General features: G+C 42.6%; 5 protein-coding genes across 7 annotated transcripts; all 5 read left to right on the forward strand.

Annotated features, from left to right (window-relative positions):
- The first annotated feature begins 7,669 nt into the window (after positions 1-7,669).
- slco1d1 (solute carrier organic anion transporter family, member 1D1) lies at positions 7,670-19,329 on the forward strand. 3 transcript variants are annotated; one of them, XM_086102698.1, is made up of 15 exons: positions 7,670-7,855; positions 7,992-8,104; positions 8,321-8,398; positions 11,708-11,849; positions 11,930-12,062; positions 13,457-13,581; positions 13,662-13,808; positions 14,593-14,691; positions 14,861-15,109; positions 15,421-15,585; positions 16,317-16,512; positions 17,140-17,305; positions 17,385-17,634; positions 18,288-18,405; positions 18,477-19,329. In XM_086102698.1, exons 3-15 carry the CDS (start codon positions 8,345-8,347, stop codon positions 18,685-18,687), a joined length of 2,055 nt encoding a protein of 684 aa, XP_085958824.1. In that variant the 5' UTR covers positions 7,670-7,855; positions 7,992-8,104; positions 8,321-8,344; the 3' UTR covers positions 18,688-19,329. The 3 variants fall into 3 exon arrangements, with proteins under 3 accessions (XP_085958824.1, XP_085958823.1, XP_085958825.1); XM_086102697.1 differs by lacking the exon at positions 7,670-7,855 and having other exon boundaries at positions 7,864-8,104; XM_086102699.1 differs by lacking the exons at positions 7,670-7,855; positions 7,992-8,104; positions 11,708-11,849; positions 11,930-12,062.
- Positions 19,330-19,777: 448 nt separating this feature from the next.
- Positions 19,778-30,775, forward strand: slco1e1 (solute carrier organic anion transporter family, member 1E1). Its single transcript, XM_086102696.1, has 15 exons — positions 19,778-20,298; positions 22,460-22,630; positions 22,814-22,955; positions 23,291-23,423; positions 23,498-23,607; positions 24,635-24,781; positions 24,866-24,964; positions 26,459-26,683; positions 26,762-26,926; positions 27,220-27,415; positions 27,528-27,693; positions 27,815-27,999; positions 28,823-28,887; positions 28,969-29,086; positions 29,154-30,775. The coding sequence occupies exons 2-15, from the start codon at positions 22,523-22,525 to the stop codon at positions 29,512-29,514; spliced, it is 2,220 nt and encodes a 739-aa protein (XP_085958822.1). The 5' UTR covers positions 19,778-20,298; positions 22,460-22,522; the 3' UTR covers positions 29,515-30,775.
- A 1,232-nt stretch (positions 30,776-32,007) lies between these two features.
- Positions 32,008-33,837, forward strand: iapp (islet amyloid polypeptide). Its single transcript, XM_086103536.1, has 4 exons — positions 32,008-32,115; positions 32,959-33,048; positions 33,307-33,444; positions 33,524-33,837. The coding sequence occupies exons 2-4, from the start codon at positions 32,969-32,971 to the stop codon at positions 33,699-33,701; spliced, it is 396 nt and encodes a 131-aa protein (XP_085959662.1). The 5' UTR covers positions 32,008-32,115; positions 32,959-32,968; the 3' UTR covers positions 33,702-33,837.
- A 1,416-nt stretch (positions 33,838-35,253) lies between these two features.
- pyroxd1 (pyridine nucleotide-disulphide oxidoreductase domain 1) lies at positions 35,254-40,371 on the forward strand. Its single transcript, XM_086103906.1, has 13 exons — positions 35,254-35,545; positions 35,632-35,712; positions 35,812-35,931; positions 36,331-36,459; positions 36,745-36,818; positions 37,680-37,876; positions 37,936-38,033; positions 38,154-38,256; positions 38,572-38,684; positions 39,273-39,395; positions 39,470-39,607; positions 39,710-39,799; positions 39,895-40,371. The coding sequence occupies exons 1-13, from the start codon at positions 35,468-35,470 to the stop codon at positions 40,051-40,053; spliced, it is 1,503 nt and encodes a 500-aa protein (XP_085960032.1). The 5' UTR covers positions 35,254-35,467; the 3' UTR covers positions 40,054-40,371.
- A 1,434-nt stretch (positions 40,372-41,805) lies between these two features.
- Positions 41,806-51,482, forward strand: etnk1 (ethanolamine kinase 1). Its single transcript, XM_086103380.1, has 8 exons — positions 41,806-42,087; positions 43,468-43,727; positions 43,838-43,978; positions 45,883-46,025; positions 47,827-47,910; positions 48,964-49,124; positions 49,643-49,716; positions 49,789-51,482. The coding sequence occupies exons 1-8, from the start codon at positions 41,845-41,847 to the stop codon at positions 49,859-49,861; spliced, it is 1,179 nt and encodes a 392-aa protein (XP_085959506.1). The 5' UTR covers positions 41,806-41,844; the 3' UTR covers positions 49,862-51,482.
- The last annotated feature ends 16,638 nt before the right edge of the window (positions 51,483-68,120 follow it).

Below are 68,120 nucleotides of genomic sequence, written 5' to 3' on the forward strand. Positions count from 1 at the left end.
TACACTTTGTTGTGTGAAGCAGTTATAGATGAAAGAGGAGAGGATCAAAGTGTCCTTTCACCAGTGGATCAGAGACGTCATGTTGAAAATGTACACATTTTATTGTAATGTCATTATTTTACTTTCAATCTCACAGTGAAACATTGGAACAAGACTTTTATTGTGAATTCACCATTCTTTCCTGTTATGATTAGTTTAAGACTTGGCAACGGATGGATCTTCAGACGGGCCTTCAGGAGGTTGACGAGGTGAAGACTGGCAGGTGTGTGGGTGAGACAGGTGCAATGATTGGGGAGACACCCAGCCCACACTTAATTAATTAAGGGAAAGGCAACCAAAAACTGAATAGAGGCAGTCGCTCCTCTATTCTGAGGACAGACACAATGGATTCTAACAACTCCGGCTTTCCTGTGTCGGGTTTGTATGTCTTCTCTGTGCCTGCGTGGGTTTTCTGCGGGTACTCCGCCCACGTTCAAAAAACATGGATGACACACTGATTAAACACTCTAAATCAGGGGTGGGCAATTATTTTCCCGGGGGGGGGGGGGCAAATGAGAAGCAGAAAATATTGTGGAGGGCCGGGCCAAAAGTTAGAAATAGAAAATAAAGAAGATAGCACAACGTCTTTGTATGCCAGTAATAATGTCACCTTCTCCTCCACCATCACACTCAGCACCGGTTCTCCTCAAGGATGTGTACTGAGCCCCCTGTTGTTCATGCTCTACACATTTGACTGCCCTCCGACTCTTATTAGCGGTCCAGTATGCGGAAAGTTTTTAACATGATAACAATCAAACCATTCTAGGAAATGTTCATTTACTCGAGCCACAAGCAATTCACTCTGAGCATGGAAATTGCCAGAATCGGACTGAGTAAGAATCGCTTCCTTGTTTTTCAAAGTCTCGTAGATTTGAGTCTTTCCGACTCCAGGCGTCTCCTGAATGTTTCGTACTTTGTTACCCGCTTCGTTTAATCAGATACATATCACTTTCCCTTCCATGGTCATTACTCTCTCCCTCTTTCTTCGTCTTCCCCTCCCTCCCTGTGCTCTGCAACTTGAAGTAACTGCGTCACCTGGTGTTGAAATACCTGTCATTACAAGTCCAAACGAAATGAATGCAATCAAAACTTAATTGTGCACCAATCTTCGGCGGGCCGTAGTTTGCCCACCACTGCTCTAAATTATCCCTAGGTGTGATTGTGAGCGCGAACGGTTGTCAGTTTATGTGTGCCCTGCGATTGGCTGGCAACCAGTTCAAGGTGTACCCTGCCGAGTACCTGAAGACAGCTGGAATAGGCTCCAGCGCGCCCTTGTGTGGATAAGCGGATTTGAAGATGGATGGATGGACATGAGGGATGAGCGAATACTGAAACCAGGTATTAGTATTGGGCTAATGGCAGCCTTATTTTAAGGTATTGGGTAGCTGGTAGATGGTAAGTCCTCCTCGCCACTAGTTGACCCTACCCTGGTAAATCTGTGAAAGAGAGGTCATTGGTCACAATTGTTTTTTTGTTTTTTTTAAACGTGAAAGGAAATTTTTATAGAGAGCTGACGTGACTCGAAGGCTTTTTACATGCCTGTACTGTACTGTACACGGCCACTCAAACAAGGTGCGCGATTGGTGTCCGACAAGACATCGACCAATGAGAGCACGAGTGGATTTATTCCGTGAGCTGATTGGCTGCGCACATCGCAGCCTCACTCAGCATTTTCCCTTGTCACACATACTGTGTCTTCGTGTTGTGTTCGCGCTAACTTTTTTGTGATCAGTTAAGCTTGCACTTCAACCCAAAGCAACGCATCCCAGCTCGTGTGGGAAAGAGAAAGACCTCTCGGTGGGGATTGCACCATCAACAGGGCCGCATTGCTTCAACGGCCGCAGCAGCGAGTTGGTTCGCAGCTTTGACAGTTCAGCTGGGGGTTTTTTTTTTTGACACATCACAAGAAAGCAGTGACACCCCAGGTGAAGGCTGAAGTGATAGCTGAAGGAAGAAGAAAAAGCTTTATTTATCTCACAATGGAGAAATTCGCAATTTACAACGGCAAAAATAATGACATAGAGAAAGAAAAACAAAACTAAAAAGTATTTGCATGAACAAAAAACACTTTAAAGAGTATGTATATATATCTATATATATATATATATAGATATAGATATATTTATTTCATGATGAAAAACGAGGAATTACTGTGTATATAGAATCACGACAAAAATGGCCCTCCCTTTCAATATTTTAATAATAATAATAATAATAGATTTTATTTATAAGCGCCTTTCAAGACACCCAAGGACACTTTACAATAACAAAAAACACAAAACAATACGGGTTGAGCAGCGGCAGCCAAAACACGCCAGCGTTCACTCAACCCAAAAGTCAGAAACAAGGGAGGGACGGGGAGAAAAAAAAAACCATGCTCGAACTACCCTCATTTGAGGATAATTTGAGTTTGTATAAATTATGCATATTATGAATTGTTTTTGAGTCTTTACTCTGTTTACATTCATATTTTGCACTTTATACTTGAAAGTAGCTTTTAGCTGTATGTTTCGTTATGGTTTCTGTCATGTTCCTGTTCTTGGCTTTAACCAGCAGGTGGCAGACTGAGCGAATTTATCATGTGCACACCTGCAGCCAATTCTGTAGTTGGGGAACTCTATATTCAAGGACCAACAAACTTTCTGCTGGTTGTCGGAGAATTGTTTGACCTTGCTGCTGCTTTTGCTCAAGTGACCATTTTTATAGACTTCTCGCTCTTGTCGTGTTTACTCGGGGTTCTATGTTTTGTAAGTATAGTTTTTGTTTTCGTTATTTTGTTCATTACTTACATGAATTGGGTTCTTTACATTTCGTTTTTGTAGACTCAGGTTAATTTCTTCCTTGCCTTTTTTGCAAGTGTTTTTGGTTATCGTATTGTTTGTCTTTTTTTGGTCCTTATTTGACCAGCGCTTTATGTTTCTACTTTGTCGGTGTGTTTTTGTATTAACTCATTCAGTACCAGCCAATTCTGGACCAAGTCTGAAAAGACGTTTAAAAACGTCTTTGGGAATGAATGAGTTAATAAATATTTTTGTTACGGGGTTTTGTCTGGCGTCTACTATTTTGGGATCCCAAAACATAATTCAGTTCGTTCGAACCGTGACAGTTTCTTGTTCAACAATGTATTTGTTTCCGTCCCTTATGCACTCAACATTTTTAAGCACTAAAGTTTTAGTTTATGGTGTATATACCTTATTTATTTTCTGTATTGTTGTGATATGGCTATCGGACAGGCTTCTCTGCAGCACTGGACCGCCGCAGGGGACTGTTCTGGCTCCATTCCTGTTCATCCTCTACACCTCGGACTTCAGACACGCCACTCCAAACTGCCACCTTCAGAAGTTCTCCGATGACTCTACGATTGTTGGCCTCATTACAGAGGGGGACGATCGGGAGTACAGGGGACTGACGAAGGACTTTGTGGACTGGTGCCAGCAGAATCTCCTCCAGATCAACCCTAGGAAAACTAAGGAGTTGGTTGTGGATTTCTGCAGGAAACAGTCCTCACCAGCACCGATGAACATCCAGGGTATGGACATAGAGAGGGTGACCTCCTACAAGTACCTAGGTGTTCTTCTGAACAACAAACTGGACTGGTCTACAAACACGGACAACCTGATTAGGAAAGGACAGAGCCGACTCTTCCTACTCAGGAAACTGAGGTCTTTTGGGGTTCAGGGGTCGCTCCTTAAGACTTTCTATAACTCGGTGGTGGCCTCGGCCATCCATTATGGCATTGTCTGCTGGTCAGGCAGCATCTCAGCCCGGGACAGAAAGAGACTGGAGCGACTGGTCAGGAAGGCCAGTTCTGTCCTGGGCTGCTCCCTTGACACTCTGGAGGAGGTGGGCAACAGAAGGATGCTAACTAAGCCAAAGGCTATGATGGGCAGTCCCTTCCACCCTCTCCAGCCCGCCCTGACAGCACTAGGTAGCTCCTTCAGCCAGAGACTGTTACACTCACGCTGCAAGAAGGAGAGATACAGACGCTCATTCCTACCGACTGCGGTCAGGCTGCTGAATGAAAATAACAACAATAATAATAATAATAATTACATGATGTGAAAAACAATTGTAAATAGCACTGCGATTTATCCCTTTTGTATTTATATTGCACTTAATTGAACGGTGTTTGTTTTTTCTTCTTTCTTCTTTCTACCCACATTCTTGCTGCTGGAGGCTGTAAATTTCCCCAGTGTGGGACAAATAAAGGTTATCTTATATTTAAATTCTTTCACTTTAGCCATCTTTTTTTTTAAGTTACTGGTGATTTTGACTATGCAGTACTTTGTGAGACTGTGAAATAATTCTGTTTATAATGAATTTTATTGCCTTTTGTTTTATTTGGCTTTCAAACAACTTATTCTATGTGCGTTTGGATACATGAAAAAAGACCGCAGAAGTCTAACTCAGCTTCTTTCTTTTCATATTTCAGAATGAGATTTGGCACCATCTACTGTATTGACAGTCAGTTGGGATGAGTTTGAATTATTTTATGCAGTGCGGCAAAAGGTAAATATGTGAAATCCGGGTGCATGGGTTGCACAGTTGTCATTATTTTACTTGGGGCCCCACCAAATGACCTGGGCCAGCCCTCTCTACACACCCAATGATAAACCTCCTCACAAAGTAATTATTCTCTGCCATCCAAATTGAGCATCATTGACCACCAATTTTCCTGAAAACAAGATCATGAAGCCACCATATTTGTCTGACAAGCAGGAAACCAAAAGTAGACATATACAGCCAGTCAGACCTCAACATTTCTGATTCAATGATTACAAATGCTTTTCCAGCAAAAGCATTTCTGCCCCCCGCGCTCACAAGCCCGACATACTTAACCGTCATTGTCTGTCCGCTCTCATATTGATTGGTCCTGACACGGGCGTACAAGTAATCTCTGTGGACATGTGGCGTTGGCTATACGACTGACGATGAATGACACAAATGCACTCTGGAGCCGAGACAATCAGCGTGCGGACCGCTGAGTGCGAAAATGGAGAACAGCCTGATAATGGGCCATGATTGGACCCGCTAAGGAGTGGGAAGGGTATAATGGGAAGGGGAACTGCAGTAACCTTTTTGAGGGCCTCGTGCTTGGGATGAAACAAGATTAAATCAGGTGAAATTCGACATGGATTTTCTCCTAATGCTTCTAATATGTTACTCTAATACTGGAATTTATTGAGCAAACAAAGAGCTGTAGATATAAATCCAACATAATACACCCCGAACCGATCGCTGGGCACAAATTTGAGTGTTGAATCAGCCTGACATGGATGATTTCAGAATTTTGGAGGAAACCGGATTACCCATAGAAAACCCACGCATGCCCGGGTAGAGCATGCAAACTCCACACGGGAAGGCCGGCGGGATCGATCCCAAGACCTCTGCACTGTGAGGTCGACGCGCTAACCACTGGACCACCGGGCCGCCTCAATCAAAATGTATCTCTTCAAAAAGATAAAACCAATCAAAATAGTCTTTCAGTGCAACTGTCGTTTGCACAAACTACCATTTTGGAATGTCCCTCCACAGGACCCGAAAAGAAAAACTCTTCCAGAGCTGACAGTTTCGGTTGTCACTTCAACCTTCGTTGAACCTGTCAATGCTTCCCTGACGTGTTTGTTGTTTGTTTGACTATTGTTCAAGTGTAAACTGGGAAACAAAATGAATGCAAAATTTCAACTTTCGCAATTTGAAATTTTGGTTCAAACTTTAGAAAGGATCGTGGAAGTTGACACATGAATTGCTTTTGCGGGCCACATAAAAGGATGTGGTGGACCGGATCTGGCCCTCGGGCCTTAACTTTGACACCAGTGTCTTAACCCCTATGTCCAATTCCCTTTTTCATGCACCCTCTAACCTGATAACATGATAAGCTGTCCACTGTAGTGGCCGCTGTCCTGAAAGAGTTAATAGGGCGCCTGACGCCTTTGGCCCCTCCCTCAGGTAGTGACCCCACGCGAACAGTGACCCACGTTGCCTTTTTGAGCTGTGCCCAGCGGATGCCCCATGGGTGCATCCCCGGCGATCAGTTCTCTCAAATTACCAACCAGATGTCATCGAATGGCCATACGTGACATCTGACGGAAAGGAGTATGTTGTCCCTGGCAATGACACATTCCGTTCCCCATCGGGCCCCGACCCCTGATGACAGATGATTGACAGCCTGGTGGACGGCTGCGGTTGTCCTTGTGGCACTCACCTTAACGAAGGATGCAGCTGCATGTCCAAGGCGGAGTCACCACTCAGGCCCTGCAATGCCACCCGGGACTGTGATCAAGAAAGGGAGACAATGGTGAATTGATTTTATTACTGTCTATAGGGATCTTAAACTAATTTTCTGATGACTGGACCCTTGCTAGCCATTTTTGTGTGTCAGGGCTGATTCTTTCATATTATTATTCTTGCCACTTTTTTTTTTTTCACCTACTTAGAGACTTCATCCGATTCCCAACAGAAAATGTTCAGAAAATTAATGTGTGTCGCAGGGTATTATTTCTCAAATTTCAAAAATTAAAAAATTTTCAACCAAAAATTCACCATTCCTTCCCAATTGGGCCAAATTTACCTAAAAGATTGTTAATCATCCATGCACGTTTAACATTACACATTTACAATGCTCCCATTTGAGATTTAAACCATTCAACTCCCACCATTCACAATTTTTAACATGCCAAAGTTTCACCATTACAAAACCCACCAAAAAAAATCCCTATTCATTTTCAATGATTTCTTGAAAAACAGAGTCACATTGTTCCCAATTAAAATTCTAAATGTTCAGCTCGTTCAATTCAAATGCCACAAATTCAGATGTATTAAAAATTCTGCATTCTTCCCAAAAAGGTTCCCACCAAAATTTCCCAATTCATTCACAATGACACATTCAACAAAACAGACTCAGGTTGTTCCCATTCCAAGTTCGAAATACTCAGCTCTTTCGATTGATCCGAGGAACAACTTTCAACATGCCCCAAATGTCCATTTTACCCCCCCCCCCACCCCCATAAAAACAAAAGGATTTTGGGGAGAACTGTAGTGGGGAACACCCCACTACAGTTCTCCCCAAAATCCTCTGTTCATTCCCAGTGACATATTCAAATAAATAGATTCACTTCATTTCCATTCTAAATTTTCAGCTCATTCAATTAATCCTGGGAATGACTTTCAACATGCCCAAAATCTCTATTTGCCACGTCCCCCCTCACCCCCCCCCTCAAAATTCTCAAGTTCTCAATTCATTCCCAGTGACTCATTCAACAAAACAGATTCATATCATTTCCATTCCAAACTCTAAATTGTTTCCTGATTTAATTCACGTTGGAAATGCTTTGCAACATACCAACATACCCTCACCCCACAAAAAAAATAAAAATAAAAATAAATCCCTTACACGTAAACGTTTAAATACCTTTTGGACTTCGTTACTTTTCATCAATTCATTAAAACAATCTCTCCAATGATTGAAGATATGATACTAACCTGTTTGTAAGCATGATTGGATTAAGTAAAAGAAAGACAATGGCTATCAGTAGGGCAGGAAGACTTTGATCCGGCGCAGGCAGGGGGGTGGGGGGGAACACCCTGCCGTACAAAAGCTGCGCTTCTCCAGGACAGGAAGGCATTTGAGTTTGGAAAAACAGTCAAGTAAAAGACACACGTGGGCTTTTTGAATAAACTCGGGCCCGCTTCACGCTGCTGCTGTTTGTTGTGCTGCGTACTCGTGAGTGATGTTCACGGGTGGGGGGAGGATGTGCAACTGTGGTTGGCCGGCGTGTTGTTTGCCCCGAGTCTTCCTGGTCTGGACCTTAACCAGGTAGAGCCGGCGCGTTTTTTTTCCCCTCTGTGTGTGTATGTGTGTGTGTGAGACAGCGCATCGGAGGGGCCTTTTATCAACATGATTGACATGCATACATGAGTGGTTAGGTTACTGATTACAGGTGATGTTATAGTTTGTTTGTGATAAGACTCGACCTCCAGCACAAAGTCCTGCCAGGTACAACAAGCCTGCAGGCGATTTGTTCACATCACTTCCATCCCTTTTAGGACCACTGCTGCTTCTCAGGTAAGATTTTTTTTCCCCCACCTTTGACTTTTTTTTCACCAGCCGAGCAAAAAAATAAAAAGATGACTCATCTAAAATCATAGTTCATCTTGTTGCGAGAAAACAGGACTTGGTCGTGTTTTCTCTTGACAGATGGCGAGTTGTGGTTGACTGTAGGTGCATGATTATTTTTGTTGTTGTTTTGTTTATCGTGAAAGGAAAAATGTTTTCACACAGATTGCTTGAAAACACAGCAGCATCATGAGTGTAGAGTCCAACAAGCCGCCGCGTGATTCTTGCTGCTCCAAGCTCAAGGTCAGTGCAAACAAGCTTGCCGAAATAACACAAACAAATGCACTAATAATTTGCAGGATTGCTTCACGACGAAAAGTCTCGTGTTGCAAACTTGTTGGGGGAAAAAAATAATAATAAAATAACGTGATGAGGGTTGACCAAAAAAATCAAACTGCTTCTTGAACCTGATCCTCTCCCATAACTGGGCAACACATGAAAGACCATAATCATATCCAATAATCAGGAAATTCATTTCTGATATCCTCGAGGGTTATCGGCCCGCGGGTATTTGGATTGAATTGTGTTATGTAAACATGAGTTGGAACAAACAAACAAATGGTTACATAAAAAATGTTGTAACATCATTTTTAAATGCTATATTTGATGTTAAATCCTGGATTTAATAATAACTTCAAAAAACATGAAAACACTGTTTGCATAATTGCAAAATTTTTCATGAAATCGTGTTGTTTTTTTAAAATTTGAATTTCACTGAATTTTTGTACCTGAAAATACTGTAATTAGTACTGGATTACCTTCAACCCACAAAAATTCAATATGGAGGTATACCACTGTTTTTCAGGTTTCGACCTAAATGTTGCTTTTTGTCTTTTATTTATTTATTGAAATGAATGAAATTCGTTTTCAATTTTAAATGCTCGGTCACCGAGAACATATGCCAGTGGGCATCCTTTTCTGATATGGTATATTCTGTATACACTATTCAGAATAAATTAGATTTTCAGTTAAGATTTCAGGCTGAACCTAAAATGCTCTAGACCTTTTAGGGCTGTTACATGTTTCGGTACTTTTGACTTTTTGCTGTTCTGTAGCAAGCATCATTGTGGCAAAATTCGCAGCACGATTCCACGAAATAGCCAATGAATGTTTTGCTTCAAGTTTTATTTAAACCAGGGGTGTCAAACTCATTTCACATTGTGGGCCACATACGGCCTCGGTAGATGTCAAGCGGGCCGGACCATTAAAATTATACTCTGCTACAAATCATTAAAATATCATGTCTTTTCTTTGTTTTGGTCGAAAGAAGCACAAGAACATTAGGAAAATGTTGAGATTTAATGAACACATCTTTTACAAAACCTTTCATGAAGCACCTTAGATTTCCTTAGACAAATGTGCAATTGACTTTTGTCATTCACATATTGGCATTGCAACTGATCCCACTGACTGTACAAAGGCACAAAACTTTAATAAGTAATTGGTATTGAAAATTAAAGTAATGCATTTTAAGATTAAATGAGATTTCGAAAGATGAGATTTCGGGATCACACTCCTCAGCCTCCCTGGTAAGGTCTATTCAGGGGTGCTGGAGAGGAGGGTCCGTCAGGAAGTCGAGCCTCAGATTGAGGAGGAGCAGTGTGGTTTTCGTCCCGGCCGTGGAACAGTGGACCAGCTCTACACCCTTAGCAGGGTCCTCGAGGGTATGTGGGAATTCGCCCAACCAGTCTACATGTGTTTTGTGGACTTGGAGAAGGCGTTTGACCGTGTCCCTCGGGGAGTTCTGTGGGGGGTGCTTCGTGGGTATGGGGTACCGAACCCCCTGATACGGGCTGTTCGGTCACTATACCACCGATGTCAGAGTTTGGTTCGCATTGCCGGCAGTAAGTCGGAATCATTTCCAGTGGGGGTAGGACTCCGCCAAGGCTGCCCTTTGTCGCAGATTCTGTTCATAACCTTTATGGACAGAATTTCTAGGCGCAGCCGAAGCGTTGAGGGGGTCCGTTTTGGGGGCCTCAGTATTGCATCCCTGCTTTTTGCAGATGATGTGGTGCTGTTGGCTCCTTCAAACAGGGCTCTCCAACTCTCACTGGAGCTTTTCGCAGCCGAGTGTGAAGCGGTTGGGATGAAGATCAGCACCTCCAAATCTGAAACCATGGTCCTCAGTCGGAAAAGGGTGGAGTGTCCCCTCCGGGTCGGGGAGGAGATCTTGCCCCAAGTGGAGGAGTTCAAGTATCTTGGGGTCTTGTTCACGAGTGGGGGCAGGAGGGAGCGGGAGATCGACAGGCGGATCGGTGCAGCGTCTGCTGTGATGCGGACGTTGTATCGGTCTGTCGTGGTGAAGAAGGAGCTGAGCCAAAGGGCGAAGCTCTCAATTTACCGGTCGATCTACGTTCCAACCCTCATCTATGGTCACGAGCTATGGGTCGTGACCGAAAGAACGAGATCCCGGTTACAAGCGGCCGAAATGAGTTTTCTCCGCAGGGTGTCCGGGCTCTCCCTTAGAGATAAGGTGAGAAGCTCGGTCATCCGGGAGGGGCTCAGAGTCGAGCCGCTTCTCCTCCACATCGAGAGGAGCCAGATGAGGTGGCTTGGGCATCTGATTCGGATGCCCCCTGAGCGCCTCCCTGGTGAGGTGTTCCGGGCATGTCCCACCGGGAGGAGACCCCGAGGAAGACCCAGGACACGCTGGAGAGACTATGTCACCAAGCTGGCCTGGGAACGTCTCGGGATCCCCCGGGGAGAGCTGGAAGAAGTAGCTAGGGAGAGGGAAGTCTGGGCTTCCCTGCTAAAGCTGTTGCCCCCGCGACCCGGCCCCGGATAAGCGGTAGATGATGGATGGATGGATGGAGATTTCGAAAGAAAGGAATTTTTAAACCATTCACACGTACATATAAAATCTAAATTTAATCCCTGCCTACACCTTACAAACTAAGGAAAGTGCTATTAAATGTGTAAAGAATTCTTGTGTCCTTGATAGCGTCTGCTGTGTTGGGCCTGTCTCAGTGACAGACTGAGACTGCTGTTGTCTTCTTCTCTAATCAAAACAGTGTGTCCCCTAGCGGATACTCCATGAACTGCACTTTATTAAAAATATTAATTCCGTGTCTTTTGTGCATTTTTTCACTTTTAAATTATCCTGGGGGCCTGATTGAACCTCCTTGGGGTCTGTTCCGGCCCGCGGGCCGTATGTCTGACACACCTGATTTAAACCGTCATCTTCATCACGAGACTAAGCGGACACCTAACCATTGGTGAGGCCAACAGTATCTCACTGGTGAGGCTTTAAAACAGGATGTTCTCCGAGTCATGAAGAATCAGCATGTTGAAGCAGGAATGGGAGGGGTTACAGAAAGGCATTGGATTGGATGTCCAAAACACCCTTTACTGAATTTTGCCATTGAACTCCTTGAAAAGTTGGACATGTGCATTCAAAAGTACAGAAAAAGTAAAATTAACTTCACCTGTAAATGCTCTCGAGCATTTTAGGTTCATCCTGATATCTCATCCAAAAGCTGAATTTCTTAAAACTTTTTCTGAGTACCCGGTCGTTTTTGTATGATATCTGCCCCCCCCCCCTCTTCATTGCAGCTCTTTCTGGCCGCCATGGCGTTTGCGTACTTTGCCAAAGCTTTTGGTGGCGCATACATGAAGAGCTCCATCACCCAGATTGAGAGGCGCTTTGACATTCCCAGCTCTCTCATTGGGGTCATAGATGGCAGCTTTGAAATGGGTTAGTCCAGGGATTTCTTTTTTTTTTTTTTAATGAAAAATAAAGACATTTCCCTCATAAGATTGCTTCTTCTTTTGAAGGGAACTTGTTGGTGATAGCCTTCGTGAGCTACTTTGGGGCTAAACTCCATCGTCCCAGACTGATTGCGATCGGCTGCTTAGTCATGGCGGTTGGCTCCTTCCTCATTAGCCTACCTCACTTTCTGCAGGGCCTGTCAGTACTCACCTTCTTACACGATGGTCACTCCTGAAAAAAAAAACCCATTACTACTGAAGAATGACACTATTCACAAAAGGTTAAGGTATAGTGGGCTTCCGGGTGAAATGAATAGACAAACCAATGAAATGAAGAGACGGTCAAAACAAGTACAGTGATTCCCCACTATATTGCGCTTTATTCATCACGGCTTCAGTACATCGCAGTTTTTTTTCCCCAGAGTACTTTATTCAGAAAAAAAATGGCGAATGACTCACAGGTTTTGTACATGCCTGTAGGCATGATTGGTTTCCAGCACGATGTCGACCAATGACACAGCACGAGTGGATTTATCCCGTGAGCTGATTGGTTGCGCATATTCATAGCCCCGCCCAGCACCTTCCCTTGTGTCTCGTCACACTATTGACTGATCGTTTGCCTGCCTCTCTCTGGCCAAAATAAATAAATAAATAAAAGCCTCTCTCTGGCAGACTCTCTTCTGTTGAGCGAGAGAGAGAGAGAGAGAGAGAGAGAGAGAGATGATTAGCTAGCTAAATATCACACTTCAGAGAGGTGAGACAGACAGAGAGAGAGCGAAAGGGATAGCAGGCTAAATATCATACGAGACAGAGAGAGAGCTAGCTGGCTAAATATCAAACTTCAGAGAGAGAGTGAGAGTGCGAGAGGGAGAGCTAGCTGGCTAAATATCACGCTTCAGAGGGAGAGAGAGATAGTTCGCTGGCTAAATATCACACTTCAGAGAGAGAGAAAGAGAGCGAGAGAGCTATCTGGCTAAATATCATGCTTCAGAGAGAGAGCGAGAGAGCTAGCTGGCTAAATATCATGCTTCAGGGAGAGAGAGAGAGAGAGATTGGGCTTGGGCTTCACCGAAAGCAGCAGCCCGTTTCTCTTCGCCTCCTCCTCATCAATACTGCTTAATTGTGTAATCATAAACACATTGGCTGCACATAGCTGGCCAGGAGCTAGCTTGAGGCTAACGGTGGCTACACCTGGAGAGTCGCCTTCTATGCCACCATCACAAGTCTCTTCGCCTCTCTCAAAGGCAATGCTGATGAATGTTAATTACTATATTTGGTTTTATAATTAAACATTTCAGTAAATACGTGTACTGCTGTAGTTGTTGTTTGATATATGTAAAGTATAATCACCGTTTAAATATTTTAAACTGGTACCTACATACACTTGTACAAAATTCCTCCTTCACGGTTTTTCACTTATCGCAGCCCAGTCACAGTCCCCATTTACCGCGATAACTGAGGGATCACTGTAAACTTGCATCGGTTAGAGTGCGTTACAAGTAAAATCTGAAATTTCACTTGCAAACCCATCATCCCTAACTTTTTTGTGAGTCTCGTACGTCAAAGACACAACTGAGTTGTCTGTTCCTCTAGGTACAAATATGAGACGAGTATGACTCACAGTTCTGCTATCAATAGCACAGAGAGCATTCTGCCATGTTCGTCCAATCACAGTTTGACCGATGTGGACGACGTACCCGATTTAACAGCCCGAGCAGGTACGTCAGAGAGCAAACTATTATCACATTATAATCATCGACAATTACTTCCCATTCTGAATCATGCTCAACACCCTTAGATTGTGAGAAAGCTGCTGGTTCGTCCATGTGGATTTATGTGTTCCTGGGAAACATGCTGCGAGGGATCGGTGAGACGCCCATCATGCCTCTGGGAGTTTCTTATCTGGATGACTTTTCTAAAGAAGAGAACACTCCTTTCTACTTGGGTTTGTGATGAGTTGCTCTTCTTCCTGGACTTTACTTTCAGCGTTTATCATGTTCTTTTTTGCTTGACGCTGGAGTTACAACAAAGATAGGATCTGCGCGCTGTGTGGTGGCAGTCAACTCAACAGTACTGTAATTTCCGGACTATAAGCCACGGCTTTTGTCACACACTTTCAACTCTGCGGCTTATTTAATGAAGCGGCTTCTATAAAGATTTTTCTCACAGGCGATATAAAGATTTTTCTCACGGCCGCCTGTGTACCGTCTTTCTATGTAAATATGTCATGCTACACAATATGGGAACATGCTACACTTATAGACAGGTGCGGCTTATGCCTTGTACAAAATGTTTTTCCCTTTAAAAATGTAGTGGGTGCAGCTTATAATCAGGTGCGCTCTATAATCCGAAAATTACGGTACTGTTAAACATCAAAACAAGAGAATCACCTGTTGTACGTTTAAAACGAGCAAATGACTTTGCCTCAAAGTCGGCTAGCTTAATGCTATAGACGAGGTCTCACAGTGTTATAGACCTTTTTTTAAAAAAAACACTAAAAAACGTCTTTGTGAAGATGGCAAGGATTAGATTTTAAACCGTGAGTGTTCAGAGTCAAAGCATGTCGACAGAACAAATCGGATCTCGAGGCACCACTGTGCATCAAAGTAACGGACCCACAGTTGGAATCATGATTTCAATTTATTGAACCATCTTATTTTTGTCTGTGCTTTCCTTGATATTGGGAATTCCTCCATTGCGAGACTAATAAAGGTTTTCTTATATGCCAGCCTGCATCCATACAGTGGGAATCCTGGGCCCCATGTTTGGCTACATGATGGGATCCTTCCTCGCCAAGATCTACGTGGACGTTGGATTCGTAAATTTAGGTGCGCAGTAACAGTCACCCCGTTGCCCTTTTAAACCATTTTGGTGGGTTCGCTTATCTGTGAAATAACTCCCTATCAGTGTGAGATATTGTACCATGGTCAACATGGAGGCTCAAAAACCAGTGAGCCTTTCTTAACTTTGCCTTCTCAAAACGCTTCCCATTCCTAGATAGCGTGACCATCAACTACAAGGACTCCCGCTGGGTTGGGGCCTGGTGGCTGGGTTTCATCGCTACCGGCACTATTATCTTGCTCTCCAGTATCCCCTTCTGGTTCCTACCCAAGTCTCTACCCAAGCAGGGGAAGGAGAAGGATCAGAGTAAAAGTCTGGAGCTCGCCACAGAGGCAGAGCAGGATAATTTCCTCCCGGACCAGGAACACGAAGAGAAAGAAGCGACATTCCAGGAGATGGCGAAAGGTACCACGCGGTCTTACAAAAGACACGGCCCGTGTGCCAAGTTTTAAGAGCAAATCTGATATGTTTTGGGGATTCGTATGTTCAATTATTAACTGATAGAATTCATGGACTTGAAGTAACTAGCCAATATGCCATCTGGGCAAAAGTTGAATGACCTTCAAAATTAAACCAGATTCCAGACAAACTGAGGCTAACAGCTGTAGGGACTCCAAAACGTTGCAGCAACCACAATCGCCTTGGGATGTACGGTGCAATAAAATCAACTGGAATATTGCAAACAAACAAAAAATGTGCATATGTGATGTTTTCAGATTTTATTCCATCTCTGAAGAGGCTCTTCAGGAACAGCATTTACTCCCTGATGATCCTCACCTACTTGGTGGCCGTCAACGGCTTCATGGGCATGATCACCTTCAAGCCCAAATTCTTGGAGCAAATCTACGGCCAGTCGGCTTCCAAGGCCATTTTCCTCATAGGTACTCAGGATGCAAACCTCATGGGAACAATGATGTTATTGAAGGGAAGTGTGATTGTGTTTCTCAGTAGCAGTGCTTCTTTGGAGTCATTGTTACATTGGAGAGAAATTTTATGTACAGTATTTTCACGACCATTCGGCGCACCGTATTGTTGGGCGCAGTCTCAGTAAGGGGTGCTATTTCTGTATTTGACACATACACAAAACGCACTGTATTATTGGGCGCAGCCAGGCATGGTAAAACATACGCCAGCTTAAACATACGGCATGCATGCACGCACGCTAAAAACACGTTTTTAAAAAGGCAACAGAAGCAAAACTGAGTTCGGTTGTACTTTATGTCGCCATTTTACAATGTACTCACGCGACTGGTACCTGCAGGGGCGTGCCTTTAGCGTCCTCTTACACGCCCACCCTTCACTCATTGGCGGACTTCCGCATGCCTGTCGTCACTCACGCCCGCCTTTTCTCTGTATAAACAGCGTGTCGGCCAGAGGTGCTCTCAGTCAGGCTTTGGAACTCGGCGCATACACTAGACGCTCCGCATTATAAGGCGTCCTGTCCATTTTGGAGAAAATGTAAGACTTTTAATGGCGCCTTATAGTCGTGAAAATACGGTACATATTTAACCCTTCGAGGGACAGCGGTTACTTCAGTTGACGGGTTTTCATGTTATCAGGCGACAGGGTGCATGAAAAGGGTTAAAGCACTAAAATCCGTTCATTTCCGCAGGTATACTCAATTTGCCAGCGGTGGCCTTGGGGATCATAACTGGAGGTTTTGTTCTGAAGCGTTTCAAACTGGGCGTGATCGGTGCAGCCAGGGTGTCCATAACGGCGTCACTTTGCGCCTTTTGCCTGCTGGTCGTGCAGGTCTTCCTTCATTGCGAGAGCGCAGAAGTGGCTGGCCTCACCGTCACATATCAAGGGTGAGTGACCAGTACTGCACAGACTGTACCATCAGTAATTTCGGAGACGTGGCATTTAAGTCAGTCGGTCCCAACCTTGATTGAGTCAAGACACATAGTTGACACAAGGAAAACCTCATGACAAAGCACCAAATAGAAATGTCAGAAAAAGTATATTCCCCCTCATCCCCCAAAAAACATCCTGGTTTTATCCAAATGAACAAACATAATATAAATCCATAATTATGCCCAAAGATGTACATAATAAAATTGATGTAAAGCTGTTGCTTTCTGTAGGCGTACAGGATGACAACAATTGACAGAGCGTGGTTTTGGTTTTTGAACAATTTCGGTTTTCGAACAGCCTTCGGGAACGGATTATGGATGAAAACCGAGGTTTGACTGTACTTCCTTTTTCATTCTTATTGTTTCAAACTAAGTGTGCTGCCTAGTGGTTGATGGTGGAATTACAACCGATGCACAGTCATTAAAAGCTAAACCAAAATATAATTAACAACTATAATCTTGAACTCCTGATAGAAGGGGGATTACTTTATTCTGTATTTATGAATGGCTAACATACACTTTAAACTGCTGTCAGCTGCATCCAAAAAACAAAAAACAAATCTGACATCTGTGTTGGACCAGAATCCCAGACATTTCCTACGAGCCACAGACATTGTTGTCACAATGCAACGCCGGCTGTTCCTGCTCAATGAAACAGTGGGATCCAGTGTGCGCTTACAATGGGATGACGTATGCCTCTCCATGTCTGGCTGGGTGTCAGACCTCCACAGGCACTGGGAAGGAGATGGTAGGAGGGAAAAAAAAGGGTTACCATGACAACACCCAACATCAGTTTACACCCCATTTCCCCTCCCCTGCATCTATAGGTGTTCCATAACTGCTCCTGTATTACCGAAATGATCAGTCCAAGCCAAAATACGTCAGCGGTGCTGGGCCAGTGCTCCAGGAAGAGCAACTGCGACCGGGTCTTCAAAATCTACATGGCTCTGTCCGTGGTGGGCTCCTTCATATCAGCGTGCGGAGGCACCCCGGGCTACATCGTACTCCTCAGGTCCATACAACGAGACTTGAAGGCTCTGGCTTTAGGAATGCAGACGCTGATCGTAAGAACTCTGGGTGAGTCGTCGGCAGAGGTGGCAAAACTACTCGCAGTCTGTATTTAAGACACTAGAACCTCGTTTTGAGGACCAGTGGACGGCGGATTCAATTGACAGAAATAGTGTTCAGTACCTTTTCAAAAGTCTTGTCATGGGTTTCTGTTTTGTGCAACTTTTGTCATGAATAAACGGACGAATAGGCAAAAACAACATAGCAACGTGACGGCCATGTTAGCGACTTTCCCATCCTCTATAAGGGAGACGTATGGAAAGTATAGCCATTAGCTTAGCATCACATGGAGTCATATTTAACTTTTCATATGTCTGTTTTTTTACATTTGTTCAGTCATCCTCCATGAAAGTTGGAAAAAGTACCTGTCTTGTTTTGACAAAGTAGAGGGTAGAAAGTACAGATACACATTTTCAAATGTAGCAAGTAAAAATAAATCCAGTTCTCCAGCGATTTTAATTGAGCTCTGCCGGATACCAAAAATCCCAGAATCTCACCCATAAAGGGTTGTAATTGCCTATAAACACCACAAAATAGTGCCAAAGCACTATCATTTCTATTAGACAAGACTATGGCCGAAGAAGAAAAACTGGGAAAAGTTTACTTTTTCAGTGAATAACAGAGAATTCATTCCCTAAAAAAAATCTGTGAATATTTTACAGGTGGGATACCTCCTCCGATATATTTTGGGGCCCTGATTGACCGGACCTGTTTGAAATGGGGTACCAAGCAGTGTGGAGGCCGCGGCGCGTGTCGACTTTATGACGCCGACGCGTTCAGGTACAGTAACATTTCGACGCAAATCAAAATGGATGCGGCGTTTGATAATTAACTGTACAAATACATTCCAGGTGGACATTCATGGGGTTGATCACTGGTCTGTACCTCTTGTCGAACATGATGTGGGGAGGCCTGTATCGCAAACTTGTCCAGAGGCAGAAGAAGTTAGCATTGAGGGAGCAAGCCAAAGAAAAAGGACTCGAGGAGAACAGAGTGAATGGACACGCTAATATCAATATTGCCCAAAACAAAGACAACACAGACAAGGAAAGTACCATTTAACAAATGCCCCAAAAGGTATTTTCGGATCCTCTTATCTGTTATTCGCTGAAAAAAAAAATCAATGATTTGCTGTTTTGTGCGCAAGACCAAAGCATTCACAATGCTGCTTTGGCGCCATCTTTTGGCATCTCGGTCATAGTTTTTAGCTGCCCTCTTGTGGCATTGTTATTACAAGACAGTATCAACCTTTTTTGAGGAGCTGCTGTTACTTCACTGAACTACTTTAAGTCAAAATGGACTAAGTCACTCTAACAAGAGCTTCTTTTTGTATTGATAAGAATTGTACCGGGGAAACGAGCAAAGTGGTAAAATATAACAAAATGGGGAAGTGCGAGCGATCAAAATTGCGTCATACCATTCAGTTACAGCTTCTGACTTGCTGTGTGTCATTGCGCACAGAACTGTTACATCACATCATTGTACAGGCCCGAGTGAGTCAAGACTTCTGGAACAGTGTGATCATCACCGAGCATTCATGTAGCCTCATTGATAATCTCGAATATATATCTTGAGTCAAGTGTATTTGTATAGTGACATCCCTTCATGTTTTGTACGATTGTATGAATTGTTTCACTGTTTTTTCCACATTGTTTTTAATTTCATCATAAACGTACTGGCCCACGAAATGAGACGCACCATCAACCTTAGGCACATTTGGTTTGTTTTGGCTTTGTCTTCTTAATTTGCTTCATGATAATTTGTTAATGGCCAGAGTGACTCACTTTATTGTTTTACAGGAGTGTCGAGACGACAAGTTATTGTGCTTTTGAACATTTGCAGTTCCACATTCCACCAGCAGTGGGGGCGCTAAACCCAAATATCTTCAACTCTTCTTTCAAAACTCAATGCTTTGGTCCTGTCAATAGCACACAAATTTAAAGATATAAACAGTTTATATTTAGATATTTAGATTTAAGTGATTATTAAATACCCAAAAAGGCCTTTTTTAAATGAGTATTTTAGAAGACCGTTAAGTGTGTCAACTCTACTTTCTTGTGTGAAAGCGCTGAGGAATGTGAAAATTCTTAATCCTAATCTTGGGATTTTTGGAGGCCGAAACAGATTTTGTGGTTGCTAGTCAATGAAGGGTCACGGGCGGATCGGGAAACAATGAAAGAGTAAAAATGAAGGATCATACAAACGCACGTAGGAGGTTACATACAAAACATTAGGAAGTGAAGTCACCGAGAGATCACAAGCGCAAGATCTGCACCTATAAAAATGAACTCTCCTGCTAAAATAAATAGTATGGAGGCGTACAAAAAAGTGTAAATGATGTGTCAGTGGATTTACAGTATTCAAGTTACGACTCATTTTAAACTGCTAATCCCAGTGCAGTGTAAAAATAGAGAAGTTATTGCACAAAAGGGCCTGGTCTGAAATTCCTTATAATCAGGATGCTCCACCTCTCCTCACTTGTTGCTCTGCCCTCCTGGAGGCACTTGCATGCATACGGAATAAAAATGTGCACGGCCTTTTGTCCCACGCCACAAGCTGCAGGATAGCAAGTCTGGCTCGGCAGGTCTGTTTTTTTTTTTTTTTCACCCCACCATGGCCGTTGGCCTCGACAGGAGGGAAGACTCCCCCGATACGGGCCTGAGGATGCACTAGGTACTTATTCCACTTGTTCATTTGTTCATTTATTTCTATGCATGCCATTTTTATGACCAATAAGTTAATGTGACATGTTCAGATTTGGATGAATTTGATTAATAGCGGTGGAAAAACAGATTGATTAGTGGATTGATTTTTATGGGCTCTATTTTTATGGGCTCTATTTTAGAAAAAAAATGTCGTCAAATTTCAGTGAGATACTGAGAGAAACACCTGTGGTGTTGACGGAGATGTCTCAATGGTTTTTCAGGTTATTCCGAAAAATGAAATCAACATGAGGGATGGCTCCTGCTACCGACCAGGACTGTATATATACTTTTTTTTTTTTAAGTAGGCACCTTTTGTACAGATGACAGCAAATCTTTGTATTTTCTCTGCCAGTTTGATGATGTAGATGATGATTTATGACCCGGAATGACTTGTAGAAAAAAAAAATGGACGGTTCCTAGATGTATACGAAGTTCCGATAGTGAAGTATGGAGGAAGGCTATTTGAACAAGACAGAAGGTGATGGAGTGCTTGGTCGGGTGATGTGGCCAATCCCCTGATCTAAACCCAATTGAAATGGTCGGGGGAAGAGTTGAACGGCAGAGTGAAATCAAAATAGCCAACGTGTGCTTAGTACATCTGGGAACTTATTGAAGACTGTTGAAGAACCATTTCAAGTGATTTCCTCATGGAAGGGGTTTAGAGCAGTCTTCCTCAACTGGCGGACCGCGATCCACGACCGGACCGCCGACCTCCTATGTCCGGACCCTCGGCAAATTGTATAAAATAATAAATTATAAAGTGATTTTTACGTTATACATTTTGACTAACTGGAGACCCTGGCTGAGCAGGGCATGTCGGCGATAACGATGCGCTGATTGGCTCCTTTGAACTTAAGGTGTGTCCATACATAAGCGTCAGCATATACGATGCGCTGATTGGCTCCTCTGAACTTAAGGTGTGCCCATACATAAGCGTCAGCCAGCACGCGTCTATCCCAATACACACGCATTCAAAATGGATGCTTGTGTCAGGAAACAGACGCATGCGCGACGCCACAGTGTGCTCACAGCTTCAGCACAGGAGAGCCGCACACAGACAATTAGACAAGACGAATCGCGGGAGGTTTCGATTGTGTGCAGTTTTGCTTTCGTCTACCCGGGGATCTTTGCAGCTGTTTAACAGCAGAACACCGCAACATGGTACATGAACATCACAATGGCGTCCTCACATAATATTTGCATGCCTCAGACATTGCATTCACCTTCAGTGGAAGAACAGCACTGCACCTGTGCTCCCTTGTGTCAGTATTTAAAATGGTTCTTTACTCCTCTCCTGATATATTTTTCAGTGATTTCAGGGGGGATGTGAAAGGGGGAATTGTACAAATGAAAAGGATATTTTTGTTTTCATGTTTAGTATTTATTTTGGTAAAATGAGTATTTTGTTTTGCTTTTGTTAAATTAAGGGAAAAAAAGACAACTACTGTTTAACAAAGTTAAAGTAAAAATGTCTTATTTCCCTAAAAGGGCTATTTCTATTAAGCAGGCACAACTTAACAAAATATAAGAGTTCCTGTGCCTCAACACAATACCTCTCATTATTTGCTGTGTACTGGCAAAGTGAATAATTTTATTTTCACGCACCCCATTATTGGTTGGTTGTGAGGAGTGTTAATTTGTATAAGCTTGGCTTGACCATACTAAATGGGCATATCGCCCTGCTCCCCAATGACCGCCGTGCATGGGACCGGACCTTGGTCTTATTAAAAAAAAAAAAAGTGGACCGAGAGCATTTCTAGTTGAGGACCACTGGTTTAGAGGATGCTAATTAGTTTGCAAAGCTGTAGATGCCTACTTTGAAAGTTCTGAAATGTAAAACATGTTGGTTTGAAGAACATTTGTAAGTTTAGTAAATTATTCCTGAGCTAATTAGCTAGCTAGCTAGATAGACAGCTATCCATCGATCTAGCTATCTAGTTAGCTAGCTCGGGAGCTAGACCACTAGCTCCCTAGCTAGATACATCCTTAGCTGCATGTAACCAATACATCTTTCCTCAGACAACTTTGAATTTTGTGACAGAACTACTTTCCAGTGACAATCACCCTGAAGTCAAGGCGTTCAGACTTGAATGATGCTTTTACAAGGATTATTTCCTTTGTTTCTAAAGAGGCGGCCCAGTTGGATTTCCACGCAGAGCAGCAAGTTGAAGTGGTGAAATCCTGACTTAAAGATGGAGGAAACGTTTGAGGACAGAACCAAAATGACCAGCCAGCTGGCTCTCTACGTCTCCAACGGAGAGATTAGCGGAAAACGCCGGCGTGGCATCTCAACTCTCAAGGTATCGTTTGAGGTTTTCAAAAAAAAAAAGAAAAAATGAAAGTAACATTCACTTTACTGACTTTCAGACCATTTGCGTTGGAGATACAATTACATAATTCAAGGGTTACATCTCACATTGTGTATGTGACAGCATTTGGGTGAGAATGTGGGTATGAGCAAAAATCCATTTTTGTTTGTCCAGATGTTTATCGCGGCGCTGTCCTTCGCCTATTTCTGCAAGACCCTGGCAGGAACCTTCGTCAAGAGCTCCCTCACGCAGCTCGAGAGACGTTTCGACCTCTCCAGCTCACGCGTCGGCCTCATCGACGGCAGTTTTGAGCTGGGTAAAACTACATATGGACACTTTAACCTTTTCATGCACCAAAAATGACAACCGGTAACCTGATAACATGATAAGCTGTCCACTGTAGTCACCGCTGTGCCCGAAAGGGTTCGATTTTGTTGTGCTGTGTGATGACACGTGAAGCACAGGGGCATAGACGTGTAGCCAGATGGCTACAGTAAATCAAATCACAGCAGTTACAAAGAGAAATCAATGCCTCTGTTCCATCTCAACTGCATTACTTTTATTTTGTAGTCAGACATTCCCCCCCTTGAAATGTATCTGCGTGCCTCCTAACTGGATGCAATTTTTCTCGCCCTATTTTCCTGGAGGAAGGCAACTTATTGTTTCTAGCCGTGGTCAGCCATTTCGGCGCCAAGATGCACCGGCCCAGGCTCATCGCGGCGGGATCGGTTCTCATGGCAGCGGGAGCCTTTCTCACCGGATTGACGCACTTCTTCATGGGACCGTAAGAAAATTCATTCAGTGGACACTCATTGGAAATGAATAAAACAAATAAGGACCCGAGACATTCTTTTACAGCTACAAGTATGATACAGTCATCGCCGCCTTCCAAAATGAAAGTATGAGCACCGTCACTTGTCTCGGTCCTGAAAATGACACGAGTCACTGGAACGAAACGGGTGCACAAGGTACAACCCCCTTGGGGATTCACTTTTCTTTTTACTCCCACTGAGCACAAGCGGTAACTTTTCACAGAAACCACACTTGTAATGCCGAATGAAGCTTCTTAGAGACGAGGGAAGGTAGCTAGCAAACATTTCCTGTGGAATGTCGAAACCTCTGCTCAATATCCGAATGATGGTAAGAAGCAAAAACAGATATAGACAAACTCAAAATGCTGGCGACGTTTCAACACTTTCAGGAATGTTCTGCCAGACTTGCTATTGTACAAACACACACCGACGCTGTTATTTTTGAAGGCTTCTACTCAGATGGAGTTCACGATGCTATCAGTATGACTATCAACAGACTATCAACTGGTCATTTATCTTTGACATTTTTTATACCGCTTATCCTCATTCGGGCTGTGGGTGCAATGGCATACCTTGATTTGCCTTCTCCAGTATCAAGACATGGTATCATTATTTAATCACTCCCTTAGATACTTGAGTTGCCAGGTGGTTGAAATACTTTGTAGCATCTACGCTAAAGGTGCCTTCTCGGCAGCACGTGTGTACCATCACTGATTTTCATTGAGAGTAATGTCGGCGCTATTTGACTGTCACAGCTGGACAGCCCTGGGGCGCTTGTTTTTTGCGCCTGTAATGGGCAGCATTTTTCACAGCCCCATTTTGTTTAGCGGAGATGTCGGCGCTGTTGGACAGCTTACGCTGGTGCAGTTGGATGGATCTCTTGCGTCTTTGGAGTTGGAATTGTGTGTTGCCGCTTGGAATTGAAATGGATTCACATGGAACAGGAGAAATGAATGAATCTCTTTTACCATCAATGGACGCTGCAGCTTCTTGTTTACTGTCAAACGTAGCTTTTAGCAGACGTGTGCACATTTATGACGTCTCTGATCCACTGGTGACAGGACATTTTTATTCTCTGCTCTTTCACCTACAACTGCTTCAAACAACAAAGCGTATGTGAGAAAAGTGGTACTTATGTGAAGTTTTGACTGTGAAACCCCCACTATTCATTGTGTTTGTGCAGCCTGCGAAAAGGAGTCCAGTTCCAATATGTGGATCTACGTGTTTTTGGGGAATGCCTTGCGGGGAATCGGAGAGACTCCTGTTACACCTCTGGGTATCTCGTACATCGACGACTTTGCTAAAGCTGAAAACTCGCCATTCTACATCGGTAGGAGACATTTCCTTAATCTCTTTATTTGAGCAGCGTGATCAAAAAAAAAAAATTGATGGTTTTCATTTTCTTGTTTGGCAGCTTGTATCCAGACCATTGCTCTCCTTGGTCCTGTATTTGGCTACCTCCTCGGGTCCTACAGCGCCAATCTATATGTTGACGTTGGATATGTTGATATGGGTGAGTCTCAAGTGTTTCCATGCCAATGCTAATTGTGACGTGGCATTAACCAAGTGGATTCAATTGGGCAAACCGTTGTTACCGAAACCATATCAAAAAGTCAAGAATAACGGTTTACTCCACTTTTGTTGAAGTTACTGTCATGATGGGTTTGGTTCCAAGAAAATTCTTACAATATCCTTCCTTTTTATTACAGATGAGAATTTTAAATTTTGGTCGAGATTTTAGCAAGCATTATGGAAGTTGACAGAGTTGAAAGTTGTCAAGTTTGATTTGCTTTTACGGACCACATAAAATGAGGTGGCGGGCCGCGACTGGCCCGCCGGGCCTTGAGTTTGACACCTGTGGGTGACACGTTGTCATGATTGGTGCATCAAAGGGTTTGAATCACTTTCGCTACAGCAACGACGAGATTGATTTATTTCAGGCTGAGCAGGGTCCTTATTAGACACATCAATATACGAAATGTGTCCCAAAACTCAGGACACTGAGACACCTCATTTTTGTAAGGCCTCCTCCTTTGTCCTCATACCATTACCTATAAATAAATCCAGCAAACTGGGACTAAATCGCTAGGCAAGCCCCTCTCCATTGAAGTCCCTGCCTCTCATCAACACAGGTTTGACGAGAGCTAAGTGCAGGGTGAAAATGACGTAAGGCTCAGGCATCATTTGGAATATACAGTGGCACCTCAATTTACGAACGTCTCTTCATATAAATTTTCAAATTACGAAACATCTCAACGGGAAAATATTGCCTCTTGTTACTAAAGAAATTTCAAGATACGAAAGGTATAGATACAGTCTGACTCGCTATTCACAGCTCAGAGTTTCCTGAACGCAACATACTCGTAACTGCTCTGCCATTGGCTATTACCGAGCATCATCCTGGCATCCCATTGGCAAAGAGGGACTTCAATGCAGCATCCTCGTCATTTTTACATTTTTACAAAACGCCGGGCAAAAAAAACTTCTGAAAGAGAACATGGACAAAAGAAGGCAAAAAAAAAAATGATGAGGACGAATTTAAAGTTAAATTACCATCATTTTTATTCTTTCTTCTTTGTTTTTTACATTATGCACAACTCTCATTTTTTTGTGCGATAATCTAATCGTAACATGTATGTTACATATTTTGATGCATTTTTTATGCTTTAGGAAATATTTTTGTCTGAATTTTGGTTGGGCGTGGAACGAATTAGGGCATTTACATGGAAAACGCGTCTCAACTGACAAACCTTTCTAGTTAAGAAATGTCTTCCAGAACCAATTAATTTCGTTAGTAGAGGTACCTCTGGAATCCTAGGTCGGGGTTACCCCAGTCAGTTCCTTGAGAGCCCCAATCAAGCTTGTTTTAGACGTCTCCCTACATTTGAATCAGTTGGTGTTGGACGAGGGAGACATCTGGAACAGCCTGAATAGGGACTCTCGAGGACCAAACTTGGGCACCCCTCCTCTAGTTTGATAATAATTCAAATCTTCTGCTCCTTCCCAGAAAGTGTAACCATCTCTCCAAATGATGCTCGCTGGGTGGGAGCCTGGTGGTTGGGTATGCTGGTGTCCGCCGGCCTCCTCTTCCTCGCCGGCATTCCCTTCTGGTTCTTCCCCCGCTCACCCGATGTCAAAGAGGCCAAACCCGTACCCGAGAAGGAGAATCCGAATCCAAGAGCGGATTGTACCAACAACAAGCCCGTAACAAAGACAGCAGACGTTGCCAAAGGTTTGACGGAGTCTTGACTTTTTGGACCACAATCCTGTATACCATCAACCTGAAAGCACTTTGCTTGATCTCTTGAAGGGTTTCTTTCCTCGCTGAAGCACCTGCTGTGTAATCCCACCTACTTCCTGCTTATTTGCGGCAGCACGCTCAAGTTCAACTCCCTCGTTGGCATGTTCACCTTTAATGCCAAATATATCGAGCAACAGTTTGGACAGTCGGCATCCCGAGCCAATTTCCTCATCGGTAAAATGACATTTCTTTTGATACATTTAAAAAAAAAAAAAAACCTTTCACAAGTGCGTATCGAATTAGGAAAAGGGAAACCGTTGGCCTGTTCTCACATCAAAATGATTTACGGACACGTAGCAACATTGTGCAAAGGAATTCAAGTTCATTTGATGCCTCTCATAGTTGTGTCATGTCGATCAGATAAGGAAGTCAAATAACAGTGAAAGGGGAAGGACAGTAGAGAGGTGGGTTGATGCTAAATTGCCCACTTTAACTCCCCCTTTTTTTTTTCCTATTTTAATTTGCAGGGGTGTTGATGCTCCCGGCCGTTGCCATGGGGATCTTTCTCGGGGGTGTCGTGATGAAGCGATACAAGCTCAGCGTTGTGTCAGGGGCTCAGTTCTCTTTCGCGGTGTCCCTCGGCGCCTACCTCCTTGTGTTTCTCAAATTCTTCACCAAGTGCGACAACATTCCCGTGGCTGGACTCACCGCCTCATACAATGGGTCAGTACTTTTGGCGAGGAGGTGGGGGTATAGTGTGGGGGGGGGGGGGGATGTCAGGTGACGGTTATCCAGTACAGTACAAAAGAATGTTCTTTTTACCGTTCGCTGACAGGATGCCGGGAGTGTTACGCGGGGGCCAAACACTCTTCTCTGAGTGCAATAGCAACTGTGCGTGCTCGGCAGACGTCTGGGACCCGGTGTGCTCGGACAGTGGCATCACGTACACATCGCCATGTCTGGCTGGCTGCCTCAGCTACAGCGGATACGGCAAAAAAACAGTAGGGCCCCCTCCTCATTGCCTTTTAGCCATCGCCAGAAAACACAATGTTGCCCAAAGGTACATTCCGGAGACAAACTCCAAACAACCACAGATAAGGAAAATCTAACCTCCTCCTACAGGTGTTCCACAACTGCACTTGCGTGTCCGCTTCCTTCCCGGCGGGCAGCAGTACATCCGTCAAACTGGGGCAGTGCCCCCAAGCCAAAAGCTGCAGCCGCAGTTTCACCTCCTACATGGCCGTTTCCGTTCTCAGCGCCTTTATCAGCTCCCTGGGAATCACGCCTGCATACATGGTCACTATAAGGTCGGTTTTCCAATCGAGTGGTACATTGATATTGATCCATCCATCCATTTTCTGTTCCGCTTTATCCTCACAAAGGTCGTGGGGGGTGCTGGAGCCTATCCCAGCTGTCTTCGGGCAGTAGGCAGGGGACACCCTGAACTGGTTGCCAGCCAATTGCAGGGCACACAGAGACAAACAACCATCCGTGCTCACACTCAGACCTAGGGACGATTTAGAGTGTTCAGTCAGCCTGCTATGCATGTTTTCGGAATGTGGGAGGAAACCGGAGTACCCGGAGAAACCCCACGCAGGCCCGGGGAGAACATGCAAACTCCACACAGGGAGGCCGGAGCTGGAATTGAACCCGGTATCTCTGCACTGTGAGGTTGACATGCTATCCACTGGACCACCGGGCCACCTTGATATTTATCAATATCGGGGGAAAAAACAACAAAAACAAAAACGTAGCATGCCGGTGGTTGACTGTTTAGCGCGTCAATCTCACAGTGCAGAGGTGCAGGGTTCGATTCCAGCTCCGGCCTTCCTGTGTGGAGTTTGCATGTTCTCTCCCTGCCTGTGTGGGTTTTCTCCGGGTACTCCCACATTCCAAAATCATGCATGACAGGCAAATGGAACACTCTAAATTGTCCCTGGGTGCGAGTGTGAGCATGAATGGTTGTTCGTCCATGTGTGCCCTGCGATTGACTGGAAACTAGTTCAGGGTGCAACCCGCATACCGCCCGAAGTCGGCTGGCTCCAGCATGCTACGCGACCAATGTGAGGATAAAGCGGATCAGTAAATGAATGGACAGATGGAAAAAATGCATTGTTATTGTTATTACAGATGCATCTCCCCGCATCTTAAATCCCTTGCCCTGGGAATGCAGACCATGATCATTCGGGTTCTCGGTAAGAGCTGACAATGCTGACATCTGATTAATTTTTTTTGGACGGTTTGGAATTGACGGTTGTTGATTCCCTTTTCCACAGGTGGAATTCCAGCGCCGATTTATTTCGGGGCTTTTATCGATTTGACGTGCCTGAAGTGGTCGGTGAAAAAGTGCGGCGGCAGAGGGGCGTGTCGTCTTTATGATTCAGATATGTATAGGTATGACATCAGAAATAGCCTTATTTTATTAGGAACATATGTGCCATTAACCTCATCTTATTTGCAGGGTAGTTTTCCTGGGTCTGGTCTCTGGTATCAGTGGCGTCTCCTTTTTTTTCACCTTCGCTGTGATCATCTTCCTCCGAAAGCAGTTCCGGAAGGAGCAGGATGAGCCCAAAACCCCCAAGCAAAAGGAACTTTGCATCCAATCAAGAGATCGACTCAGCGCAAGGGCCTCGAAGGATATCGAGGGGGTTCCCAACAACGGCTTTGACGCTGAATGTAACGCGAACGAGGCCGCCGAGAGACTCAGGTCAAGAAGCGACGAGGACGACCGCAAAGTTGGCAAAAAGACTGAAGCGGAACATCCTGCGAAGAAACTGACTATTGTGAAAATAACTCATTTGAAAACAACCCATTCCAACTGAAGTCTTTTTTTGGGGCTGAACTGTGTTTTATTGGTATTGGAAGTAAGAAGTATAATCGGCTAGAGATGCCACAGGATGCCAGAGAAGCATTACTTTTGTTAAAATGAAGCGCCTCAACTCACTTCAGATCACTTCCTTGGTGGGATGAGGCCACAAAATGGCGACAGCGGAATACTTTGACCTGGGCACAAAAAAACACAAGAAAATAAGATTTGCAGCAAATAAGGAGAATAATTGTTTCTCATATCTGTTCAAATAATCAACTCGTGTTGGTGTGAACCCGATGACCAGAGCCTCAAAATCTCTGGGTGAACAAACGCCTAACCGTATCGCGCCAGCTCATTCGTGCTCCCAAAGATCTTATACAATAATGCAAAAATGGGTGCGATATACTGTACATCGGCGGTGTCAAAAAGTGCAGTGAAAATGGCATATTTTTGCATATTTATAACGTCAAACCTTTAACAAAGCATCAGCCCACATGAACAAGGTTATTTTCATTTCATGGACTCATATTTGTTTTTCAGGCTCGGTGTGTGAGTGGCATTGTTTAAGGTGAGGAAGTGTGTGTGTGTGTGTGTGCGTGTGTGTGAGGAAATCTTTGGCAGTCGGTCGGCTACGGTAATGCATTTATTTCCAATAAAAGATGATCCGCTAGTCAGTTGTAATGTCATCATTTGCTGATAAATCACTGATGTCCGTGATTGGATCCACAAAATAATAATTCAAGGTGTTTCATCATATACAGTATTTTTTTTTTTTTTACATTTTGTTAAATATGGATTTTTTTGCACGGCAGTGGTCGGGTTTTTCCTCCTCATTTTCTGTGTATTGAACGATTGTCGGCATTTTGGTGTCACGATCATGTTCTTATGTGTCTCCGGCAGGTGGCAGAGGAGGGCTTTCCCTCCAGCGCGCACACCCGCTGCCATTTTGTTCATGAAGTTAAACCATGGATTGAAGGACTTCCCAAGTGCCAAGTCTGTGTCGGATTATTGACCTTGTTGCTGCTCTTGCTCAAGTTGTTTTGTAGACACCTCAAGCTTGTCATTGTCGCTCTTGCTGTCTAGCCTGTCACCTTGTACGTATTTGTTATTTTGTATTTGATCTTGCTTATGTTTTTGTTTCGCGAAATTGGACTCCAGTCATTTCGTTGAAAATATCGGAGTTTCTATTTCCTTGCCTTTGCAAGAGCTTTTTGTTAATGGGATCGTTTTTCCTGGTAATTGTGAACCCGCATAAATAAATATATATATATGTATATATTTTTTGGTACGGATTTTGTTTGTCTATGTTTGTGGGATCCGATCGCCATCCAATTCTTTCCTAAACCGTGTCATTTGGGATTTAATTGTTTTTATTTTTCACCTAATGCATTTCAAAGGACGACAATTAGATGTGGATTTTTGCGATTTGTGGGGCGGGCTGCTGGCAATCCCCCGCCAGTAGCAGTGATCAACTATAGAGTAAATAAGTTGTTTAAATAGACTTTTTTAACCCTTTCCTGCACCCTGCAACCTGATAACATGACAACCTTTTCACTGTAGTAACCACTTTCCCCAAAAGGGTTAAACACACTGAGCGGTTATCGGCTTCAAAATTCTGATCGTTTAATGCCTATTACAGGGTGTTGAACTCATTTTTGGCGTGGTACACATTTTAGTTACCATTTCCCTTGGAGGGCCGTTATGACTGAAAACCTATCAAAAAGTCAATAATAATGGTCTATTCAACTGTTGTTTAAATTACTGTGATAAGTGTTTGGTAACAAGAAAATGCTTGTAATGTCTCTCTTATTTATTAAATATGAGAATTTTAAATTTTGGTCGAGATTTTGGCAAGCATCATGGAAGTTGATATGTTTGATTTGCTTTTGCGGTCCACATAAAATGATGTGGCGGGCCAGATCTGGCCCCCGGGCCTTAATTTTGACACATTGGCCGAGTACTTTAAAAAGTGACTTTTTGTTTGAAAAATGTGCACTTTTCCCGTATTATTGATTTCTGACACTAGTCAAAACAATAAGTGCATGGCAAAGAAATACATTTGAGAAAAAAAATTCGGTTCAGTGCTATTGTAATTTATACTTTCTCACTTGTTGTGACTTGTCCTTTCAAAATAATGAGCCACCCTTCATTATTAATGACAGTAATAGCACACCATTCATTATTCATTGTCAACTGAAGTCCAGAGCGAAGCAGGAAGGGGCAGAGTTGAGGCGACCTAAAACTTCAGAAAGCACCCGGAGGTATGCCAGCCTTCCTCCGGGGTAGGGTTTTTCAGAAGGGTCAGTCCCATTTGTCACACCGATGATGAGGATGGTGGCGGATGACGGATTTCGGTGTGGGTGTGAGTACTGTGAAGGTGTTGAAGGGCGTGACTTTAAAGCACTGCTATGCATATATTTGCCATGCAACACACACACACACATCCCTGAATCAATCACATTCATTGTGAATAGGGGGAAAAAACTGCTATATTTGGAGAACTGATGTCACAAGTGGTTGGAGCGCGACACCTATAAGTGTCAGCGCATCGGGAGACAGCGTGGCAAAGCTGTGGACGGCTCCGCGTTAGATCAGGCTCCATCAGCGACGCAATGTAAGTTGACTTTTTTATTATTTTTGTGTGTGTGTGTGTGTGTCTGTGCCAACTAATCTTTGAATCCTCGTGCACAAGCGAGAGGCGCTCTGTTCAAAAGTAGGTGGCCGCAATCAACAACCAAAATGTTATACAATGGATATGCAGTATACATTGTTTTTGACTGTCTAGTTTTTCCAAAAAAGAAATTCAATAATCATACAAAATGATCCACAACCTACACTATAGAATATTTATGATATTTTATTAATAGATGTACTTTGGGATTTTTTATCATTTTAATCCATTTTCAACTTTCTTGGATTTGTATTACCAGAAAAATGTTACCTTCTGATTTTTATTTTTATTTTTACAGCAAAAGGCAGAAATGAAATCAAATGTCGATATTATTTAAAGTCTCAGCATTTGATCGTCAGGTTCACTCATGCTGAATATGTAATCGGCACTGTCCACTATTTATACTTTTATATATATTTGCCTTTACTTTTTTCCAAAGTCAAATTTTATTAATTGATTAAATAACATTTCTAAGAAGCTCCATTTTCCTTTTTTTTCCTTTTTTTTTAAACCACAAAGTCACATCAGTCAAGTGGAGTTTAACCCTTTCATGCACTGATAATGATAACCTAACATGATAAGATGTCCAATGTCGTGACTGCTGTCCCTGAAAGGGTTTTAAAATATCATATTAGTATCATGAATATTATTGCCTGTAATTGTGCCAAATTTTTCGACATCATCAAAGCTGCAGCCGATAATTATTGCCATTCATGTGTTCTCGTATTAGCTGCGACACACCTCAAAATTACAATCTGCATTTTTTTTTTCTTCCCGCCCTTGCAGATCTGTCACCATGCATCACCCGAGGGTGCCAGCGCTCATTTTACTCCTGTTTGTATTGCTGCGTTGCATCACCGCTGCCCCGAGCAACAGGTTAGTGAAATGAACGCAGCCCAAACAGTCCTACAGTTCGATAAAAAAAAAATTCACACGGGTTCGACGCAGAATAGCTCCTAGATGATGTGGGCGTCGAAATTGCGCTCGTCTGAGAAGCTGTGGAGTGAAATGAGAGGGGTTGGGTTAGGGGCGATTTAAGTGGCCACTTTTTCCTTCTTCCCCCTTGGGACTGTAGTTCCAAAGAGGTTGGTCATCAAGCTTTCCGCATGACACCGTTTCTCATTTGTGATTCAGACACTCCAGTTCCAGCTCATTCGGCGAGGAGGAGAGTGCCCTGCTGCCAGATGGCCGAGAAAGTTCCGTGCCAATGTTCCCTTTCTCCAACCCCTTCCTCGGCCTCATGACCACTCGAAAGGTCCCGGATGAGAACAGGTGGATTATCTCTGTGAGTGAAGTCAATCTGGTGGGGTTTTTTTTTTGGAATCTCACATCCTCTTGTCATTTTTTTTAGCCATCTCATCCAGAAGAGAAAGTGCAACACGGCCACCTGCGTCACCCAAAGATTAGCAGACTTTCTGGTGCGTTCCAGTAACACCATCGGTACCGTGTATGCGCCGACCAACGTGGGATCTACCACCTATGGCAAGCGGGAACTACTTCTGCCTCCCAACTACTACTTTCCGCTCTAGAACAGACGACAAAAAACAGTGATGACCGTCTGATGATGACTGTACAATAAATATGAATTTTAAGCCTCGTGTTCATTGTGTTCATGTACTCTTCCACAGTGACGTGATGTGAAAATAAAAATAGCAATAAAAAGCACAGCAGCTGTGAAGTTGATTATTTGTTCATTAATTCTTTACTCTATTACGTGAATTAAAAAGAACACAAACATAAACACATACCTGGGATTGAACGCCTGGATTCTTAAAAAACATTTTTTTTAAATAAAATATTATAATTATCCACTGTTTGCGTGCAGAAGACTTTTTTTTTAGAAGAATTAGCATCTCATTCACCTTCCTGTAATTATTTTCTAATTAGAATAATTACTCATAACCTGTTCTACAAAAATCACACAGAAACAAGCTTTGATGGTTTCAGTCGAAGGAACATCGGCCGAATTGAAGAAAACAATCGGTATGCTGTATTATTCCCTCTTAAATTTCCCGGGGCAATGATTAATAGCATGTATATTTTTTTCTCAGTATTTCCCTTGATTATGTCAGCTCCAAACAACGAGTGGGATTTGCAACAAATCTCAAACCTAATTTTGGATGGTTGTTTTTTTTTTTTGGTTGGCTTGACCGTCAAAACATTTTATGTCATGAGGTGATTCACAAAATCATAATGGGTGCAATGAAAAATAATTCAAGAAATATGAAATGCCACATATCTTTCAGGAAGCATTTTGCCCAGTTGTACTTGATAAGAGACATGCTTTTTTTTCCCAGCTGCGGTTATTTTGGGTATTATAATGAACGTGAAGAGGGAACGTATGACGCATGACATTAACCCGTGTTGGATTACCAGTGACCTGATCGTCCCAGACGATGACATAAACATGGTTAAAAGGGATATAAAAGGTTTCTGGAAAAAAAATATAATAAAATAAGTGCCAGCTTTTGCTGATCAATTTATAAAAACGTGCACAACATATTTCATGTCAAGATCGGCTGATGACTTTATGCAAAAACAAAAATTGTATTGCACTTCAGACAGCATCCGGCGTGGGGATGTTTACATCACTGCACTTATGTAGGCTGATGGAAGCGTCATGTCGAATTCCTGCACAGGTGGCCCCATTAATCTCCGACATTACAGGTGCACTTGTCGTCAAAATTCAAACAATGGGGGATGCCTCATGGCCAGGAATAATGAGAAAAATCATCAAATGTAAGCTTTTTAATGCAGTGGAGTGCTGCTAGTGGAAAAAATGGATGCTATTATACATTAACACACTGTATAATGCCATCTAAAAACCACACGGTAACTTTTCGTTGCATTGTTAGTACTTATTTGTCTTTTAAATATGGAAAAATAACACATTATCCGTAGTACATGCTGCAGAAATCAATTACATTAAAACATTTACATGTACCAACATCGTGTCCTGTACAATTATTGCATTTAAACTGTCGTAAAATTAAAGATCCAAATACAGCACTTTGGTTGTTTTTGCAATCGCGTAAAAAGTCTTCCTCCGTAGAACTAACCCTTATCACTCGCCGTAGTTCATGTCAACACGGAAGTGAATTGCCCGTATCGCTGCAATTTGCGTGTAGCATAACAAAAACTCTTCTAATTTGCCAGAGGACAACTTTAAAATATATTTAGTCACTATTTCGAATTTGGTAGTTATATATTATCGTACTGAAGTATCCGGAGAAACATATTTGAATCGTATTCTAGCGCTAAGAAATGTTTCCCACCAAGTTAGCTTAGCTTTACCATGGCAGATAAAATCGAGAAAACGTTCAAATTTGTCGTCGTCGGTGGTGGCATCGCGGGGGTGACGTGTGTTGAGCAGGTGAAATATATTAGCACCAATATAACCGTATTAACATTATCTGCAGATGCGGAGTTGCTTAACGTGGTATTTGCGTGTGTCGACAGTTGTCATACAGTTTGCAGTCAGCTGACGTAGCTCTGATTACCGCAAGCCCTCACATAAAGGCAGTCACCAACTATAAACAGGTCAGACAAAGATTGTCAGATTTTACTCCCATACTCCCATAGTTAATGACCACATTGCGTTTGAACACATCCTTATGCCATGTCTTTGCTATTTGAAAGGTCGCCAAGGTTCTTGAAGAGTTTGATGTGGAGGAGCAACCAACCAGTGTACTGGAGGAGAAATTCCCCAACTTGACTGTCATTCACTCAGCTGTGAACACACTGCACACACGATCGCATGTAAGACTGTTGCGGTTTTGAAATGATTTATAATTATAATATTTTTTAAATATATCTCATATATTTGCAAATCAATGCTATTGGTGGAATTGTTGCTCAGGAGAACGTGTTAGTTGTGAACTGGCCAAGAATAAATTTAACTGTACTAAAAAAACTAATTTATGGCTGAAATATCTTTTTTGGCTGTGCTCAAAAGCAATTTGGTATTTTTAAAATAATACTGTATTGAGAATGACTTTTACGACAGCTATTTATATTTTGTCAAAATGTCTCCGCCTTGTGGCATTATGGTCACACTACACGAAAACTCCCCCAAAAAAATTAATGCCTTCGTTGTGAAAGAAAATGATGATATTAACCAACCCCCCAAAATGATCAAATATTTATCATTTTTTCCAGTTGGTGGAAACTGCAGATGGAAAAGTTTACGGCTATGAGAAGCTGTGCATCTGCAGCGGGGCCAGACCGAAGCTGCTCATCCAGGACAAACCGTATGTGCTCGGTATTCGCGACACAGACAGTGCCCAGGTAACTACTACGTTTTACATTTTCTTGAATTTTTAATATATTTTTTTGCCTTTAATGTGCAGCTGTGAAATTCCAGACGAGGCTGAACTAATGAGTTTTATCACCTTGTAACTGGAAGTTGGTTATGCAAATAAAAACAGTCTCCTCTTGATGTATTTTTTCCCCTTGTTGGATAAATTTCCAAGCAACAGCATCTGACAGAATATTTGACATTTTAGAATCTTATCAGAAAGGATAACTTTCCAGTTCAACACACTCATAGTATCACATTTGCTTGTATTTCAGGAGTTTCAGAAGCAGTTAACGAAAGCCAGGAAGATTGTTGTTGTTGGAAATGGAGGGATCGCCTTGGAGTTAGTGTGAGTACGTGTGTTTAGCGCGAATATGAAAAATCTGTCCGTAATTGACACCAGACTGCCTCCAGATGGCTAGTTTTGTCTCAATAAAACTCCTCAACTCACTTCAACATAGTTTTCATCACACCAAGATGCCACAGGATGGCAGAAAGTGACTATTTTTGTCTAAATCAGTGCTTCTTAATTATTTGCTGTGATGCCCCCTCCGAGGAAGAAGAAAGCATTTTGTGCCCCCCCCCCAACTCTCTGCTGTGACTCTAAAGAGTATTGTTTGTCTATAAAATTTTCATAAGTACACTGCTGCACAATATTGTATCCTGATTAACATAAAACAAAAAAAAGAAATATTAATCAACTTACAACATGGCAATACGTCCCCCTAGGTGGCCCCGCCCCACTCTTTGAGAATAACTGGTCGAAATGAAAGTCCACAGCCGACGTCAACATAGTTCCTCAATAAGAAGATGGTGGGAAAATACTGTCAGAATGAACTCACCTCAACTCGCCCTCACCATAGTTTCCTAACAGAAAGAAGGCACAAGATGGTGGGTGGTGGAGGGAGAAGTTTTTTTTTTTGCCCAAATGAAACTCCTCAATTCACTTCAATGTTGTTCCTTGACACACAATGCCGGAAGGTAGCGATAAAGCACTTTGTTTTTCACTATGAGACTCGGCTTTGTCCTTGACGTTCCTCACTTCACGTCATCATTGTTCCCCCAAGAAGCCACACGATGGCGCCAAAGCACTATGTTGATATTACATAGTTTTGGTCAAAGCACAAAACCTTGAATAAAGTGAAGTTACCAGCAAATAACAGTAAATAGCTTACCCCGCAAATCAAAACTCAAATGATATTTCGTGTAGGTATGAGGTGGAAGGCTGCGAAGTGATCTGGGCCGTGAAGGACAAGGCCATCGGAAACACTTTCTTCGACGCGGGGGCGGCGCAGTTCCTCATCCCGTCGCTGGGCGCCGACAAACCCGAGCGAGCGGCCACCTGCAAGAGGACTCGCTACACCACAGATGACCCGACGGACGGCGAGGCTCAGACGTTCACCTCAGGTCTGGATTCTAAAAGTTTCTTCTCAGCCCATCTACTCACATGTGCCGTTTGTTTCCAGATCGCCACATGCGAGGGCGCGGCTCCGGTCCCACGGAGCCTGGCAGTGCACTCGGTCCAGACTGGCACCGAGGACTAGTTCTCAAAGGAGCGGAGTGGGTGAGGACCTTTGCAAAGCTTTTGTTTTGGAATCTCATCCTAAAACGTGATGTGTTTATTTATGTAGGAAATAAAACTCTCTTGACCCTTTAAAAAAAATTTTGTCCGTGCTGCGGTCAGGCGTCCCGCAGGGTTTCGGTGGAATATCAGTGTGAGGTGAAAACGATCTTCACCTCTGAGGAGATGCTCAATTCCCAATCGCAAACATGTGGACCCGATACCGGTGAGAACGAGCTATACACTGGATAGAAAAAGTCGACACACCCCTGTTGAACGACCAGGTTTTTGTGTCGCAAAAAAAAAAAAGACAATGATGAATAATTAAGAAAAATAAATCCAAAACTCGATGCAAAAGCAAAACTAAACAACTGTTACAGGGTTGCACAAGTGTTCACACCCACTTATAAACTGGGACTGTGGCTGTGTTCAGAATTAACCGATCTCATTTTAACTCATGCTGAATGTGATTCAACATTCCCGACTAAAGCTCAGTTGATCTAGTTGCCTTTCCATGACATTCTCCTCCTCCCGCCTGAAGGAACCTGGCCCGTATACGTCGTGCTGACCAACGGCAAGACGTTCGGCTGCGACCTTGTCGTCAGCGCCACGGGTGTCATCCCGAGCACGGAGCCATTTCTGCGCGGCAATAAAGTACGTAGACTCATCTTCATTTGACGTAAGTCCGGAAAATTTCCAATCATCCATAATTTCCTTTAAAGGCTCAAATAAAAACACAACTGACGGTAATACATTTGTCGAACGAGATAAACTGACCCCCTAAAAAAAATCGGCAACAAATATGACAGGGCTCTTAACCCTGGAGAATCAACCCATAGGCGTCAAATTTGGCCCCTATAAATTTTGCTACTCAAATTCTACCCTTAAATCCCAAAGGGTCAAATTTGGCCCTAATGGCAAATTAGGATTAAAGCATTAAATATTTGAATAAACATATATTTTGGTGTTCAGTGAACATATAGCAGTCATTTCATGTATAATTCATCATTTTTCAAAGAAGAAAAGGGTTCTTGGGTTCTCCAGGGTTTTTTAATAATTTAAATACTCAGTTGACAAAATTAAACTGTCCAACTGTGCTTAAATTACGTGATTAGCCACTAGATGTCACTAAAGCGCAGAAGCAATTCTAAACAGTATTTTGCATCATTCCATTAACAATTTTTTTTCAAACATAATTCAAATTAAAATACCATCTTTCAACACATTTTTTTTCTGGTAAAGTTTGCTCTGGCCGATGACGGCGGCCTCCGAGTGGACGACCACATGGCGACATCGGAGCCCGACGTCTACGCCGCCGGAGACGTGTGCACGGCATGCTGGGAGCACAGCCCTCTGTGGCAGCAGGTAAGTCGACATCACGCTTCAAGAAAGGACCGTACACTTTTGACATCACGGACCTCTCGCGCCTTCGTTTCCAGATGCGTTTGTGGACGCAGGCTCGTCAGATGGGCTGGCACGCTGGCCGCTGCATGGCCGCGTGTGCGCTGTCGGAAACCATCGAGCTGGACTTCTGCTTCGAGCTCTTCTCTCACATTACGAAATTCTTCAACTACAAGGTATGTGAGATTGAACACCGATCGCGTCCACGGTCGTACCACAAGATTTTCCAGATCACGCGGCTGCGTCATAAAACAAGTCACAAAACTGTTTTGGTGCAGGTGGTTTTGCTCGGAAAGTTTAACGCGCAAGGTCTGGGGTCCGACTATGAGCTGCTGCTGCGTTACACCAAAGGCGAGGAATATGTCAAGGTGATATTCAACCCAACAGGAAACGTGTGCAAACTTAGGTCAGACAACACATAATTCCAAACTCGTTTTTTTTGTGTTTGTTTGTTTGTTTGCAGGTAGTTCTACAAGGCGGCAGGATGGTCGGAGCTGTGCTCATCGGGGAAACCGACTTAGAAGAGACCTTCGAGAACCTCATCTTGAACCAGATGGATCTCACACCATACGGCGAGAATCTTCTCAACCCCAACATCGATATAGAGGACTATTTTGATTGAGCGAAAGGAGCAGCTGACTTCTGCTTTCGGAAAAATGACTTGGGACTTTTTTTTCCAAATATATACAGTTGCTTCTTTGAAGCCTAAAAGCAAAATATGTAATATATATGTAAAATATGAGTAATGAATGAAGGATCTGTTTTTGAGTACGGTTTCAAAGGGCGAGAAAAATTCCGGTGAATTTCCTATGGGAAGCTTTGACTTTAAAAAAAAGCTAATTACATCACATTTCACACAGGATAAGTATTGAAAAAGCAAGTGGAAAGATTGATTTATTGAAGCTACTCAATTAAAAGTCGTCCATCTTTTTCCACATTATGTCATGTTTTGGGTCGCTTGTTTTCCAGGTCAGCGGCTCAACAATTGGAACTTGCACACATTGATTTTGTGGCTCTTGAGTTAGGTGATCGCGTTGAATTGTTTTTTACTCCTAAAAATGTAACATTTGACGCCTGCAGCGAGTATTCACGGCACATGATACTTTGTTAGTTCATCCGCAGGAAGTTGAAGTTCTGAGTCAGAGCAGGACGGTGTTTGGGTACAAACTGTGTGACGATGACAAAGGTTGTATTTGCCTCAGCAACGACTTAATTAGCAGGTTAATCTCGAATCTCGATCTTATTTGTGCATGACCGTGTCACAAAGAGCATTCTGACTCCTCTCCCGAGTCGTCACATGTTTATCCTATTCTTATCCAGCCTGTGGAACCACAAAAAAAAAGTCTTATGCTGCTGGTTTGGGAACAGGGCGTTCAGTTATGGCCAACATGCTGTTTCAGCATGATTACGTGTTAGTTCAGGCAGTGCAAAGAATGCGTTACAATCAAGTTATGTCATTTGCAGATGTATCCTGCTTATCAGCTCCTCAGTGCTTTTTTTTTGTTGCCGTTTAACCCACAGGTCAAATTTGACCCGAAAAAAAACTGTACGGGTGTGACACAAACTTTGTGTGCACTAAGATTGTCCTAGTTCACATGTGACGCGACTGAAATGTACTTTCTTGAAACTGCGCATTCCATGTGTGCTCGAGAGAATTTGAAACTATCCTTCGAACTGTCTTGTGTAGACGTTTGCACAGGTTCGCTAAAAAAAACAAAAAAAAAACAGATGCACCTATTGGCCTTTGAAATGTCATGGTAAAACAGATCAAAGAACACTTTTATTTTTCGCAGAAAATGTCACAAAGGCTCACCGACTGCATTCTCCTTGGCCCATGTCAACGGTGACCCAGAGCATACTACGTGTGCATTGAATACGAACAGTAAAGGGTTAAATGTGTCGTCTATGCCACTAGACAACGCGATCCATTTAGGCAAAGTGGATTTGCCGTCTCCATGTCCTCCCACTTGGATCAACAGCTCAGCAGCTGACATTTCAAGCCTCCAGACGCACAGCTCACCCGATTCGAAGTGGTTTACGGATGTGACGTCATCCCAGAAAACTTTAACTCGTGTACGCTTGTATCATAACCAGGGAGTGCCGTTTGGTCTTACGTAAAAAAACACTCACCCGCAGTGTATATGTTAACAATGCTGTTATTGAATAAAATACAATATTTTTATTTTAATTAGCACATATTTCCCGAAAGGGCATGAATACGATTGTAAACACATCCGTTTTGGTCGGAATGACAAGAGTGGTGCTTACGTATGAAACGTGGTGTACGCTGTTATGTGAATCAAGCGCTCCACGTTACATTCGACTACCATCATGCACCGGGAGAACTTTTCCCCTTCGTGGGCGGGGCATTTAGAGAGGCGTTGCCGCATTCTGCCCTCACAACCCAGATTACATGCAGCGTACTGTCACACGATCTTCCTTCATATCGCTTGCCTCTCGATCGTATTACCACCTTGTTACGAAAAATCACCTAAGAAAAAGAATAAATATGGCTAACTACATTCACGTACCCGAAGAGGCTCCGGCTGTGCCCAAAATAGACGTGACAGTTGAGGAGAGAGACTACAGAACCGGCGCGTTGAAACTGGTCAAGGAGCTGAGACCAAACTGGAAAGCCTCCGAGGTCAAAATAAAGGTGCAGTTTATTTCTGTTTTTGTTATTTAGTCTTTAGTAGAACGTCATTTTCCCCTTACCCTTGATAGTTAGAACGCAGTCACGCTAGCTTAAAGCTCTTGGAAGCGCATTCAAGATATCTTAATGGCTCGAAACGACAACTTCTTTTTTTTTTTTTTTTTTTTAATGGCCACTGGTGAGATGCGGTGCCGATAATGAATAACAAATGAATTTAGAACAAATTATGACTTTTATTCGTGGGATTATTACAACCGAGAAGGTGGTAATTTTCCTCTCGCTGTTAGCATCTGCGTCACTTCCAAGTCGTGATCGAAACCTTCGCGAGCTTTCTCCGGTCGCCTTACGGTTGGTCACTTTATTAGGGACACACTCTGACCCCTAACCACCGGTGTTTTAAATGATTGAAGTGAATACTTATTAGTAATTATTTCATAGAGGAAATAGTAATCATTTACCTTCTGCCATCTAGTGGGATATCCTTTTAATGCCTCTGCATGTCACTCTACGTTGCTGGCATAGATAGTCATAGTTTGGGTATTCTGTGGGCTTGCGGTTCCCCACTCATACCAGTAACCACAAATTGCACAGTGAGTGGTAAAAACTTAACATTATCATTCGTACTTGAAGCAGAATTTAGTTCATTTGTTGAAATTTACTCTCCCTATAACATTGGGTCAAGTGAGTAGATTTTTTTGCAACATTCCCCTCCTTATTTTGCATTTGTCACCCACCTCGGGGGGGAAAAAAGATCCGGTTTTCCCACATTGTTCCTCGCGATACTGCATCTATATTTGACAGCAGCAAACAGTTGTAGAGTAAATAAAATACTCAACCATTTTTTCACACGCATACACAAAAAAATGTAGCAGGTTGGTACATAAGACGAGCTGAGACTCTGGATAAATAAATACAAATTAATGTTCTTTAAACCATGAACAGTTCAGTGTTGTCGGTGTTCCATTCAAGAGTTGGAAGCTGACATGCATTTTAGCAACCGCTACTCAGACACAGAGTTATGTTGTGGAAGGGTGGAGGGAATGTCAACACAACCAGGGCGGTCACATGCTCCTGACCCCCTTTTCCCATCTTCATCAATGAGCTAGTGGAGAGCAAAAATGGGGGACTCAGCAAACTCTGGTCATTGCGTCCGCATGAAAATAAAATTCCTGTCATTCCCAGTCGATGCCTCATAAAGGCAACAATTAGGGCCGGTATGTTGATACCCCGTCTGCAGCACAGCTCAAACAAATGCTCCAGGCTTCAAAACAGAACGGCTTGAATGGAGTCCAAAACACATTCTCAAGTTATGTAACATGCAAAAAAATAAATATATAAATAGACGCGCGTTGATAATCCTTTCCTCAACTTTCCTTTTTCTAGTTCTTCACCGACGGCATCACCAATAAGCTCCTGGGCTGCTACGTTGGTGCGGTCATGCAGGACGTTGTGCTGGTTCGAATCTATGGGAACAAGACGGAGCTGCTGATCGACCGCGAGAACGAGGTGAAGAGCTTCCGAGTGCTGCACGCGCACCGCTGCGCCCCTCGCCTCTACTGTACCTTCAACAACGGCCTGTGCTACGAGTTTCTTCAAGGCGTCGCCCTTGAACCGGAGCACATCCGCAGCCAGCCTGTATTCAGGTATCTCCGCTGTAAACACTGTAAACACCTGAACGGGGAGTACTGTAAACACAAAAAGCCACGCTCCAATTATTTTGGCATTCATGAAATCGCATTGTCGACTTTGGCAGACTCATTGCCAGACAGCTTGCCAAGTATCACGCCATCCATGCTCACAATGGCTGGGTGCCCCAGTCGGATTTGTGGCTGAAGATGGGCAAGTACTTCTCGCTCATCCCCAAGTACTTCGCCGACCCCGAGAAGAATGCGAGGTGAGCCTCCTGTAAAGTGTCAATGAATTTGACGTGTATTGTTCTGTTGTTATATGTAACTAAAACGATGATGCTGTTCGCATTTTACAGATAAAAGCGCTTTGATTATGACCTCACAGTTAAACCAACGCTGTATACATGGAGCAAAAGTCAAACATACAACAACAAACAATAAAACAATACGTTAATAACAAAGATGGTAGAAAGGACAAAAACAGTCAAACTAAAAATCAAGCCTCATGCTGAGTCAAAAGCCAAAGAATAAAAATGAGTTTTGAGACGAGTTTTAAAGATGGGCAGCGAGTCGGCTTGCCGATTGTTCATTGGGAGGTCATTCCGAAGAGAGGGACCAGCAATGGAAAAGCTTAGTTCTTAGTACCTCTAAAAATGTCTGGTCTGCAGACCGGAGGCAAGTGCATAAGGGCGCAGGCACCCAGAGAGGTAAGGTGGGACGAGGCCATTTAACTCTTTCATTCCACAAGACGTACTTGTACGTCTTTTTAAAATTAGGCCCCGCCTACCAAGGACGTACTTGTACGTCTAAGTCTTTTTTTGCGTCCTTGACAGGAGGAGCAATCTGTGAATGAGAATAAGCATTGTAAATCATGTAAAAAAGCGACCAGTAGGTGGCAGCGGTGCCTCACATGATTGAAATGCATGCTTTTACAAAAAGCTCTTTTTCTCATTTTTTTTGCCCAGGAATCGCCATTTCCATGAAACATTTTGTAATGCCAATTGCTGAAGAATGGAAAAAGATAGAAACAGTTTTTTTTCTGCTCAAAGAAGAGATATAGCATTAGAACCAAATATTCTGTGGGCCTTGCAAGATCAGTCAAAATCCAGTAAAACGCTGGGATTGAGGGGGTTGCTCCGGTGAAAACGGCTGGGATTGAATGAGTTAAAGATTTGACAACAAATAATAGGATCTTAAAAAGAGCTCTAAAATGTACAGAGAGGGGATGCCAGCGTAGGATTAATGTGCTCCCTCTTACGAGTACCAGTCAAGAGCCGAGCGGCAGTATTCTGGAGCAACTGGAGACGCTGAATGGAGGATTGTCTTGACTCCAAAATAAAGTGCATGATAATAATCCAGCCGGGATGTGACAAACTCATGAATGACTTGTTTCAAAGTGCTCTTGAGAAAAGGAGAGGTTTTACTTTAGCCACCTGCCTAAAAGGAAAGACGATTTCACAACGGCACCAATTTGCCGGTCTCATTTCAAATTGCAAGAACACTAACTCTTTGAGGGTAATTTAAATGTTGAGCCTATTCGGGGCCCCGACATTAATTAGGCATGTCTAATCAAGTGCAAGCAAGTCCAAAAAATGAATGGGATGCCCTTACAACACAGGTGTCAAAGTCAAGGCCCGGGGGCCAGATCTGGCCCGCCCCCTCGTTTTACATGGCCTGCAAAAGTAAATCAAACATGGCAACTTCCATGATGCTTGCTAAAATATGGAGCAAAATTTCAAATTCTCATATGTAATAAATAAGAGACATATTGTTAGCATTTTTTGTTTCCAAACACTTAAGGAGAGTAACGGCAACAATATTTGGATAAAACGTTATTCTTGACTTTTTGATATGATTTCAGTCATAATGGCCCTCCAATGGAAACGGTAACTAAAATGTTGCCCGCCACGAAAATGGGTTTGACACCCCTGCCTTACAAGGACAATAATGCTCATTTTTGCCCGACTTATATTTAGCTACAGGTATCCAAATCGCTGTTTATTTGCACTTAGGCACGACGAGGCATTTGGAAAAGAAGCTGCTGGCAACAACAAACTTTGTGTGTGTGTTAGCACCAACAAAAGACCAACGCAAAACAAACATTGCTCATGTGCTAACCTTGTCGACGAAACACCCAAGTGCTGACCGATTTCATTCCGTCTCCCACCAGGTTGACCGTGGAGGTGCCCAGCCCGCATTGCCTGCGAGAAGAGCTGCTGTGGCTGCAGCAGAGCTTGTCGGTTCTCGGCTCACCCGTGGTCCTGTGCCACAACGACTTGCTGTGCAAAAACATCATCTACAACCAGCGGGCCGGTGAGTCATCCACAACGGCGTGCCCCCGCGCACCTTGCACGCCTCCGCATGGCACATTTCACTCAATTGCCGCCGCGCGTGGCGTAAAAGGTGGTTTGGATAATGTTATTTTTTTAATTTTTTCCTGAGTTGAAAGTGTGTTCGCGTCACCATTCTCGAATGACGACACATTTCCAAAAGAAAGAAGTAAAAGGGTGTTTTAACGCTGGGCGAGGGGGTGGGGGTGTATGGGAGCTGTCAGCCCCCCTCGCATGATGGCGGTGAGGGGGCGGGGCCACTCTCACAGTTCATTGTGTCTAGCCTTTCTCCCATAGGAGGAACAGCCGAGGCCGCGGCTCGCCGGGGGCCCCTCGGGTGTAGTCTTCCTAAACAGGATGAAGTCATGGCAGCCGTGGCGCTCTCCAGTGCTACATGGCCCCAAGTTGCCCCCCGCCCCCACTCTTTATTCGTAGAGGCTTCTTGGCAATGAGGGCGGAACCACCCTTAGATTCTCATCGATAGCCACATTTGAACCAAACCGAAAGACGCTTCTGCCGAACCTGTAAGACTCAAAACAGGACCCCCCCCCCCCCCCCCCCCCCCCGTCCCAACTCCCCCACCACCACCGCAAGAGATCAACTCCACACCTGCGTCGGGTTCATTGTTTTAGCTAAAACACGATAGCCCGCGACGCTAAGGATCAGGCCAACACCCAAGCGCGGCAATTGCAACGGCTTGCCGTTTCAACACGGCGCAAAAAATAAAATAAAAAATAGGAATAATAATGGCAACGAGACCAAATTTTCTCGAGCGAGTGAGCATGTGTGAAAGATGTTTGCCCCAACTTTTTCATCTGCTGCACAGGGGGGGCTATAGCCACTGCCTGGAGGTGTTCAGTTGTGTCCCGCTAGGACCCACACTCCACCTGGTAACCCACCTCAAAGTGTTTTTCTCTGTAGTCCAGCACCACCTAAAAAAAAAAAAAAGACCAAAAAAAAACATGTTCAATGTATTAGGGCAGAATAAAAAAAAATGGTCCCATTTATTTGGCTTGAAGGCATCCAAATTCGAATCTTGAAACGATTGTCACAACTGGACATGTCAAAGCAAGGGTTTGTATTTTGGGAGCAAGCTTCTTTTTTTTTTTAAATAAAATTTTCTTTTTTCTATATGGCAAACTAAAAATACAAGTACAGTAGAAATGAAAAATGGCTAACGTCTGTCCTGCATGAAGCCTTGTGAAATGTGCCCTTAGTTAGTGTTACATAACCGCACTTGGCCCAAAGGGCGACACTCTGGCTGCCTTTTTTTATTTTTTTAAATTTTTTATAATATGTCATCTAAATGCCTTTTCCTTGTCGGATCCTCTCGTCTTGGCAAGCGTCCCTCTTTTCTGTACGTGTGTCCAAAGCAAACAACCTCGCTTCTCTTTCCGTTCTTTTGCCTTTTGGCGCTGACTTTGCGCGTTTCCTCCCTCTGCGAGAAGATCTCAGCTGTGACTTTTACGAGCTGATAACTCAGTTTGAGACGATTGCCCTCATAAATCCACAAGCAGCTGCTCTATTTTTTTTTCCGTCGGCTATACTCACACGAAGAAAAAAAAAGCTCCTCAAAATGCAAACTCTTCCTTGACCAACACGCCCCCAAAAGAGACGATTAATTTTTTTTTTCCTGGCCAGTCCAGTTGGACAGGAAACAAACCAATTGACAGTCTGACATTCTGAGTTATCAAAGGAACACACACACACACAAAAAATGCATTATCATCATTTTGCATGACTTCTCCTGACTCTTGTCTAAACAAATCCTCCTTTCCTTGCAGGGAACGTAAAGTTCATTGACTACGAGTACGCTGGCTACAATTACCAAGCCTTCGACATTGGGAATCATTTCAATGAGTTTGCTGGTAAGTCTAGAATAAAATGGGACAGTAGTTCTCAATTTTTTTTTTTTACACACACAGAGTACCACCTAAGGGGGTCTAAAGCTGAAATTGAAAAAAACATTTTGGTGAAAAACTTATCTTGCATCCGACAAACGCTCCTCATGCTTAAAAAACAAAAAGAAACCCCTAAAACTAATGCTAATAAAAAATAAAATTATAAAAAAGTACACGTTTTTCTAAAAATGAATTAAAATGAATGAATGAAAAAAACATGATTCCAAATGGAATGTGTGTGTGTGTGTTGTTGTTTTTTTTATTTTTTTTTACACCCAATACCACCCAGGGGGATTAGTAATGAAATAACTAAAGCTGAACATGAAAAAAAAATTGGTGAACATCTTATCTTGCATCTGACAAACGCTCCTCATACTAAAATTAAAAAGAAAAAACTAAAACTAATGCTAACAAAAACTAAAAGTATTAAAAAAAAGTAAACTTAAAAAAAAAAGAATTTAAATGAATGAATTAAAAAAAAACACAATTCCAAATGGAATGTGTGGGTGTTTTTTTTTTAAATAACCAGTACCACCCAGAGGTATTAGTAATTTGTGTAAAACATCTTGCATCCGACAATCGCTCCTCATACTAAAATTAAAAAGAAAAAACGGAAACTAATGCTCACAAAAACTAAAAGTATTAAAAAAAGTGAACTTTTTTTCGAAAAATAACTTGAAATACAAAAAACACACAATTCCAAACGTTTGGCGTTTTTTTTTCTTTTCTTTTTTTACACCAAGTACCACCCACCCAAGGGTATTAGTAATGAAATAACTAAAGCTGAAATTGAAAAAAAGATTTGGGTGAACTTCTTATCTTGCATCTGACAAACACTCCACATACTTATTAACAAATAAAAATAATACTAATAAAACCTCAAATGAAGCATTTTCAAAAAAATGGAAATCAACTTTTTTCTAAAAATGAATCAAAACTGAATGAACAAAAACAAACAACCCCCCCCCCCCACAATTCCAAACGGAATGTGTTTTTTAAATTTTATTTTTCATTCCTCAGGTTTAAACGAAGTGGATTACAGCCACTACCCAGCGCGCCCCTTTCAGCTGCAGTGGCTTCGTTCGTACCTGGAAGCCTACAAGGAGCACAAAGGCCAGAACAACGAGGTGACCGACAGAGAAGTGGAGACGCTTTACGTACAAGTCAACCGATTTGCCCTGGTAAGTGCTTTTATTGCCGCCGCCACTTAGTCCCTCTGCCGCATTCGCATGGCTTCTTCGATTAAGGCCAGGCGATTACTTTTCATGTACTAAAATAATGCCACGGCGAAAAATGTATTTGCTAGCTTGTTTTATCTCACGTTTGCATCCGAAAAATGATTGAATCGTATTATTTTGACACGCAGACACACACACACGCAGACACATCTGTTGTGCGGCGCTAAATGTCACACGCGGGGGGAGGATGGGCGAGCGGATGGATTGTGTTTCAGGTGTTTGTTGCGGTTGCTACGGTGACTTTGACTCCCTTGCGTTTCGGGTCTTAGCGACAGTCGCCGTAGCGACCTTGATTCCCGGAAACAGACAACAGTAGCAACAGAAGGCAATTGCTAAACATAATCTTTTTATATGTGGCCAACGTAGCGATTTTTATTGACGTGGAATGAGTTTCCGAGTTGACTTTTAGCGAGGTCACCCTGCCTTATCCTTTTGACTTCTTTGCTTTCTTTTTCTGACAGGCATCACATTTCTTCTGGGCTCTGTGGGCTCTGATCCAGGCGAAATTCTCCACCATTGACTTTGACTTCTTGGAGTAAGTTGCCGGGTACTATTGACTGTAAATGTGACACAACACGTTCTTAATTGTTTTTCTTTCCTCTTCTAGATATGCAGTGCTGCGCTTCAACCAGTATTTCAAGATGAAACCCGAGGTGGCCGTGTTGAGCCTACCCGAGTAGGAGCCCCCCCTCCCCCTCCAACCGCTTTTTTTTTTCGTCCTCCCGCTCTTCCTCTGGCCTCCATTCCCTTGCTCAGTGCCTCTCTTATAACAAGCGTAAGGCGCCCTCTAGGGGCGCATGCTGGAAAGACTTTTTTCCATTCCTTACCTGGTGGCGGCGGTGTGGCGCGCTATCGATCCACCCGCAAAGGTTTGTAGCGCGCGAACTGACTCGGTAACCCGCACCAATGTGAAATGGTCATTTCTATCTGCATATGGAAGGGCACACTAGAAAATGAAGAGGAGCCAAACACTAATGTGTTAGCTTGGACGCGCCGCAAAATCACAACCGTGGAAGTGCTGCAAACGCCTGGCGGCTTTATTTATTTTTTTCCCCTTTCTCAAAACCCTTATTTTTGGGCCCGCATATCTGCGCGTGTCTGATGTGCCAGAATAGCCATGTAGTCATCCTCTCTTGGGGCGTGTGTGTGTATGAAAAGTGTGTCAAGTGAGGGTCAAAACAGAGCTTGAGGGGGGGAGGCTTAAATCTCCGGGCAAAGCAAAAATGGCCGGTTTAGCATTCCAATGTTCATCGTGCTACTTTGGGTTTCTTCTGTTTGAAACGGGAGCACTCAAGACGAAAAGACCAAAACTTGCTTTTAAATATGTAGCAATCGTTCAGTGGAGACTGCGAAAAGTGCGACGTCATCTGTGAAGTGCTGCTCAGGGGGGGTCAAAACATACTGTTGATGAAAACACAAAAAAATGGCTGCTAATCGACACACGGACCAACAGGCAAAGCGTTGAAAAGGAGGCCTTGGGAAGTACTCAAGAATCATCTCTTGGTTAGTTTTAACAAGCCGGCACCAAAGTTGCGCTTTATCAGTTGTAAATAATGCACGCGGACACTTCTGAGAACACTTTCTGAGGTCTTCTGAAAATTTGATTAGGAAAAAATTATTATTTTTTTGCAAATCTAAATAAAATAATCATTTACAGATGTGATTTATAGTTTATCTAAAATTATTTGGGTCTGCTCGTTCTTTCCGGGAGCTGTGAAGTAACGATTTCAGCTTTTAAAGTTTAAGTAGGGGGTTCCCGAGGGGCTTAAACATGTCTACGCAACATGTAGATTTTAATTTGACTGGATTTTTTTTTTCTTCCCATGTTCACATTGCACTGTTATCTTCCACAGTTGATAAATGGGTACTTAAATGTCGGTTTGCCAGTGTGCTTTTTTTTTTTTTAATCTACTTGATTGAGAAATAAGGTCCACCGTTTATGTCAGTGATTAGAGGGGGAGCAGAGCAGCCTTAAATGTCAAAATCACAAATCCATGCACATGAGCTTTCGAAATGTGAAAATCTTGCATAAAAGCCGACGGTTTACATCCAGTAACTGTCACTTTTGGGGAACTACGGGCAATGACACGTTTCTTAGTTCTGTGATGATTTTTATTTTTTTCCCCCTCATGCTTTCTGTGGCCATTGTAGTATATTGTTTATAATGTACAGTAAAACAAATTTAATATCTGTGCTTCTATTAAATTTTCTTTTTTTAAGGTTATTAAATGTGAATAGAAGTGAAAAAATTTGACATTAAATACTGTTAACAAACCTAAAAATAAAATGTATTTACTCTCATATCCACTATGTCCTTTTTTCCCTATGTATCACGGTGGGTTTGATCTTGTCACACATTAACATACATTTTGCTGACTGCTCATTTCGTCCTGTAACGAGAAAACACCCCGTGATTACACCAATTGTCCGCCAGGTAGCGCCATTCACCAGCTTTTGCGAGGCGCGAATGTGAGCGAGCAAATGCCTCAAGTGACCACAAGATGGCGGCAGAGTCGCGTAAACAACGCGACCACAAGTGCATACAATCACGTTGAACGGCGTTTCAAAAACGATTCAAACCAACGCAAAACCAAGGTTTCGACGTCCTAAAAAGAACACCCACGTTTTGTGTTCAAAACTATTGGCCATTCCAAAGTTGAAGGATTTTGTTTGAGCACAACCATTTTAAGTCGTAGTGTGCGCGAAGTTGAGTCTCAAACACGCAGCCCTCAACTGGCCCCCAAAAAAGATCAAAATGAGTTAACTACATAATGACGTAACATCATCAAACTCATTGTTACGAGCATCGCTAGACGTCAGGTGAGTCCTGCGACTATTTTCATAATTTCACAACATTGCCACTCGTCATGGCGCATCACTCCAACCAAACATTGTTGCTCGCAGTATGGAGGAGTCCATTTTACAATCGCTCTTCCTTTACAGATGCCATACAGCACTGCAGTCAAATTAACTGAGCGAAAACCTAATGAGAGCTAAACAATAACGAGCACAGTATTAATTAGAAACGACTTAAACCTCATGAATAGGTCCATTAAACTCTGTAGGACACACATTCGGTCTCCCAACATTGATACAGTGCAACAATTGCAGTTGAATTGCCGACTATCGATTATCCGGGCGACTGAGGATCTGCACAGACATAACATGTTTTTAGCAGCACTTAGGTATTTTCTATTGCTCTAGTTGGGAGATTTTGTGAAAAATGACTTTTGCTGCTAAGACAATGATATGGAGGAATCACTTTTTTCAACAAATACCTGTTGCGCTTGAGTGCATTTTTCGCAAATTGGGAATGTTTGAATGCCCGCATATTTGGTTGAAGTTAAAATGTGTTAACGTCGATTGATATCGTAGCTGATTTTAAAAGGCCCAATGACTCTTCTGGTCCGACAAATTAGAGTTAAACGACCAGCAAAATCTCAAGTAATCTGTCTGTCTTTGATAATATTTCAAAATGTTTGTCACCTAGGCTGGGTGAAGATTCAGCGCCACTGCCAATCTGATGGACAACACTGTCTGAAACGTGTCAAGCAGAATTTCCCCACCGGCCCCACACGGGTGTGACGCCCCTGCTCTCCTGTCAAAACCGAAAAGGTAAGCAGAGCTGCATTGAGTTTTGGTCGAGGCAAAGATGAGCTCCGGCTAATAGCTTCAGATTAGCGTTATCATAGTTTTTATTTTTTCATTCTGTGTTTTTTCCCCCTCCCGTTTTTGAAAACGTAGTTACTTTTGAATGTGCCGTCTGAGTCGCCGCTCGCTTCTTTTTATCCACGCAGCATTCCGACACAGCTTTCCAAGCTCGGTGGCAATATTTCGATGAGGAGGGAGGCATAATTGGGAGAGGATCAGCGAACTAAACGAGTGGGCTCAAAGATACCGAGGCAGATTAGCGGCGCTTCCCACGACGTAGACAGCTCCTCATCACCACGTCGGCGCCTAAAGATTTCGCTCCCAGATTAGCGGCGGGCGCGACAATACTCGCGCAGCTGCCCGCGATACAATAGCACAAGAGCGGGAAGTGGGAAGATGAATGAATCACAAAAGGGATTGTTGGCTTCAAACGCGCTCGCGCATCCCTGAGGATCAAACGGGTTGTCGCCGCGTCGCCGTTCTTCCAATCTTTTTCTTCACTTTGCCTTTCTCCAACCCAGCGGGGCCCAGAAGCTCAAATCTCTCTCTCATCCTCTCTAAGCCATTGTCGTTCGAAGCAGAACAACAGCTCAATCCCATTTATGTGGAGTTCTCCCACTTCAAATTCACTCTCCATTGTTTGCTTGCGTTTCTCGTAAGAAAGAAAATGTCGGGCGTCGGGGGGGGCCCCTTTGTCGCTTGTTGTCAACTCCCAGACAGTAGTGTGTCACTTTATTAGGCAACAATTGGCAAGAATGCGCCAAGAATGCAATTGTGCTTGAAATCGGAACACAGAAGGTGGCGAAAAGTAGAAAAAAAATAGTAATGCGAAGTAGTAAACTATTTATGTTGAATGAAATACAGAAAGGCTTTTTAGTGATTTAAAAAAAAACGTCAAATAAAAAGACTGTCTTTATTTTATTTTTTGAATAAAAACGTAATTCTTGAACACTCTTAAAATTGTGTTTCCAATAGAACCAATTTTGTCATTTTGTTTAACTTGCAATCTTGCTTAGTTCCTTTTAAAATCAAGCAATCGGTCAAGTAACCGAGTTACTGTTTAAAATCAACTAATCAGTAAAGTAACTCAGTTACTTTCAAGATCAAGTAATCAGTAAAGTAACAAAATCAAGTAATCAGTAAAGTAACAAAGTTACTTTTAGAATTAATTAACCAGGTAAGTAACTAAGTTACTTTTAGAATAATTAATAAAGTAACAGTTACTTTTAAAATTAAACAAAGTAATTAAGTTTTAAAATCCCGCAATCAGTAAAGTAACTCCGCTACTTTTTATAGCAAGTAATCAGTAAAGTAACTAAGTTACTTTTAGAATCAAGTAACCACTCAAGTAACTACGTTACTTTTAAAATCAAGTAACCAATAAAGTAACTACGTTACTTTTAAAATCGAGTAATTAATAAAGTAAGAGTTACTTTTAAAATCAAGCAAGAAAGTAATTACGTTTTAAAATGACGCAATCAGTGAAGTAACTCTGCTACTTTTAAAATCAAGTAATCAATAAAGTAACTTAGTTACTTTTAGAATCAGGTACCCACTAAAGTAACTGTTACTTTTAAAATCAAGTAATTAGTAAAGTAAATACGTTACTTTTAAAGACAGTTGATAAAATAAACAAGTTACTTTTCAAACCAAGCAATTGTTGAAGTAATAAAGTTACTTTTAAAATCAAGTCATCCATAAATTAACAGTTACTTTTAGAATCAAGCAATTCCTAACGTAACTGAAGTTATTTCTAAATAAAGTCATCAGTAAAGTAACAAACCTTTTCAAAGTAATTGGCAACACTGTGGATTGGTCAAGCTCCACCCCTCTTTTATTTTATTTTATTTTATTTTTTAAGCAAATTAACTACATGTTTATCCAAAAGCGCAAATTCTGCAAACATTTTTGAAGAACAGTGTCAAAGTATTTGTACGGCGTTACTTCCCACCGTTGCGCCACCAGTGATGCTTTTTAAGTGTGCTATTTTGCATTCATGCAAAATAGCAAGCATGCAAATGATTTATTTATTTATTTTTTGATTTATGCATTACTGTCCAATCCCCTCCCAAAAAATCATCTCAAGGTGCACCGCTCGGAATATGATCGGCGCACGTGCACAACCAAAAGCCTCCCGTGACCCGAACGAAAGCCATTAGCGTCCTGCGAAGCAGCTGGCTGATGGCACAGTCGTATCCGCGCCGTCGTTGCACGCAGTCACCTGAATGCACCAAGCCGCTGCAAACATTCAAAAACGACGACAAAATTACTTCCACTCCAAGTGCCAGCATAATAACCGACATTAAATTCGAGTCATCTAGTCAGCAACATTTACGCGTAACTGTCATTGAACCTTTATGTGCCATACATGACATTTTTTTTGGTCACTTTTACTCGCAGCACAACTATTTGTGCATCTTTTAATTCGTTTGGAATGAAAGTCTTTGGTGGATTTATTCATATAACAACCCTCCCCCCACCCCCCTCCTTTTTCACCATACTTAGTGAGTCAGTTGGACTAATTCCTCAACAGACGTGCACTTCATGAGCTGACAGATGAGTTGTCTAAAGCGACAGTTTCTATGGAAGCATTAGCGCTTTTTTTTTCTTTTTCTCCATGTTTTTATTTTATTTTTTCATTTTTTTTTTAACACCCATTCTGCCTGCTTTTATCTCTCGCGCTGGCGTGCGCGTCGTAAGCTTTTTCGACTTGAGACAGAGAGGGATTTATGTAGAGCAGCCAGATTTGTCACTGATGCTATGGTCAGTAAACACTAAGATGCATTCACTGCGCACCGACGCGGCGAGTAAATCTCACGCACGGGCATTAAATGCACAGTGCTGCTGTTGTGCTTCCCAAGAGAAATCAGAATTGGGACGAGTACATAAAAACTATATGGATGAGATGCTTTTTTTTTTTTAATATTAAATAAAATAGACCTTTGGCTGTGGGAATCCCAATTTTCGAAGCTCAGCTTATTGATTCGATTGGATTCCCGAGGCCAGCATTGCTTGACTTCATCTTGGCAGACGAGCCAGGATGGAAGATTAAAAAAAAAAAAACAACAACTAACAAACCAAAAAAAAAAACACACACTTGTGAGGTCATAAAATTGGGAAGATATTCAAAGTGATTGGATTTTGAAAATGTAAAAAAAAAAAAAAGTCCAATTTATTCAGCATTTCAATATTGCGTACAGTTCTTCTACCAATTGAGTGTCAAATTAATCGCTAATTATTTTTGATAAAATGACTACTTTTTTTAATGTGTGTTGCATTTGTGTGTGAATATTGACACACGCACATACACATTATCTCATAGGAAAAAAAATTCATGTGGCAAAATAACCCTGGTCATATAACTGTTTGTTCGATCGAGCTGATTTAAATTTAAAAAATGGAAAAATACTGTTTCTCTGTACTTAAAAAAAACAACCTGACCCCTAATAAACGAACTAAACTTGCTTCGAAGCCTGATTACAAATGTGAAACGTTCCTACAATGACAAAAGTTGTCATTTTTTTTGTGTTGGTGCCTGTCATGCTCCACACGGCCGATAGATGTCAGCAATGCCCCGTTTAAGAGCCTCCTTATAATTCTTTTTTGCGTGTGTGTGTGTGTGACGAGCACTGAGAGAGCATCTCGAGTACTTTGCAGTTGGAGATGGTACAGATGGCAGGCCCTGAACGCAACACTTCTCCACACATTTCACTCTTCGCAGAGTGATATCAAAGTCAACTCAAAATGGAGGCTGTTGCCATCAACTTGAAACAAATTCTCACACTTCCAACAAAATTGAATTGTGAGTGAAGTCGCTGTGGATTTTTTTCTTTTTTTGGTCAGTGTTCAAGCACAGATGTCCCCCCCATACGTGTGTGTGTGTGTGTGTGTGTGTGTTAAATAAAAACTCACATCCTCTTAAAACATTTCAGCTGTGGATTTTCATGGATAAATGCTCACAATTAGAAAGGGTTTAATCCAGATTGCATTCAGACACACTTTATTTATTCCCATCATGGATTGAAAAATTAAACCAAATAACAAATGTCCGAGATTATGTCCGCCATGAGCCCGAAACGGCATTATCGACTTGTCCGTTTGCCCACAAAGTGTCAAAATTAATAACGCCATGTGCGAGTGTGTGTCTATAAATGTCATACAATTCAAGTGCCCTTTTGTACGCACACGAGCTTACATCAAATTTCCCATGTGGACTCAAACTGTGAATTAAAGTGTACGGATTGCTCCAGTGATTGTGCTGCGGCCCCGAGTACCGGCGAGGGGAAGGACATCTGCTAAAATGCGTCTTCCACAAAGATCTTGAGAAAGAAATTATATCGGCTCAAACAATTTCCCACTAAATATCTCAATTGTGATATTTAGCAGAATTTGGATAAATGATTATCTATCTATCTATCTATTGAAGTCTGTATTCTGCTCATATTTAGTCATGCTGTATAACCTTCCCATGCCCACAGCGTAGCTTGGCGTCCTTGTAACAATCATCTCCTAGAAATGGAATACTCTTGTATTATTCCTCTCTTCTTAGTTAGGTTTGATGGTTAAGGTGTTGTTCCTCTCTGTTAGTTGTTTGTTCAGACACTTGAAAGAAACAATGTAGAATGCTGTTGAAGGTATTTCCTGCTCACTGGGTTTACAATCACCTTTAGTGCCCCTCGACCCCCACCACTTTTAGGGCCCCCCTCCACAGGACATGTTTAACATCATAAGAGGAACTGTTATCTCAAGTATCTGTGTTCCTGCCATCACACCAAATGGTGGGTAGTGGTGGTCTGGTCTCACCTCACCGCTCCCAACTTCTTCCAGCCACACCGGGTCGGATGACATGTTACTTTCTTTGTTTCTGGGATTTGCATGAGAGGCGTACTTCCCCGCCTCTCATTATCATATTGTCTCTGGATAATCTCATGAATGTGTTTCTTTTACGCTTCCTGATTCAAATCTGGACCCCTCAGGAGCCCGAATCGATTCGTAAACTGCCGAAAAATAAAGTAAACCCTTCGAAGGAACTGTTCATCGCCTCCGGCCTTTATTTGGTTTACCAACATTCTCCTCGTCCGAAATTCAACGAACACGCGGGGAAGAGGAGGCCACTCTTCCCCCAACACTATCTATCTATCTATCTATCTATCTATCTATCTATCTATCTATCTATCTATCTATCTATCTATCTATCTATCTATCTATCTATCTATCTATCCATATATACACACACACACACAACTTTTGGTCCCTCGGTGCTTACAATAATTGTGACTTGCAGGTAGAATATTTGACTGTTTTCGTACTTTGTCCTGAAGATTAATTTCAAGTGGAGAGAAAAATCGGCAAACATTAGCTTTTTCCCCCCGGGGGTGGGAGTATTTTAATATCATTAGCTTTGTCTTATGTTGTCATATGTTAATTTATATTCTAAATAAATAAATAAATAAAAACCAGCCAAAAAGTATGTTGATTTTTGCTAAGGTCAAAAGCGCTAATATTGGCCGATTAATCGGCTGGGCCCTCACTTGTTAATCACCATCGCATTATTTGCTTTCTCTTTTTCTCCCGACTATCTCTCTATCGGATGCACATGACTGCTGCCCCGCTCTGAGTTTGTTCGAGGTTTCCATCAGCTTCATTTTCAGTTTGGTCTCTGAACGTGTGAGGAGACCTGCTCTGTAATTACGTGAAGTGCCTTGAGATAATTTGATTATTGGCGCTCTGGAAAGAAAAATAAAAAAATGGAATTGAACGTTAGGCATTCAGTCTCTCAAGGTTGTAAAAGGACCTCAATTTTCTTCCCCGCCACACAAAACATGTTTACGCTTGAGTTTGGGGTAAGTAACAAGAGGTCATGTGTGCCTATTTCTGGAGGGCGCCCCCCCCCCCCGAGACCCGGCCTTGTCTGATTGGCTGCGAGTAGTTTACTTTGGAGGGTGGCAGTATGCTGCATTTTCTTCTTGTCTCCCCCCCCCCCCCCCTCCTTCCCACTCCTAATTAAATGTGGAATGCGGCGCTCTCGAAGTCCATTTGAAGTGTGTTGTGTTTGCATGCGACAGAGTTTGTGTTTGCGTTGCTTTCATCGGCACACAGAGATCATTCATTGTGCCGAGCGTGCGGGCAGGTGAGACGGGACCTTATCTGTTTATTTTCCATTTGTGTTTGACCTCCCGGCCCGACAACTTTTCAGTCGAATGCAAGGCCCGAACCATTTGGATGACTCACGTTCTGCAAAAAAAGTAAAAGTAAAAAATAAAAAAATAGCATGTGTGTCATAAAAGGCCCTTCTTTCTTTTCGGCTTGTTTTGTTACCGAAGCGAGTTTTTTCGGAAGCAGAACAGATGTCATTGACTGAGATTTTTTTTTAAAAAATTTGTGTGGCGGGGATAAGTAGGGTGGCGGGGGGGGGAAACAACACAGATATTAGCACCTGGACTCAAATGTGAAAAGGAGACGGAAATAAAAGCGAATTTGAACTTAATGAACATGCATTAGTGGCCTAGAAGTGCTTTCATCAGACTCCTTTTCAAACATGTTTTCACATCCCCTCAGATGCAAACATCACAGCCGCAGCGAGCGTGACAGTGCCGAGAGAGAAAGTCTTTATTTGGTCTCAAATGGGTCTCATCTGAAATAATGAAGATGTCCTTGAGAAAAACAAAGAGCCCCCCTACAAAACAGGCTACTCTTCCACGCCGGCGATGGAGACGGCTGATAATTGTTTTCAACTCTGCCGCCGCTCTGGAAATGAGTTTTGTTCTTGTTTTTGGGGGGGTGATTAAGCCGGACCGGTCCTTCCGATTTATTTATTTATTTCTCGCCTTGTTTGCGAACTTTCCTTGACATCTGGGCTGTGGCGGCTTGTCCTTTGGCTACTGGTTTTCAACAAACTGAAATGCTCAGAGTAAAATCAGATGTTTGTCTCTCAAGCTGTGTTCAAATGTGTATTTTTGAGCATTGCAAGTAATGGCAGGAGTGCAACGAAAGTACGGACGCTACAAGGGTTTATTTTGTGTGGCACGTTTGCGTAATAATCCTGCATTGCAATGTCAACTCTCTCCAGTTTGACAAACTTATTCACGAGCAAAAGTTGGTTTGCACATACAGAAAGAAACCAAAAGCATTTCTCTCTATTTTTATTTTTCTCCACTATGATCAATTTGAACCTTTTTTAAAATTGAAATTCGATTGGTATTCTACATTTTCGTAGTATTTATAGTTTGGATGAAAAAAATAATTAGAGTGTAAAGAAAGTTGGCTAAGAAGCAGAAGTAGCAACACATTGAGATCCACCATTCACTTGTTAATAAAGAGGAATAAACTTCTCCTAATTTTATAAATCATTTTTCATGAACGATAAAGAATATATACCTCTGAGCATTATTGTCTTATCTACGTAAGTTGCTCAAAATAACCAGTTCTTAAAGGGTCAGAAACCCACGACTATCAACGCCAGCTAACGTTAGCATGTCCGCGTAGTGTAGCGAGCAGGCTTTTTTGAAGTCAACATTTGGTTAACTCCCAAACACAACACGTACGTCTTTGTTTTATGCTGAGTTTGACGGTAAACTTCAACTAGTGGTGACATTAAACAGTCTTTTTTAAAATGTTTTATTTTGTATTGTTTTTGAAGAATTATTCAGTATTAGCCAAACTGCTGCTGATTGTTGAAGGGATTATATATAGTCTATAATTACCTGACCTCTACCCCATTGACTACATTTGGGATGAACTGGAACAGACTTTAGACTCTCTTTTTTATTGTATTTTATTCTATTTATATTTTGTGGCCGTCAGGGCCACGTGTCCACTGACAGCTAGCCACGAGCCCCCCTTCCGTCTTTCCTGGCATTGCACTCTCTCCATGTCTCCGCTCCCTGGGTTCCACTCCAGGGATCCCACGGTCCCCGGAGAACCCATTCAAACCCCTGCGTGGCTTCGTAATAATGGCTTCCCCACTGCGTCGCTTATTTAGAGATTTTTTTTTACCCCCCCCCCCCCCCCCCCATGAAATCTCAGTGTGTCATTACAGTTCATATTCTTAATTATGCAGCAAATGTCCCCGAGGGAATATCACGGAGGCCACTACTCCGCAATCTGCCCCGTGTGGCACTTAATTAAAAGTTTTCTTCCGAATAAATTGCATTCAATTCAATTAAAACTGTAATGTCATCGCAAAATAATGGGACGAGCCTCCTACGACGAGCAGCTTAGAACACACATACAATCTATTCAGTGTGTTTTGCAATGGGAAAAGTGGATCTCCCCTCCCCCCCTCCACAAAAAAAGCCCCCTAGTAGAAAATATGCATAAAACAAATATCACCAAAGCCTCCTACATGCCACCGAGCCCCAGGCTGCAACTGCGCTTGAACACTCGAGCTATTTCCAGATTCCACTCTTGGAAATTCACACCATGACAAATGAACCATTGGAGTTTTGGAATTCCTATTTATCTGCCGCGCACAGAGCCACTTGATTTGAGTGTGAAGAATAAAGGAATTATACGGACAAAAAAAAAAAACAGATGACTTCAGGGATAAATGATAAAAAAATAAATAGATGTGTGCGTGTGTGTTGATCAGATTGAGGGCGTTTTGGGTGGGCGTGTCCTTATCATCTGGATGCTCTGAGGGAGAAAGAAATAGCATCTGATATTAAGCGTCCCTTATCCACAAATGTACTCCCACCAAACCCTGCGGGATTATTTCCAAGAAAAGACATTTCCCTTTGAACGTGGTCTATCGTTCGCGCCACCACTATATTGTGATTTAAGGAAGAAAAAAAAAACTATACCAGTATAGTCCCGTTTTTTTGTCACCACATGGTGAGCAGCACTTTTTGAAGAAGAGGCAGAGAAGGTCCCTAACGACAGAAAGCTAACGTTTAATGCAGTGATTCCCAACCAGCGTGCCGTGGCACATTAGTGTGCCGCAAGAGCTCTAAGGGTGTGCCACAGGAACGAATCAAAATTCACGTAATTGGTATGAAAATGATTTATTAACGACAAATAATGTATCTTTGTCAGGTTATCTATGCCAGCAACTTACAATGACAGCAAGAACAAATAAATGACCTTCTGTTAAATGGTAAAAAGTAAGAAACTGACAAATATATCCTCTTTTTGTGACAATTTTGTTTGTTGGTGTGCCGTGCGATTTTTCAAACTTAAAGAAATGTGCCTTGGCTCAATAAAGGTTGGGAATAACTGGTTTAATGTATAGGTGAGAGTGTTATTGAATGTGCTGCCGCTTGGCATGTGTCAAAATAGCAGCTGAAGGTTTCGAATTGCAACTATGCTAAATACGTTAGCCCGTCTATGCAGTTTCCCATTACATGTTATCAGTAAGCTAGTGGGGCTTCATTCATTTTTGTGTTTGAATGTACAGTGTGGAGTTCTCTTCAGCTTCATGTGTCAGTTTTATCGTCAACAACAAAAAAAACGATTCAGGGGTACCTCTACTTACGAACGTCTCTTCATACGAAATTTTCACGTTACAAAACGCCACAACAGGAACATATTGCCTCTTGTAACGAAAGAAATTTCAAAATAAAAATACAGTTTCCTGAACACAACATAGTTATAGCTGTTCTGCCATTGGCTATTGCCTAGAATCATCCTGGCATCCCATTGGCTAAGAGGGACCTCTATCGTATGTGTCTGTGTGCGTGGATAGATAAAGATAGATATGTGTCTACGCAGCGTCTTTGTCATTCAACCCTCGGGCCATGAGGTGTTCTGATAGTTTTACGTGAATGTGAATCACCCAGAAAAAGTGTTCACCAGTCCGGCGATTGCTCACGATGCTGATGTTTGCCTTGGACATTTTCGAAGGATTGTTAAAAGCCGACAAAAGCAAACGTCCTTGGATCAGTTCTTTACAAAATGCCAGAAAAAAAAACACTTCTGAGAGAGAACATGGAATAAAGAGGGCAAAAAAATGATGAGGACACAGTTAAGTTCATTTTTGTTCTTAATTCTTAGTTTTTTACATTATACCCAACTCTTATTTATTATGCAATAAACTAATTGCAACATGTATCTGTTGCATATTTTGATGCATTTTTATGCTTCAGAAAACATTTATGTCTGAATTTTGGGGGCGGCTTGGAACGGATTAAGGGCATTTGCATGGAAAATCCGTCTCTACTTACAAACTTTTCTAGTTAAGAAATTTCTTCCAGAACCAATTAATTTCGCAAGTAGAGGTGCCACTGTATGTTTATAGCACAAATTTTCAGTGATCTGGAATATTGTGATCAAATTTTGTCGCCACTCTTACCGAGCAGATTAAAGCACAAACCATGCCATCTTCTGAACCCACCAGCATTTGACAAAAGAGGATGTTGCGAAGTTGTCGGCCGCGAGACGCTGACTCTGCGTGTTGACGCCATGGCGTCGGCTGGTTGGAGGAAGGCGGGGAGGTGGGGGGGGCAGCGATGACTTTCCCCTCTTTTGCCCTAAAGCGTAAACAAAGTGTTTTTCTTGTTCGAAACACACGGTCTTGGCTCCGGCGTGGACTTGGCGGCGACACACGTCGGTCGGTGTGTGTGTGTGTTTAAAGTGTTGCTCACTCAACCTCACTCGACAAGCCCCCCTTTCGTCCAGCAGCCTACAGGTGATTAGCGCGCGTGCCGAGAAATACACTGGTGGCGTGACGGTGACACATTTGAAAACTATTCAGCGTAATTAATGTGACCTATCACGTTCCCGCTCACCACTAATAGGTCAAACTGCAAGGATTTCCTTTCTTTTTTTTTTTTTTTTAAATTATTATTATTTTTTGAAGTAGATGAAAAATTTAACTGGATCCAGGTCATTTTATTTCAGGCCACCACTTGACGAAATAAAATTGTGTCAATTCAAGAAAGGCGTTTTAGAGTAGAGTTCATTTTAGTTTCGAAAAAAAAAAAGACGTAGAGTCACATGGCCATATTCCGACATGCTGTTATTTTTCATTTTTCTGCATCCATGCGCTCAGGGTTCAAGTCAATCATCCAGGCCACACAGCCCCACGCACGCTTTTCTCCCATTGGAAGCACTCTGTGACACTACCAAAAAAAAAAAAAAAGAAAAAAAAAAGGAGCTGTGCGCTCGTTTCATGGCCTCGACCTGCACGAGGGTTGCTAACATTTCAACTCTTTGCCACCCGGTTGATTCAAACCCATGGAGAGACGAGGCTGAATATTGACCCCCCGTCGAGCATAAATTGATTGATATTTTACCCGGTCACAATGTAAAAGTCCTTCGCCAGTTCCGCTCCTCGACGCCAACCGGAAAGATGCGCGTTCACCCCCCAAAAATAAATAAATAAACGACCATGTGTGTTTATCTATACAGGGAATGTTTGCGCACAGTTCAGAAGGGGTTTATGGGCACAAGACTCCATAACTTGCAGTCGGATGTGATGTTGATCGCATTACCACATGAACACGCATACTTGGCGATTGTCCCGCTCCCCTGGGCTGATAGTATTTATTTATTTATTTATTTTGGGAGGGTGGGGGGGGCGGCGGGGGTTGGACCAGCCTCCGGATCCTCTCGCCGCTGGGAAATGCATCTGAGGTGATCCAGGGGGACACCCCGGCGGCCCAGTTTAGCCTCAGTGTTTCAGGTTCAGGGCACATGGGGGTGGGGGGGGGGGGATGCCCGTGACCTCTTCCCAAGGGGCACCAAGACCAAAATGACTGCCATCTTCTTTTTTTGCCTCCCTTTCACCCACATAAACAAATTTATTTCTCCCCAAGTATTTTCGGCACGTTTGAAGATAACATATTTAATTTCCCATGCTCCCCTCCCCCCTTTTTTTTCTCCTTCCAGGGCCGACTAAATCCTTCTAAGGACATATCAAAAGCCAATGACTTAACCTCCACGGACAAGTTAAAACCCGCAGCTGTTTATCCATTTTTTTACATCAAACAAGAAAACATCATAACATTTGTCCTTTAGAAGTCATCCACAATTGTACTAAAATTTTCCATGGCTAAAAAATCCGACGTTGTTTTGGCTTATTTGCGAACATCAGCACTAACGCGATTAGCTAACTTTCATCAATGTGTTCGCACTTTTTGAGTGTGACTTAGATTGAAAAATAATAAGTACAATTTAGTTTTCCATTCTTAGTCATTAGCAGTTGAACATGAGTTGGTTTCACCCCAAAAAAAAAACCAACCAAAAAAACCACCGGTTTCTGACCAAACGTGGAGAAACAAGCTATTTCTGAAAAGAAACGTCTGTCAGAAGAGTGATTACGAACTGATTGTTTTGTTGTTGTTGTTGTTGACACCTCGTACTATAAATCAACACCAGGAAGACTGAAAAAGGGGTTATTATTTCTTTTGCCATTCATTCAATAAAGCGACTGCGACACATTCTTTGTTTGTACCACATTTGTGTCAAGTGTCAGTTGCCCAAAATGGTCTGACTCCCAGGCATGTTAGCATTTCTCTCCCTCATAATCAACGTGACAAGCCGAGATTCAACCCGGAATCTTTATCCTCGACTCTAAAGCTGTGCTGATCTCATATCCAACGCGATAGAACCCCAAGATCCACTGGGATGTATAAGTCATAATGCTGGTTTGCAAAACTGAAGCAGTCATTTGTATTGATGTTATTTTTCATGATTTAATTGCATTTGAAGAAATATATTGAATAGTATAAATCTTTATTCACAGGGGGGCATTTGCATTAATTGAACGGCATTTTTGGGTTTATTTATGGACTTATTTATTTGCCGTGTTTTACTTCATGATGCTGTAGCGCGTTGAAAAATCACACAAAAAGAAAGCAGCTCTTGGAATGAAATTAATCAAATCAAATCAAATAAATAAAGAGAAGATAAGTACAATCTGTCTTGTCGCAAAGAGAAAAACTTTTTGGAAAATTGGCACCGATGGCAGGACTTCTCTCAAACACCCAAAAATGATCCATCTGTTGCTCTTAGATCATTTATTACTGGCACTATTGATCGCACAACCCCCTCCCCCCCTCCCAAAAAAGTGAGAAAACCAAAAATTGACCAAAATAGAGAGAAATCCTCGCCAGTCATTGGCGCAAACCTTTTTGGCTCCTTCAAAGTTTTCCCTTGAACACATGCGAGGCCTGCCCGTTCGACTTTACGTCCACGAAACAACACCTCCGTTCATTCTCATCGCAAGCGCGTTGCTTCCTTATGACTCATGTCACATACAAAATGTACTGCTGTCGGCTCCACTCGTCAAACTGTCCAAATGGGGAAGTACGGGGAAGCTACACACACACTACACACACATGTGTGTGTAGTGTGTGTGTGTGTGCATGTGTGTAGTGTGTGTGTGTGCATATACATGACTGATACACACACACACACACACACACACACTCTTTCTTCTTGTTTTATTGGCAGGCTCGTGTCCCATCTGCTCTCCAGGGGAGCTGACAGAGAGATAGTTGTCATTATAGAACATCTCCCCACACACACACACACACACACACGCACGTACACGAAGTTACCCCCCCCCCCCCCATGCCCCTCTCCCCGCCGTCACCACTCGCACATGAAACCATGCACGTTTACTTTTAAGCAGTTCAACTACATTCTTCTCTGCTAATTGACTGTCATAGCGCCGACACAGATTAACTCCCGGTCCAATCCCCCCCCGGCCCCCTCCCCATGCCTGATAAATGAGGGGGGCCAAAACAGCCTAGATGAGGGTCACATGGCGCAATTTTCCTTATTTGTTATTGATATTTACAGGCAACCTCCACCCCCCCCCCCCCACCCCCCCTCGCTCATCATCAGGATTAGCCTTTAGTGGCAGGCAGGCAGGCTGATGGCGGAAGCGAGCCCCCCCTGTCACAGTCTCCCAGATTAGCCGACGCTTTGTGATGGACTTGCTCGGCAAGACGCAATTTAGGCAAGAGAAACAGACCTTGGAAGGGCTTTTTTTTTCTCTTTTTGGTGGTGTTTTATTTCATTTTATTTCTGTTTTGATCCCAAATGAGTGACAAGGATATCTTGAACTTCTTTTCTTTAAAACAAAGCAGTTTTTATTTTATTTGGTTAGAAAATGCTTTTTTTTTAAATTTACTGACTAATTGACTCGGATGTTTTTAAACCCGTTTTCTAATCAACATATAATAATAATATTTTATTTATAAGTGCCTTTCAAGACACCCAAGGACACCTTACAATAACAAAAAACACAAAACAATACAGGTTGAGCAGCGGCAGCCAAAACGCGCCAGCGTTCACTCAACCCGGAAGGCAGAAAGAAACCACAATTCTTAGAAAATGCTTCATTTGATTTTTTTGTGCTCTTAATTTTAGTATCGGTTTTAGTTTTTATTTATTTTTAAATGAAAATGTATTCTTTATTTGTATTGACTCGTCAACTCTGACATTTTAAACCCGTTTTCTTTCAGACGTGGACATTTTTTTCTTTTTTTTCTTTTTTCCGAAAATCTTCGTGTTTTGTTTTTTTAGTTTTAGTATTGGTTTTAGTTTTTTATTTTGTACAGTATTCAGTGCGAGATTTTAAAAAAAAGTCACAAAGTATTGTAATAAAGTACTGTTTGATCTTCCTCCTTCTATACAGGCTTACAGCAATACCAAAATAAATACATTGAGAATTAATCCCGAAAGCTAATGTGTGATAATTGCCAAAAGAGGACATTTTCTAGATAGTTATAAGAGTTTGTTAGTATTATTTACGTAAGGTTTACTGTGGTTTAAATTATGATTTTTTAAAAATGTCATGAGTGGAGACATTTTCTCAATTTTACATACTTTGTTAGTTTTCATGACCTCAAGCAACCTTGATCAAGAGAGAAATCTTCGAAATCCACAAGATGTCCAATGACAGGCAGTTACCTGTCCGTCTCATCTGATCCAAAACCGCGTTGACCCCAGCGACCCCCGAAACATTGCTCCCGCCGCGGCGGATCTAAACGCGAAGGAAACGGAGAAGTGATATTACACAAGTCGCGTTATGTTGTCTTGGCCTTGCCGAGCCCAATCATAAATGCGTGCGCGGGATTAAAACGAAGCCGCGCGCTCCTCTTTGAGCGCATTAGTTTTGTGTACATTACAAAACGTGCGAACGCCTCGCATGACTAATTCCCAGCACCTGGCGCTGACAGAGCGGGTGGCGATGCAGCTGAGGGAACAGTGCTGAATATTAATGCCCTCCAGGACTCGTCGCGAAATCGTCCACGCCATTTTTAACATTCCAACTGATTTTTGTTTGGATGGCACCCACGTCAATAGCACATAGCTCGACGACGCGAATAGTGAAATAAT

This window comes from Hippocampus guttulatus, chromosome 22, assembly GCF_054856545.1.
Source record: "Hippocampus guttulatus isolate MCC_2025c chromosome 22, RoL_Hgut_1.0, whole genome shotgun sequence".
Taxonomy (NCBI): Eukaryota; Metazoa; Chordata; class Actinopteri; order Syngnathiformes; family Syngnathidae; genus Hippocampus; species Hippocampus guttulatus.

Coding starts and splice junctions, on each gene's coding strand:
- slco1d1 (XM_086102698.1), top strand. CDS start 8,345: ATGAGTGTAGAGTCCAACAAGCCGCCGCGTGATTCTTGCTGCTCCAAG. Junction 12,063..13,456: donor CCTCACTTTCTGCAGGGCCT/GTCAGTACTCAC, acceptor CTGTTCCTCTAG/GTACAAATATGAGACGAGTA. Junction 16,513..17,139: donor CTCACCGTCACATATCAAGG/GTGAGTGACCAG, acceptor GTGTTGGACCAG/AATCCCAGACATTTCCTACG.
- slco1e1 (XM_086102696.1), top strand. CDS start 22,523: ATGGAGGAAACGTTTGAGGACAGAACCAAAATGACCAGCCAGCTGGCT. Junction 28,000..28,822: donor GCATACATGGTCACTATAAG/GTCGGTTTTCCA, acceptor TTGTTATTACAG/ATGCATCTCCCCGCATCTTA. Junction 28,888..28,968: donor CATGATCATTCGGGTTCTCG/GTAAGAGCTGAC, acceptor CCTTTTCCACAG/GTGGAATTCCAGCGCCGATT.
- iapp (XM_086103536.1), top strand. CDS start 32,969: ATGCATCACCCGAGGGTGCCAGCGCTCATTTTACTCCTGTTTGTATTG. Junction 33,049..33,306: donor ACCGCTGCCCCGAGCAACAG/GTTAGTGAAATG, acceptor TTTGTGATTCAG/ACACTCCAGTTCCAGCTCAT. Junction 33,445..33,523: donor AAGGTCCCGGATGAGAACAG/GTGGATTATCTC, acceptor CATTTTTTTTAG/CCATCTCATCCAGAAGAGAA.
- pyroxd1 (XM_086103906.1), top strand. CDS start 35,468: ATGGCAGATAAAATCGAGAAAACGTTCAAATTTGTCGTCGTCGGTGGT. Junction 35,932..36,330: donor CACTGCACACACGATCGCAT/GTAAGACTGTTG, acceptor CATTTTTTCCAG/TTGGTGGAAACTGCAGATGG. Junction 36,819..37,679: donor GGGATCGCCTTGGAGTTAGT/GTGAGTACGTGT, acceptor TATTTCGTGTAG/GTATGAGGTGGAAGGCTGCG.
- etnk1 (XM_086103380.1), top strand. CDS start 41,845: ATGCAGCGTACTGTCACACGATCTTCCTTCATATCGCTTGCCTCTCGA. Junction 43,728..43,837: donor CGCAGCCAGCCTGTATTCAG/GTATCTCCGCTG, acceptor CGACTTTGGCAG/ACTCATTGCCAGACAGCTTG. Junction 49,717..49,788: donor ATTGACTTTGACTTCTTGGA/GTAAGTTGCCGG, acceptor TTCCTCTTCTAG/ATATGCAGTGCTGCGCTTCA.